We start from the raw sequence: 72,089 nt of genomic DNA on the forward strand, positions 1-72,089 counted from the left end.
ATAGTAGGCCTTCTGGGCCTCCCTGCACAAAAATGGGGCGAGGATACCCGACCACTGGTCTTGGGGCCAGGCCTCCCTCAGGGCTGTCCCCTCGAAGGCCAGGAGGTACGCCTCCACATCATCCTCCCAAGTCATTTTCTGAAGACAGTAGCTGGTCCGTATAGTCCGTGTCCCATCATACGCGTGGCTCAGCTCCGTAAGGGCCTTCACTTGGTTCACTAGTTCCTGCAGCATGGCCCGATCTTGGGTGGCCTGGGTTATCAGCAGGTGATTGGGCTCTTGTTGCAGCCACATGGCCTTCTGTTGGGCAGCTGCCTGGACCCCGGGTAGCCTCCTGCTGGGCGGCAGTGGCTTGCATCAGTGCTTTGACTATGTCCTCCATCTTGAGGTTGTGACCCAACCTGGATTATGTTCTCAGCACAGAGAATCCCACCTCTACACCACGTATGACAAGATGGCTGATATAGTATGGTTGGTCCTGCACTTTTCTTGGCGGGGGGCTAAGATACCATCCCTTGCCCCTGCTCTTGGGGCCCTGAGGGCCCCGCTAGTGGCCCGAGAAGGTGGTAAAGGAGGGAAGTGGGGGAGGGGCCTGGGTTTGCTCCTTACTCTGAGCCTGAGCCCCTCTCAAACCCTGCGGGTTCTTATCCTCTTCCCCCTGGGGTGGGGTACCTTTGGTCCTTAAACGCTGGGGGAGGAAGTCTCCCTCCCCTGCTGGGGCAGGGTCTCCCTTACTCCGGTTTTCTGATCTTTCAAGTCTCACAGCACACCTCCAAGCTCCAGTCCTCTCTCCTTCCTCCTCCCTTGACTGCCTGAAGCAGGGGTTTTTATTAGGTTGCTAACAGGGCCTTAATTGACTACAGGTGCTCCAAGTAACCTGTAGCAACCCTCTCTAGTCTACAGGGAACCACGCCTTAATTAGCCTAGGGCTTATATACTTTTCCCCCTACCACTCTCCCTCTGCTCCCTGGCCCTCCTGTATCACAGATGAGGGGTGTATGGGGTTGTCAGGGAGGGGTAGTACCTCTGATGGGGGAGCAGTCATACTCCTAGGTGTAGCTCATCCACTTTGGTCCCCACTTGACACCCAGCTCTCACCTGTGGCTCCAAGTAGCTGTCAGCATGCGACAGCGGCCACACCCCGGAGACCGTCTCAACTGGCGGGCTAAACCAGGTGAGGGTAGCCGATGAGTATGAGACTCTCGGTGAGTTAGGGCCTGTCTACCCATTGCATGCGAAGGCTGGATCCGGCTGACTGAGGCAACCTGGTTCAACCTGGTTCAATGGTCAGGAAGGCAGTGACAGCAAGCGTTGTGGAACGCTTAAGAGCACGACAAGACACGTAGGCGTCCTGGTCATCCACTGCACCCCGTCCTATCTCCAGCCGTCTCGACTTCTGTCGTGCCACTGGATACAGATAGGAACTGGGAAGAGAGAGTGAGGCTGACGTTGCACAACTCTCCCTCACTTTAATCCAATTCACGCGCAAGTCTCGGCATCATATCATATCATATTACATCATATCAAGTCCTGTGGCGATGGGCGAGCGACGAAGCAGCAGGTGTGGATACACTGGGAGCTGTAGCCGCGGACCTGCACGTAGGCGTCTCAGGCATAATGGTCGTTCCTCAGTGACCGAAGCAGCAATGGAGCTCAGCATCTTCTTGAGCGACTGAGCAGCCCTATTCAGGATTGCACTGCTCACCTCCGTAGAACGAGGAGGGGCTAGAAAAGGTGCCCTAAACATTGCCTGCTTCACCTTACCCTGGCCAGCATACCGCGGCTGGCGGGGATCCCACAAAAGCGGCCGAACAAAAACAAAAACAAAACTTAGAGTGACACCGATCACTATTGGCACATGGAATGTGCGCACGTTACTGGACAACATCACGGCAGACAGACCGGAGAGAAGAACAGCACTTGTCGCTAGAGAGCTCGCATGCTACAACATTGACATTGCAGCCCTTAGCGAAACTCGCCTTGCTAATGAAGGACAGCTGTCCGAGTCAGGCGGTGGCTATACATTCTTCTGGAGTGGCCGCAGCAGTGATGAGCGTTGCGAATCTGGAGTTGGTTTCGCCATCAAGAATCATCTTGTTCGGAAACTTGCCAGTTCCCCCAAGGGTATGAATGACCGGCTCATGACAATGCAGCTTCCGCTTCAAAAAGGAAAACAAGCTACTTTGATCATCGCATATGCTCCTACAATGACCAACCCAGAGGATGTGAAGGATAAATTCTACGAAGAACTAGATACTCTGCTATCGTCAGTGCACCACACAGACAAGCTGATTCTGCTTGGCGATTTTAACGCAAGAGTCGGATGCGATGCCGCAGCCTGGGAAGGAGTCATCAGGAAAAATGGAGTGGGAAAGTGTAACAGCAATGGCCTGTTACTGCTGAAAACTTGTGCAGCACATGACCTTCTGATCAGCAATACGGTCTTCCGCCTTCCTACCCGTAACAGGACTTCATGGATGCATCCCCGTTCCAAGCACTGGCATTTGATCGATTATGTCATCATCAGGAGAAGGGACAGACAAGATGTCAAGGTTACAAAAGCTATGTGTGGCGCTGACTGTTGGACGGATCATAGGCTCATAGTATCCAAAATGAAGCTCCGTATCATGCCGAAGAGACGACCAAAAGGCTGTAAGGCTCTCAAAAGGATCAAGGTGTCGAAGCTGAAGAACAGCCGCATCACTGAAAATCTAGTGGAAGACCTAGAGAATGAGTTTGCTGATCTTCGTATTGAGGATGACGCTGAGAAAGACTGGAGCGATTTCGCAACACTGTCCATACAGCTGCATCGAAGGTATTGGGGCCCTCCACATGCAGGCGGCAAGACTGGTTTGACGAAAATGATGCAGAAATCCTGGCCTTACTTGCCGAGACGTACCGCCTGCATCGTGCATATCAAAATGATCCATCCTCAGTGGCAAAGAAGACCGCCTTTATCAATGCTCGCAGAACAGTACAGAACCGACTGCGCAAAATGCGGGACTTGTGGCTGAGCGCCAAAGCAGATGAAATACAGGCATATGCGGACAGGAATGACTACAAGCAGTTTTATGAAGCCCTCAACACACTCTATGGTCCACAGTCTTCTGGGAGCTTTCCCCTCCTGAACTCTGATGGTACTGTGCTCCTTACAGAGAAGACACAGATTCTCCAGAGATGGGCTGAACACTTTGAAGCAATTCTCAATCGCCCCCTCAGTCATCAATGATGAGGCCATTGACAAGATGCCCCAGGTTGCAGTAAATGACTCCATGGATGCTTCACCAGAAGAGGACGAAGTGAAGAAAGCTATCAATCAGCTGTCAAGTGGCAAAGCCCCAGGGTCAGATGCCATACTAGCAGAGGTGTACAAAGTCGGTGGACCCGTGCTGCTACGGAAACTCACTGAACTGTTTCAGTCCTTCTGGAAGCAGGGAACCATTCCACAAGAATTTAGAGACGCGTCCATCTTGCACCTCTATAAGAGGAAGGGCAATCGCCAGGTATGCGACAATCACCATGGAATCTCGCTGCTTTCTACAGCGGGGAAAGTTCTTGCACGGGTTCTGTTGAACCGATTGATCACTCACCTGGAGAAGGGCTTACTGCCAGAATCACAGTGTGGCTTCCGCAAGGGACGTGGGACTATTGACATGATCTTCGCTGTGCGTCAGCTACAGGAGAAATGTCAAGAGCAGAATCGTGAGCTCTACACAACTTTTGTGGACCTCACGAAAGCATTTGACTCTGTCAGTCGCCAGGGCCTGTGGAGGATCATGTCGAAATTTGGCTGTCCAGACAGATTTATACGAATGGTACGTCAATTTCATCACGGTATGATGGCTAGTGTCCTGGATGACGGTGAAACATCTGAGGCCTTCCCAGTCACCAACGGCGTCAAGCAAGGGTGTGTTTTAGCACCCACTTTGTTCAGCATGATATTCTCTGCCACTCTGACTGATGCCTTTCAACACTGCACTGAAGGAGTAGGCCTGAAGTATAGAACTGACGGGAAACTATTCAATCTGAGGTGACTGCGTGCCATCACCAAGGTGAAGGAAACTGTACTTCGAGACTTTCTCTTTGCTGATGATTGTGCTCTGAATGCTAGTACAGAGCCAGAAATGCAAGCCAGTATGGACAAGTTTTCAACTGCAACAACTTCGGTCTCACCATTAACATCAAGAAGACTGAGGTCATGCACCAGCAAGCTCCCTACGCTCCGTACTCAGAACCGTCCATCACTGTAAATGGACAGAAACTTCAGACAGTGGACCACTTCACGTACCTGGGCAGTATCCTTTCCCGAGCAGTGTCAATCAATGATGAAGTAAACTGCAGAATTGCTAAAGCCAGCTCTGCATTTGGCCGATTGCGCTCCAACGTTTGGGAACGTCGAGGGATCAGCCTACCAATGAAGCTGAAGGTCTACCGAGCAGTGGTGCTTCCAACTCTGCTGTACGCCTGAGAGACGTGGACTGTCTATCGGAGTCATGCACGAAGGCTCAATCACTTCCACATTTCCTGTCTGCGAAAGCTTCTAAAAATCAGATGGCAGTACAAAGTGCCTGATACTGATGTCCTTACTAGAGCCAGTCTGCCGTCAGTTCACACATTGCTGATGAGTGCCCAGACCAGGTGGGCCGGACATTTCGTGAGAATGTCAGACGAGCGCATTCCAAAACAGCTCTTCTACGGAGAACTCACTCAGGGAAAGCGCTCCCATGGAGGACAAAAGAAGCGGTTCAAGAACACGCTGAAGACCTCTTTGAAGTCCTTTGAGATCAACACCGCCACATGGGAAACCTTCGCACTGAACCGTCCAGCATGGCGCAGCCTCATTCACACAGGCAGTAATACCTCTGAGGCGAGGCGTATTGCTGAGGCTGAAAAAAAGCGTGAGCTGCGCAAGTCCAGAGCTGCTCGTACATCGACAGTGCCATTACATGTCTGCCCGACGTGTGACAGGACATTCCACGCCCGAATCGGACTGATCAGTCATCTTCGGACGCAAGAGCCCGGTCATCGAAAGAATGAGCTGTTGAGGTCTTCATCGATAACGATGGACGAACATCATCATCATCACAGATGAAAAAACATTTCACTGAAAAATTCCCAACCAGCTCTAGAAATTAATTATTAAGGGATCTAGCCAATTCCAACAACTATATAAAGTATAATTTATCCAACTTCTTCAACCATCCAAAAACACTTTGATATTAAGATTTAGAGGGAGGCACATGTTGGCTTTATTAATTATTATTATTATTTATTTGAAGCTGTCTGGGTAGCTTTTACTTTTAGAATTCTGACCATCCTATTCTTTCTTTATAGCATTGTTGCCAAGGCTGATTCCCCATACTGGCCACTCCAGGCTTGTATTAAACTCCCAAGGTTACAGCGTCTCTCTGACCTTAGATTGGTAGATGCTGCCACCACTCAAGTGCTGAACCCCTTTGAGATACCAGGAAGGCCCACTTGGGAATCCCTTCCTGTGGGGTACCCTCAAGCCCTTTCACCCACCCTCTGGAGAAGATCTGAGAAAGGGGTGGGAGGGAAGAAATCAGCTGTTGCCACCAGCTAATTAAACAACATGTGCACAAACCTCTTAGGACACAAAATCCAATTCTGTTCTTTAAAAAGGTACATTTTACTTTAAAAAAAGAAGAAAAGAAAATACAGCTGGGAACTTAGGCATTTGCTAGATTTAAAAAAAATCCCTACGAGGATTAAGCATCAAGAATAACTTTCTTGAGGTCCAGCTTAAAGGTTACAAGCAAAACAAAAGCATCTGGGGTTAGCACAGAGTAGTCCACAAGCCATAAAGAAATAAAAAGAGATAAACCTAATCACGTCTTTCTAGACATTTCCTGATCTACTTACATATAAATTAAAATTAAATAAATATCCTATCTTCTAGAACTGGAAGGGACCTTGAAAAGTCATTGAGTCCAGTCCCCTGCCTTCACTAGCAGGGCCAAGTACTGTTTTTGCCTCAGATCTCTAAGTGGCCCCCTCAAGGATTGAACTCACAACTCTGGGTTTAGCAGGTCAATGCTCAAACCCCTGAGCTATCCATCCCCGCTGATGGGGTGGGGTTTCAAATGAGTAATTTCTAGGTATGATACCGATGATTTTTTCATACCTGGCTCCAAGCTTCTTACAGCATAGTTGAAGCCCTATCTGCCTCTCCCCGGAGAATTCACAGACAGACAAAAGAAGAGTCTTGTTTCAATTTTAAAAAGTTCTAGCCTTCCCATTGGCTCTTTTGGCCAGGTGCCCACTTACTTCCTTTTATCTATCCATAGCAGTGAGGCTTTTTAACCCTTTACAGGTAGAGCAATTAGAGAACAGTTACTAAGAGGGATTTTATAGCTACTTGCTGGTTGGCTGTCCATAAAAGGGAGCTACCCCCAACCCCGCCCCTTCATTTATCATAGGTGTCATCAGGGGCGGCTCCAGGCACCAGTGCACCAAGCGTGTGCCTGGGGCGGCAAGCCACAGGGGGCGGCATGCCAGTCGCTGTGAGGGCGGCAGTCCCGCGGCAGGTACGCCAAAGGCGTGGGACTGGCGGACCTCCCACAGGCATGCTGCCGAATCTGCGTGACCAGCGGACCTCCCGCAGGCGCACCGCCAAAAGCCGCCTGACTGCCATGCTTGGGGCAACAAAAACTATAGAGCCGCCCCTGGGTATCATGCACATATATCTTGGAATCCCAAAATTTGTAGACTCCCTTCTTCTCCAAAAAAGTTCCAATACAGTACTGAATATTTCAAATTAAAGAGTTTAAATGTGTATGCAAAGATGGTTCTTACATTTATAAGTTGTATTAGACCACGCTTTAAACATTAAGAGCCAAATTCTGATATCAGTGGGGCTACTTGTGAAATGATGTGCTATCCAATGTAAGGGTATCCAAATTTGTCCTTAAATATAATGTTAACTTTTAATTAATGATTAGGGCTGTACATGGGCCCTTGGTACTGGGCTGAATTTTGCCTTGAATAGGTAAGCAAATCCTGAGGATATCAAGTATAGAGTCTAATAACAAGAAAAAGTTTTCCCAAATCATATTTTACCTTAGCCCTATTACTTGTGCCACAAAGCCCCTGTCACAGGCTGGCTGGCCTTTTAAGGAATTTTGGGAAAAGCCTTGCCTGTGATGTAGCAGTTGCCCCCCAGTTGATCCTCATCTGATAGCTTAATTATCATTAATGACCCCAGCTGTGAGAGACTCAGGGAGGACTACACAGAGAAAGGAAAATTCAGAAGGAGAAGACCCAGGAGAGAGAAGGAAGGGCAGTTCCCACTCTCTCTAGGAAGGGCGTGGTGCAGTTAAGCTGGAGAGAACCACAGGGAGCAGGTTGTTCCTGTGGGAAGCATTGAGATAAGATTTGTAAGAAGCAGGGAGGGCCTTTGTAGAAGCTGCCTGAGTCCCCATGGAGGGGAGGCAGTGGGGAGCCTGCTAAGAAAAAGGGAAAAAATCCTAGGAGACAGTGCTCAGCCAAACAAGCAAAGAAGGAACTGTGGCATACCCACAACAAGGGATGGAGAAGGGAACTCCAAAGAGGAGTAGAAAATTATTGTTTGGCTGTTTATTTGGATTATTTAGTTAAGGGCCAATGCTGGCACCAGAACAAATGGAATCATTTTACCTGAACGCCATCTTTTCCGTTCGCCTTGTCTGCCGGTGACTCCCCCGAGCAGCAATCGCCTTCCACCTCTGAGAGGGTGGACAAAGAGAGACCGCCATGCTCATCGGGGTGTCTCACGAGGGTTTTGGGGTCAGGTTCCGGTGTATCCAGCAATGGCTGGGCCAAAGAGCTCCCCTCAGTCGCTCCCTCCTCCTCCTTGGAACTGTCGCTGATGTAGCGTTTTCACCCCGCCCCGAAAGTCACCCTGATTGGTCAAAATCTCCTCTCGGGGAGGTTCTGTCAGGACGAAACCCCTCCTGATTGGTAGAGGGTGGTGGGGGGAGTTCTTAGAGGGGTCACATGACCCACTTCTGGACTGGTCACCCCCGCCCCAGAAGTCACCCTGATTGGTCAAAATCTCCTCTCGGGGCGGGCCTATCGGGACGAAACCCCTCCTGATTGGTAGAGGGTGGTGGGAGGAGTTCTTAGAGGGGTCACATGACACACCTTGGCACCTTAACCCCAGAAGTAATACCCCCATGGTAACAGTTGGGAGGGACCAAGGGGTCAAGAGGCGGGGCTTAAGGGGTCAAGGGGCGGGTTATGGTTTGATTGATGGTAGGGCCCTTATACTACTACTAGAATAATCTGAAGAACAGAAAATCTGCCTTATGAGAGGAGACTCAAAGAGCTTGGCTTGTTTAGCCTAACCAAAAGCAGGCTTTGGGGAGATATGATTGTATAAATACATCAGAGGGATAAATATGAGGGAGGGAGAAGAGTTATTTAAATTAAGCGCCAATGTGGACACAAGGAGAAATGGATATAAACTGTCCATCAACAATTTTAGGCTTGAAATTAGACGAGGGTTTCTAACCATCCAAGGAATCATAGAATTGTGTCCTATTTATGATAGACCAGTCTTCCCCTTTCCCCACCCTAAATGCACAAGGAATTCTGCATATTGCAGGAGGATGTGTGTGTGTGTGTGTGTGTGTGTGTGTGTGTGTGTGTGTGTAGAAGGGAGATGGAAAGGCGAGCTCAGCAACCACAGAAGGTACCACAGCTCTGACTGACACAGAAAAACAAAGAAGGAAAAGTAGAACAGTATTCACAAAGGTTTAAGTAGATTGGAATTGGGAAAGACTTGATGTTGTGAGGGAGGAGACACCATCGAGTGCTGTAATATTCTAATTTCCCTGAGGAGAGGCTGCATAAACCTGCAGATAAAGAAGCAGATTGGAAGTTAGAAGACCTGCCTCTATCCTGATTCTGCCATTAACAACTGTGTAACTGGATGAGTCCGATGCACCTCTGTCCATCTATGATAACAGATGGGGATGATGATAATAGATTCTAATTGTTAACTATGATAGCAATGTCCTGGCACAGGGTAGAACTCAGCTCCACTGCAGAATGTGAGTATGTCTTTTCCAAGACTAGTGGTAGATTTTAATTTTTGTTAGCTGTAATTTGTGCATACTGTATGATCAGCAAAAGAAGTCTATATGAGGCCATAGTCTTCCTACTCCTTCCTGAATATATTAACTGAATACCCTCACTTTATCCATTCAAGTCATCATGCTGCACTTAAATATGAAAGACAAATTTAGAAGTGAAAGTAGGCTGTTACACAGTGCAATTTTTCTTTTCGCTGGGCATGATTCATCAGAGGTAGAGTAAATATTTAGTCAAATTTCTAATTTTGTGAGGCACAGGCTGTCTTTTTGTGACATTTAAAGAATAGTTCTAATGCAAAAATTCTCTATTTATGAGAAACTGGCATTTCATAAATATCAAGATCATAGTTGTCCTGTTATATAGTATATAATATACTTTTATAAGATTTCTGCCTTATATGCAAGGCAGAAATCTTATAAAAGTATATCATTTTCCTCCAGGAATCTATTCTTTTGCTCATTTATTTTCTTCTATCAAATTTGCTTTCTGTGAGGCTTTGCAATAGCTCATACTAGGATCAGAAGAAAGTTGTGGGGTGCAAAGAGAGAGAGCGCCAAGTAAAGGAGATGAGAGGTCAGAGGGGCAGAATAAGAGAAAGGCAGATTGAGGGATATAATTTCCAACCATAGGCACCGACTCTGTGGTTGCTCCAGGGCTCAAGCACCCAGGGGAAAAAAATAGTGGGAGCTCAGCACCCATGAGTCAGAGCTTGAGTGTGGAATGTGATGAGTTCTGTGCTGCTAACAGCTTCTGCCCTTGGGGCAGGGAGTTTGATTATAAACAGAGGCAGGGTGATTAAGATAACAAAAGGCTTGTCATTAAATTAAGGATCATTAGATGATCCTGAAGGCATTTCCAGGCACTCCAGTTAAAAGGTAGGAAAGGAAGGATAAGAATAAATGGTCCATTTACAGAATGGAGAGAAGTAAATAGAGGTGTCCCCCAAAAGGCTTGTACTGGTCTGGGACCAGTACTGTTCAACATATTGGTAAATGATCTGCAAAAAGGGGTAAATAGTGAGGTGGAGAAGTTTACAGATAATAGAAAATTACTCAAGATAGTTAAATCCAAAGCAGACTGCAAAGAGTTACAAAGGGATCTAACAAAACTGGGTGACTGGGCAACAAAAATGGCAGATGAAATTCAGTGTTAAATGCAAAGTAAAGCACATGGCAAAATATTATCCCAACTATACATACAAAATGATGATGTCTAAATTAGCAGTTACCCATCAAGAAAGAGATCTTGGAGTCATGTTTCCAGAGTACTGCAAATTCATAAGAATCCTTCTTGCTGTGCCTGTATCATCCTGAACTGAGGAATGCTCATTCTCCTGCTTCAGAAGACTTAAAAATTATCTCCAATCATCAATGGGACAAACACAACTGAATAATGTAGCTGTCCTTAATGTGCATCAAAATAATACCAGGGAACCTAAATGTAAATAAGATTGCTGACAATTTCATCCAGAAAGCTACAATGAGACATAATGCCTTTAAACAGGGAAGTTAGTGAAGACAGTTTGTAGCTGATTGCAATGATTTTAATATACTGTAATTCATGATAATGTAATTATGTAGTTCATAACAATCAAATCATTATTAAAATAGTAAAGATACCATGATAAACACATTCAATAACTGGAATATGAAAGAAATGTATAAATATGCTGAAAATAGGCTCCCCCCAAAACTGGCAGAGTGCCTCCCCCAAACACACACACACACCCCTTCAAAAGCACCCATCGGCAAAAACAAAAGTCAGCACCTATGTTTCCAAGCGTCTCACAACTAAATAAGTTATTCACTAGTTGGCAGTATCATGAATAAGAGTTGTTAAACACACACATACTCAAGGGTTGGGAGAAAGAAAGAACAAACCCAGAGTGGTTTATTCCAGGAAGACCCAGAAGGAATGTAGCAGAAGGTTGGCTAGATACAGGTGTTAGGTTAAAAAAATTATATATTAAGTGCATTAGGTACAATATCATTAACACTTCTCTGCTGCAGCTTTTGTTCTCTCCATCACTTTGATGCACTCTGCCAATCAGTACTAGACACTGGCTATGTGCATTTGTATTTATAAGACAGTGTATTGGGGCAAGTGAAGAGTGATGGGAATAGTCAGGTAGCAGATAATCAGATTTTCTGGCTCCGTCCTCAGCACTTTACTGGCCAGTTCCCCCACACCACTCCCTCATAACCTGTGTGTGCTGGTGGAAAAAAATTCCACACCACCTTCATGGCCCCCTAGAATGCTGCTGCCGTCTCACTACTCTCTTAACCTGGTTATGTGTGTTAAATGCTGGAGGTTGAACTGTAGTTTGATGGATGGATTAATTTAATAGACAGACACTGGAACGACACTGATTCCACTCTCAAGAGAGCCTCCATAGCCACAGAGGCAAGGATTTGTTCCCAAGAGACCAGGTATAGACCTATTTAAGGTAATAAGTACATTAAAGAATTGTTGACAGTTAATAGTTTTAGTTTCATATAATTCCAGGAATAGATTCCAAGTTAAATCAAATGGTTATGCTTTTGACCAATGTCTGTACTGAAAGCTTTGGTGGATGGATTAATGTGATGAATGACGAGAAAAACTTTACTATGTTGTATTATTCGCTCATCAATTCTGCATGTGGGAGCAGACATTTGCCACTCATTAGGTGCATGCCCCAAAATCTTTGTGACTTTAGGCATGCGCTCTAGGAATAAGTTTGAACTCAAATGAAAGTTGAAAATTGAGAAATTATTATAAATTAGAAAGTAGATTCTAGAAAACTGGGCTCCTCTTGTTAGATCAGAAGTGATTATATTATCACTTAGAGTCCCTATTATGGAAACTGATAACTTTCAAGAAAGTTTCTCCTCTGTTTCGTACAGACCTCTCACCTGGAATGCAATTCAGTAAACAGTTCTTCTTTAGAGCAAAACAAAAAACTATTCAAAGGTTTTTCTGCTTAGCAATAAAAGGGAAACCTATTGAAAGCACATACTAGCTGCGGTATTCAAGTAAGCAAAATATAAAACGTAAAAAAGGAAAATCTTCCACATAACTAGTGTATGAAAATGTTTCAAAATGAAGTATAAACTCCAACTTAGTGGAGAAACTTTTGCAGCCAGCTAGAAAGATCTGCTTCTTTCTACCAACTAACCAACTGAGCACAAAAGGAGGAATTTTAATAAATCAATTTTAATGTTATATTCCTTTTAAAAACTGGTTGTAAAGGCACTGACTTTAAAAAAACAAAAACAAAACAAAAAACAAAAAAACTTCTGGGTAAAGGAAACATACTCGTGGTCATTGCTTTATTACTAGCATATGGTCCTCCTGTTTTCCCTGGATGGCTATTTTTACTTTTTACCCCTGTGTGCACTAATCCATGAATTATTGCAACAAATTCTGTTGTGCTATGGTACTACTTTCAAAGGTAATTCCTTGGGATAGATAAAAAGACAGAAAATATCATAATGCCACTCTATAAATCCATGGTACGCACAGACCTTGAATACTGTGTGCAGTTCTGGTCGCCCGATCTCAAAAAGATATATTAGAATTAGAAAAAGTACAGAGAAGGACAACAAAAATGATTAGGTGTATGGAACAACTTCCACACATGGAGAGATTTAAAAAGATTGGGACTGTTCATCTTAGAAAAGAGACAACTAAGGGGGATATGAGAGAGATCTATAAAATCATGAATGGTGTGGAGAAAGTGAATAGGGAAATGTTGTTATTTACCCCTTCATACAACACAAGAACCAGGGGTCACCCAATGAAATTAATAGTCAACAAGTTTAAAATGAACACAAGAGAGTACTTCTTCACATACTTCAGAGACAACCTCTGGAACTCATTGCTATGGGATGTTGTGAAAGCCAAAAGAATAACTGGGTTCAAAAAAGAATTAGATAAGTTTATGAAGGATAGGTCCATCAGTGGCTATTAGTCAAGATGGTCAGGGATGCAACTCCGTGCTCTGGATGTCCCTAAACCTCTAACTGCCAGAACCTGGAACTGGATGACAGAATGGTCACTAGATAATTACCCTGTTATAGTCATTCCCTCTGAAACATCTGCAACTGTTCTCTATTGAAAGACAGGATACTGATCTGAATCGACCGTGGTCTGATTCAGTATGGCCATTCTTATTATGTTCTTCCATAGGCACGAGAGCCTGCAAGTATGTGGGATCATGGGTTCTTGAATCTATAGGGATTCCATATAATGCCATAAAGTAGCATTAATGGAAGACATCATTGTTTGATCCTCCATGCATCAATCAGTATTCGAAAAGGGATGGGAGAATTGTAGTTACAGATGCCCCCTGGGTTACGCAAACCTGACTTACGCAAATCCGCACTTACAGAAAAAGTTCCGTAAGCTAGAAATAGGGTTTTTTTTTTGTTTTCTCTTTTTTTTTTTTGCATAATGGTTGGGTATACATTTCCGAATTCGAGTTACCCAAGTTGGGGAGCACCTGTATAAAGGACAGTTTGTTTGTTTTTTATGGGGAGCATGGAGGGTTTGCAGAGGATTATTTTTAATTGCTTTAATGTATTTCTAATGATGTAGAATATGGATGGGCACCTTTTAGCAATTTTATAAATCTAAATAAATATTTATATTGCAGTAACACCTTAGAAACTCAGTCACGGACTAGGACTTTATTGCATACAAACACACAAAAAATCAGACTTCCATGCATCAATAGGATAAATAGATCCTTTCCCTTGACATTTTTCCTTTTGTTGAAGTATGCAATACTTATTTAAATTGTTTGTTTATGACCCTTTATTTTTACATATTAAATTTACACTTTTACTCTTTCCGACTCATAGTCAATATCTCCACCGAGTTCCTGGAGGTGCAAAAGACAGCATGCGACAAATCCATTCCTGGTGTGACTCCTCTGAAGTTGGATTAGTTTGATGCATTACATGTAGATGTTTGCTTTTTTTATCAACTTAAATTCTTTAGCTTAGCTAGATAACTGGTGTTTTGATGGATGTAGCTACCATCAGTATCAGAAGTACTTAATTTAAGGAGTGTATACCATAGCCTTTGACACTGCACATACTGTATGGCAGCAATAACTGCAGAATGTCTCAGTGGAGCAATATTGGCCAATCTACAAACCTTATGACTAATTTTTGTTTTAGATTTTAGCTTTTCACTCATAAGTTTACAGCTAAGAAGCATGGTCATGACTCTATGTAATATGTGAAAAGAACACTACTCCTAATACATAAACAGTACCAAACTTATTGAGAAATCTAATGTAATGTCACCTACCCACTTTTAGGGGAGTCAGGGACCAGCCTACCGGTGAAAGGCTCTGATAAGGAGAATGAGCCAATCCAGATTCAGTTTTAAGTAGTTAATTACCTGGGTGGCTGGGCAGTTAATTAGTTAAGGAACTCCTGAGCCTAATAAGGCATATGAGGGTTTGGTCAGGAGGCCCTAGGACACTGAAAGGAAATTCTTGAGGAAAGGGATTTCTCAATGGAGCTGGTTAAAAGGTTCTGGTGATCCTGGGGGGAGGTATGTGAAAAGCCTTCTGATAGGGTTATTGAAAAGTTATGCAATTTGCAGGTCTAGATGTAGGCTTTCTTACCTTATGTAGTGACTATAGGACAAGCAGAAGGAGTTAGTCACAGAGCAGTAGAGAAGCCACCTGGTTGCGGTTTGCTCAAAAAGGAACATGGTGTTCTTTAGAAGAAATTCTGCACTAGCGTCCAAGAAGCCCAGCAGTTGAAGATACAGCTCCAGTACTTGTGTGAGCACACAGCTGCTGAAATGGTTCAAATTCAGGAGAAACTCGCAGGTGATAAATATGCCACGCAGCAGGCACCACATGACTGGGATTGCCAATACCCATCACCAAGAAGCCCTGACCCTAGTAGGGAGCAATGTCTGGAGATCCAAATAGTTCAGCCAGAGGAGGAGAAAAGCAACTGGAAGAAGGTGAACAACAGTCTCAAGGGAGCTGAGATGTGGGCAGCCAAATTAAAAAGTTTAGTATTCAAGGGAAAAACTACCTAGGAGCAGAAACTGAGAGGGCTTGAACAAGCACTGTGCCTCATGAAAGGGTGACAAGATGTAAGTAGTGGGGCAGGAAAACTAAAACAATGTTTTCTGGTATTTTTAAGTCTGCAACTCTGATTAGAAGAAAGTAACGAGGAGAACCTGAAACTAAAACAAGAGAATGAATAGCTTCCAGAACAAGGTTATGGACTAAAAAGACTAAAGATGGTGGCTCAGGAGAGGGCAGAGGGGCATGATTAAAGCATTTATATGTTGAATAGCACTGACAGCTCCACCATAACATACCAGGAGGCTGGCTTTTATATGAATGACATCTCAACTGTCCTGGAAGGCGTTTTAAGAGAATTAGTGGATGTTGATGGACACAAATGCAGAGGTGGTGTCTTCAACAGAAGCTGTAGTAATGACGCTGGCCTCTACAGCTACTTTGGAAACCTATCCGCTAATGAACTGGCAGCCGGTGGGAAGGAAGGTTGCTGCAGCTGTGGCCTTGCATGTTAACTTGATTTTTCCAAAGTTTGAAACTATAGAATCAGTATTAATGGCACGGTGATCTGATGCACCTTCATTTTGGCCAGATCAAGCTCAATCTTGAAATTGATTAGGTCCAACATGGAGGTTTTGTCCATGCTGCCTATATCCTGCTTTAGAATATCAAAGCAGAAATTACACTTCCACATTACAGTAGAGCAAGTCAACTCATCTGTTGCTGCTCTCATATCCCTCCTAAAAGTCTAATGGGAGAAATCAACTTCTAGAGAATAAATCTTTGCTTTATGTTTAAAAGGTTATAAGCTTAGATCCTGCTGGATTTATTGTTATTAAAATATCTTTTTGTCTCAGTGTGACATGGATGGCTAAATTCCTAACAGTTATGTTTATCATCCAACAATACGGTGTATTCAGTATGACTAAAAGAGTTCAATCTCAGAGTAAAAAATCCTAATAAATGTACTAGAATTGAATGACATTTGGGACCTGCCATACTGAGATTAGAACAGTGGTAACTACAGCTTTGTTTAAATATAATTTTTGCTAGCATATTTCTATCATGTGTTCCCTAACCATGCACACATTCCCCTGCCTCCACCCATGTGAACTACGTCAGCCAATTCATACTATAGATCAGGGGTCGGCAACCATTCAGAGGTGGTGTGCCAAGTCTTCATTTATTCACTATCATTTAAGGTTTCGCGTGCCAGTAATACATTTTAACATTTTTAGACGGTCTCTTTCTATAAGTCTATAATATATAACTAAACTATTGTTGTATGTAAAGTAAATAAGGTTTTTAAAATGTTTAAGAAGCTTCATTTAAAATTAAATTAAAATGCAGAGCCCCCCGGACCAGTGGCCAGGACCCGGGCAGTGTGAGTGCCACTGAAAATCAGCTCGCGTGCTGCCTTCGGTATGCGTGCCATAGGTTGCCTACCTCTGCTATAGATTATGGGTAACATTTTCAAAAGTGACTTTGGGCCATATTTTAAAGGTATTTAAGGGTCTAAAATGTAGGTAGGAGACCATGGGTTTTTCAAAAGTGCTTAAGTGCCTAACTCCCATTGAATTTAAGGAAGATAGGCACTTAAGGGCTTTTAAAAATCCTCCTAGGTACCTATCTGCACCTTTAGATGCCTAAAATATGGCCCTAAGCCACTCTTGAAAATGGTTCCTAAGTCACTTAGGTGTTTTTGAAAATGCTTCCCTATTTCACCATAGCATATTTTAACTTGATTATAAGATAAATACAAATCTCCACACTGAGAAGGGAAACTGTGTTAGAGACCTGCTAGTAACAACAGTGTTGAAAATACTTCTGTCTGATACTAGCTAGCATGGATTTGGAAATGCCTTTGAATACATGAAGGCTTGTTATGAACCAGAAAGACATTTTGTTTGAACTCTCTACAACACTGCTGCTGCCATCTTGTGTACATCTCTGATGCTATTTCAAATGGACACATTCCATTACAGCTCTGGGTAATATCAAGATATCCTTAGTATATTTAGCCATTAAGCCGGTACACATTTTCTAGGTATGCATAGTACATTTGGCAGCAGTGAAAAAGGTCTGCATTGTTTCAGCTGAACTTGTGACTTTTAATTTGCTATTTGTAATACTATTGTTGGTCTCTCGTGTTTAGAGATAATGACTAACATGTTCCCTTAAAACCTAATGTTGAGAAAATCCTCTCTCTCTCACACAGAAGCATAAGTGTCGTTTGGCTGTTAGAATGCCAGTTACTTTTAAGAGTCTTGTTTTCCCCAAAATTACCATAAACAAAGGTGTGAAAGAAGATGGGGGTTACATTAAAATCCTTTTTGGGGGAGGGATGAGGGAGGACAGATGGGACTATGGAAGTGAATATACCTGGTGAATTAATGTATATATAATTAATGTATATATATTAATGTATATATAAGTAATTTGTTAATGGTTTCTCCTATACATATGCAGAGTTTGGGAAGGTGGAAATACTTAGATATCAGTGGTGAGAAATGACATTATCAAAAGAAAATAGATTTAAATGGAGAATCAGTGTGTATTTTGGAACTAGCAATTCCCACTCACTCCTTTCTTCCAGGAAGACAACATGGCATTTTCCCTGTATCAGATGAAATATAACTACATGGCATTGCTGCTTCTCTGGGGATAGATCCAAAGCCTATTTAAGTCAATACACTTCTACAGAGCTCAATGGGTTTTGAATAAGTCCTCTGAAGGGTTCCTAAGGTTATGGCTACACTTGCCCGGTAGTTCGGGAGTGAGCGATCGAACTTCTGGGTTCGACTTATTGCGTCTTGTCTGGACACGATAAGTCGAACCAGGAAGTGCTCGCCGTCGACTGCGGTACTCCAGCTAGACGAGAGGAGTACCGCGCAGTCGACGGGGGAGCCTGCCTGCCGCGTGTGGATCGAGGTAAGATCGAACTAAGGTACTTCGAACTTCAGCTACGTTATTCACGTAGCTGAAGTTGCGTACCTTAGTTCGATTTGGGGGGTTAGTGTAGACCAAGCCTAAGAAACTATTACTTCTGGATTATAGGGTGTGGAGTTCTTAACAAAAGAATGTGAGAAGGAAAGAAGAGCAGGGATATTTGCTTATCAGTACAAAGATAAGGGTAGCAGGAAATTAAATGACTCATTTGTTACCAGTACCAAGAAAAAAGGCCCTGATCCAACCTAGAACCCCGTAAAGAAAAAAATACATCTCTGAGATAATTTTTCCTCTAACTCTTTCTTTTCTTCTTCTTCCCAATCTCTTTTTGAGTGGTGATGGCGGTGGTATAAGCAATCCTACTTATGGCCTATTTAAATTTGTACTGTATTTGAATAATTTCATAGATGTCATACTCCTGCAACTGAACTTTCCTCTTCATATAGAAGCTTTTGTATCTGTTAAAGGTATTTACTTACTTTATTTACTTAAGGCACTTATCTAGTGGGAGAAGACATTCACAAAACAGAGAACAGACAATAGAGACTTGTGACAATGCTTGTATAGGTAAGTAGCTAGTCTGCTTCAGGAAAGCTGAATAACCACAATATAGTGTACAGAACCTCCAGTGCCATTATGAAGAATTCATTAGAAACACGAGTCAAGGGCAGTTCAACTAAGTATCCAGTTACCACAAACATTTCCATTTTTTACCAAGTTGAGTTCAGCCACCAAAAAGTTTTATTCTCTCCTCATACATATCTGAGAGAGCCTGCTGTAGACTAGTGTCATTATAGGGAACAATAGCCTACAGCAATGCACTAAAGAAATGAGAATGTCAGTAGGAAACCACACATGCAGAGAGAGAGAGAGCAGTAGAAACAATAATACTGTGTGTGTTCCGGAGGTCAATTGTTGATGGGTAGCTTGCATTTTTCCTTGATTTTTTTTCTAATTCCTGCATAGTTCATCCACTAATACATATACCACAAACACGTTGATGAGTCTAGAAAAAGCCATTCTGAGCCCCTTGACTTGTTTTAATTGGTAAAAGGCATTTTTACTAATTCAAGTTAAACACATAGCAACATATAACCTAGTGACATGAAGCTGTACAGAGAAATTCAGGGACTGAATTAAACCTACTCTATCAGGTTTGCCCTTTGAGTGGAGAAAATGGCAGAAAGAAACATTAAAAATTCTGTGCATCATTAGCACTGATTGTTTTCTGTAGTTATGCAGTTAGGAATAATAATGAGCTTGGTTTGGCTGTTGGATAAGAAAGTCTGATAGTTAAAGTAAATAAAGTTGAGGCGGGGGCTTAGCTTCTATTCCTGATTGTGACACATAGTTCTCTGCATTGGGAAAGTAATTTAAACATATGCAAATTTTCTTCATCTGTAAAATGTGAATAGTATCTATCTCATGAATGCAGTTAGGCTACAGTTATTAATGTTAAAGCACTTTGAGCTACTCAGAAGGAACTTCAGTATATATTGGAAAGGCAAAAAGTATCACAAGTTTACCTTTTGAGTTACACTTGACTGGAATGTTGAATACTTCCTTTCAGTACAGTTGACCTGAAACCTTTTCTCTTCCCTACTGAAACTCCAAATGCTCTTGCTTCCTCCTATATTCCAGAACTGTATAGAAGCATATTGTCAGTGATAAGCTTAAATACCATCTCAAAATGCCATGGCCATAGTTTTCAATTCCTTTGCCACTGCATTGTTTCCTTAAAAAATCTGAACTGATTTAGGAATTCTTCTTTTAACCTAGAATGTCCTTTTCAGCCTGGGACTTATCTCACTGATAGCTTGTCCCCCTCTGTGCATCACTTCTTGGTATTACCAATTAGCTCCAAATATAGAAAGGAGATGGCAGACGCCTGAGCCATTGTTAATTGTACTCTAAGGTTTTAGAGATCCTGGTCTTTTGACGTTAAATGTAGATCAGCTTGCTCTGTCCCAGTGTTCAAAAATGGGCTGAAGTAATTTTATCTCAAGACTTTTAATTAGCGTAACGGAGCTCTTCAGTATGTATATATTATATATATATAAAATAGTTGTGAAAGACAATAAATGAGCATTGTGTACACCTTATTGGGTGGAGATTCTTGAAGTTACTTTATATTAGAATAAGACAGAATACAGACACTAAAACAAAAATAGCTATGTTTGGTCTGGTTTGGTTTTAAACTGATGTGATTACAGTTAAAAGCTGACAGTTACATACCAATAAGGAGGATTGAACTGTGTATATTGGGCCTGGTTTACAATTGCCCTCACCCTGTACAATCATTATACCAGTGAAAAGTGAGTGCAAAACCATTACCGTGCTGATTTTAGTAGTATTTTATATTGGCTGTGTCTTCACTGAAAAAAATGGGTGTGTTTTTACATTGAGATAGCTATCTTGTTGTAAAATCCTAATTGAGAGAAGGCACGGGCAATTTTTACATCTGTGTGGATAATCAAGATCAATCCCATATCACTCGCCTGGTATTTACCTCATCTAGCTATAATAGCATTTGACCTCGAGATAATGATCTGGATATAAAAACACACTTTTCCTTCAGTGAAGATATAATCTCACACGGCAGTCACCTTGCACTGGTTTAAATAACTGCTGGGTGTATGGGGGATACTCAGGAGGCATAGTACCTCTGCTGGAGGGACATGTCATGCTCCTTTGGGAATAGTTCATCTGCTTTGGTCCCCACCTACACCCAGCTCTCACCTGTGGCTTCAAATTGCTGTTTGCATGTGACTGCGGCCACACCCCGGGAAACTACTTTGAGAAGCAGGCTAAACCAGGTGAGGGTAGCCAATGGGTCTTTTGTCCTCGGCAAGATAGGGAAACTGCCTTTCTCTAGCATGTGAAGACTGTTCCAGTGGACTGGGCAGAGGAAATCAATTTGTGATTCAATGGCCTTAAAGGCAGTTTCTCTCCATGCACCACAGCACGTTGCTGATTACGAGGCACAGAAGATGTCCTGGTCATCCACTGCAGCTAAGGAAGTCCCCAGTTGTAACTATTCTTCGTGCTACTGGAATCTGACCTCCACAGCCAAGAGAATGGGACTGCCCCTGTGCAACGGCTTTCTCACTTAAAAATTCCTGCACAGGTTTTCTCGTAACTTTCATCCCATTAACATCTTATCAAATCTCATCATCATTATCATCATATAATTAATTCAAGTCTTGCGGTGACGGGGGCATGGCAAAGCGGCAGGTGGAGATGACCACTGGCAGTCATAGCCACAATCCTGCACATAGGCGGCCTTGGGATTAGTGGCCATTCAGCTACATCCTTGGGGCAGTGGAGAAGTTTGGCAGCATAAGGTAACTGAGAAGCCCTTTTTAGGATAGCACTGCTCACCCTTTTTAAGGGAAGAGTCTAGAAAAGGTGCCCTAAACATTGCCTGCCCCATAACATCTGGACAGATTACAGCGGCAGGCAGCTCATCCTACAGCGATTGAAAAACAATAAAGAAGAAAAGACTCACCCTAGAAGCCTGGAATATCTGCACCTTTATGGATGGAGGTGATGCATGAAGGCCTGAGAGAAGAATATCTCTTGTCTTCAGAGAACTTGCCCGCTATAACATTGATATTGCAGGACTGAGTGAGACTAGATTGTCCAGAGACGGTTCCCTCAGTGAGCTAGGAGGCAATTACATTTTCTTTTGGAAAGGAAAAGCAGAGGATGAAGACAGGATCCATGGACTTGGATTTGCCATAAGAACGTCACTCCTGAAACAACTTCCTGACCTCCCTGTTGGCCTGAATGGATGGCTCATGAAACTTTGATTTCCCATGAATCCTCTATGTCTGTCACTATCATCAGTGCCTATGCACCCACACTGACCAGAACAGAGGAAAGCAAGGAGAAGTTCTACTCTGACTTGGACTCCATCATCAGATCAACCCATGCCTATTACAAAGTCATCCTGCTGGGAGACTTTAACACCAGGGTTGGTAGAGATAGCAGTGACTGGAGAGGTGTGATGGGATGACATGGAGTGGGAAAGATGAACAGCAATGAACTCCTCCCCTTGGGTAAATGTTCAGAACACAGTCTGCTCATTACTAACACCATCTTTAGGCAAAATGATAAATATAAAAGGACATGGATGCACCCATGGTTAAAACAATGGCACCTGATTGACTATGTTATCACCTGCCAATGAGACATCCGCAATGTCAGAATTACCAGCGCTATGCATGGTGCAGAATGCTGGACAGACCACAGATTGGTAAGAGCAGTGCTGACCCTGCATATAGTTCCTTCACAGTGCAAGTGTCCCAAACTTAATAGAAAAGCCTTCAACATAGCAAAGCTCAAGCACGCCAACTATCAGGTGCAGTTTCAGCAGTCACTTGATGACAAGATTTTTTCATGCCTATCAATCAGTGGCAACCCATCAGAAAAATGGAACCAGTTTAAACATGGGATTATTGACACAGCTAAATCAGTGCTGGGGCTAAAGAAAAAGGGTACACCAGGATTAGTTTGATGAGAACAATGAGGACATCTCCAAACTCCTAAGTGACGAGCAGAAAGCATTTGTTGAATGGCAGAATGAACTCACTTCCATCTCAAAGAAAGATAGGTTTAAGTACCTACAGAGCAAGGCCCAGTCTGAACTAAGGAGAATGCAGGATGGGTGGTGGGAGAGGAAATCTGCAGAAGTCCAGCATTACACAGATACAAACAAAGCAAAGATGTTCTTTGACTCTCTCAAAGTAGTCTACGGACCATCTAAATCTGGCACAGCCCCCTTGAAGTCAGCAGATGGCACAACCCTCATCAAAGACAAGGAGGGAATCATACAGAGATTGGCTGAACACTTCAGTAGTCTACTAAATAGACCATCCACAGTTGATTGACGTGTCCTTGGCCATTTACCTGAGAAACTGATCAAAGAGGATCTCTATCTCCCTCCATCAGTTGAGGAAGTTATAAAAGCCATCAAACAACTTAACTCTGGAAAAGCACCTGGAGAGGATGGTATCCCAGCAGAATTGTATAAAGGAGCAGGCTCAAAGGCTCGAGGTGCTTCATGACATCCTGAGTAGCATTTTGGAGGAAGAAGAAATGCCACAACACTTCAAAGATGCTAGCTCACATTTTACTGAATAGACTCATGGCAAACTTGTCTGAGGACAATCTGACAGAAGAGCAGTGTGGTTTCAGACCAGGTTGTAGCACTATCAACATGATCTTTGTCGTAGGGTAGGTCCAAGAAAAATGTTTAGAGCAGAACATGGACCTGTATGCAGTTTTCATCGATTTGACCAAAGCTTTTGATATGGTCAACAGAAAGGGTCTATGGGACATTCTACATAAACTGGGCTGCCCAAGAAGGTTCATACAAATCATCCATATCTTCCATGACCACATGACAGTGAAATGTGAGTGGTGATTTTTCTGATGCATTTGAAATCTTGAATGGAGTGAAGCAAGGCTGCATATTTGCTCCAGTGCTGTTCAACTTGTTTTTTGCCTATGTTCTCAGCCATGCAACAAGGGACTTGGATCAGGGGATATACATCTGCTACCAATTCGATGGCTCCCTCTTCGACCTTCAAAGTCTCAGTGCTAAGACAAAGACATTGGAGAGGCTTCTCATCGAGGCACTTTTTGCAGATGACTGCGCCTTGATGGCTCATAGACAAGATGACCTTCAGGTCATCTTGATAGATTTTCTGAAGCACCCCAGCTCTTTGGCCTCACCATCAGTCTCGGAAAGACGAGGTTTTGTTCCAACCAGCACCTCATTTCAGTGCCCCAGTGCCAGCCCTCTTCATCCAAGGCACACAGCTGAAAAATGTGGATCAGTTCAAGTATTTGAACAGTACCATCTCGAGTGATGGTTCCCTTGATAAGGAAATTTCCTCCAGAATTAGTAAAGGCAGACAGGCTCTTTGCCAACTTCACACAAAAGTACTTAACCAACACAACATCCGTCTCTCCATCTAATTGAAGATCTACAGTGCAGTGGTTCTAACATCTCTCCTGTATGGATCTGAGATGTGGACTCTTTATTAAACAGATTGAACAATTTCACATGCACTCCCTCTGCTCAATAATGAGCATTCGCTGGCAGGACAGAGTGACCAGTATTAAGGTCCTTGAGAGAGCAAACATAACCACTATTGAGGAAATGGTACTGAGAGCACAACTTAGGTGAACCAGACATGTCATCAGAATGGAAGACCACCGTCTCCCAAAACAGATCTTGTATCAGGAGCTGAGTCAGGGCAAAAGGAAGAAGGGTCGGCCGTATAAGAACTTCAAAGATAATCTGAAGAGCAGTCTCCAGTGGGCTGGCATCAATCCCAAAGAACTTGAGCAAATGGCTCAGAACAGGACTCACTGGTGGTCTCTGACAAGATCAGCATGTGACAGATTTGAGCGGGATCAACAAAATTATCTCTAGGCTGCATGTGAAAGGCACCACAGAATCGTATCATCAAACATTGTAGATACAGACTTCCCATGCCCTCAGTGTGGCTGACTCTGTGTATCAGGATTCGAACTGCAGAGTCATATATGTAGCCATATATGAGAACTGCAATAATGTCGTCATCATCAGCGATGGACTACCAGGAAATAATTGTACAAAGTGTAGGACAATGTTGAATATTGCATGTGGGGGATTAATTAAAAACATGTTAAGGGGGCTTGGGGAGTTTTGAGAAGTGAATGATCAAGTTAGCAATCTCAGAAGTGCATCTCTGTAAGACCACTGTTTCTTTGTTTTCAATGTATTATTGTGAATATAGACTTTGACTGGGCTTATACAAAAATGGCTTGTCTTTTTGTACAGCATTATGAGGAAAAATATATTTGGCACCATGGTAGAAATAGCACTGAGAAAACTCATGAGAAACACATAGAAAAGCTTTGGTGGGGAAGGGAGAAGGAGGAGGAGAGAGAAGAGAAGATGGTGAAGAGCTCTGGGAGCCTGTCTAAGTTGTGGCAGCCTCCTCAGACTGCCTTATGGGTCACAGTGCTGCTCAGAATCTTCATAGTGCTGTGTGATGCAGCCCCTCTCCTTCCCACAGCATGTCCCCTACCCCATGCTTACATGGGAATCCTAGGACAATAGCCTTTCAGCTGTTATCTTCAGTATTTGTGCTTGGGGAATTCTCCCTCAGCTGGAAGCAGAGCTTTTAGGGCCTGTTTATGCCACTCCAGCCCTTTTGTCTAGTTCAAAGGAGCCAAATGAGAGTGAGGATCTCATCCAACATATCTCAGAACATATATTTTGAGAACCTCAGGTAGAGGTGCTATAGAAAATACTTATTTTACAAAAATCTAAAATATAACTATAAAGTAAGTACTAAACTGTAAATGTAAAATAACTGACCTATTTTATAGTGACGTGCAAGAGCTATAAAAATGACTCCTACCTGCCCTAGTAGTCTGTCTGCTCCAAATGGCTGAAAGAAACCAGTGGTGAAATATGTTAACTGCATTGTAGTGTCACCCAATGTCAGCACAATTTATGTTTTGTCGTTACTGTAAATGCTGCAGTTCTGTTATGATAAAGAGAAGTACAGAGAGAGACAGAAGTATTTTTAACAATGATTTAAGAAGAAAAAAAAAGGCAAAGTAAACAAGATGAAGAAAAAGGTTATAGAAGCTTGTTTAGAAATCATTGTATTAGAAGAGAATGGTTTCTTTAGAGGACATATGACCAAAACAATGGATTAATGTATTCTCTGATTCTGGGTTGTTTGGAATATGGAATATACTGGTATATAAGGCTCTTTACATCCTGGAAGGATCATTGCTGTATTTTGGGGAGTATCTCTTTTAAAGAGGTGAAACATAAAGTTAGTGAAACTTGTTTAACTCTGGAAAGTGAAGTGTTATTTATATGACATTGGCCTTCTGCTTGAGTAGGCTTGAAGTCTAGCCTTGAAAGCTCTGCTTGAAGTTGACAAGTCTTGTGAATGTAAAGCAGAGACTTACCTGCCACAATGCAACAATTAATACTGTTCCACATTTTGAATTAGGATATTTCTCATAAGTTAAAACCAAACATAATCATGTGGACCTTGATTTATTCAGAGATGGTACAAATTAACTTAGCACTGTGACTTGTTTAGAGAGTGGAATACCCAAGAAACCCAATGTCTACATATACAGAAAGAAGGGGAAATTTTGTTCAAGGTAATTATCTTATAGTATGTACCCTGGGATGCTTAATGTCCACACAAAATGAACAGAATGTTTGTTTTAAATTGTGTGGGCTTTAATTTATCATTGTATTAAAATCAGAAGGTGTGATAAATTTCATCTTAGGGTGCTTACGGAACAAATTGAAGCAATGTCACAACCATTAGCAATTATCCTCAAGAACTCATAGAGGATGGGTGAGGTTCCAGATGACTGAAGAAAGGCAAACATACTACCTATATTTTAAAAAGATGAAGAAAGAGGACCCAGGGAATTATAGAGCAGACAGCCTAACTTTGATATCTGGAAATATATTGAAACCAGTTGTTAAACAATCAGTTTGTAAGCACCTAGAGGATAATAGGATTATAAGGAATCCAGCATTGATTTGTCAAGAAAAATATCATGCCAAACCAAACTAATTTCCTTCTTTGACAGGGTTACCAACCTAGTGGATAGGTGGGAAGCAGTAGATGTCATATATCTTGATTTTTAGTAAAACTTTTGACATAGTCCCACATGCCCTTCTCATAAGGTGCCCTACATGAAGTTGTTATAAGATGGCTATGCAAGTGGTTGAAAGATTACATTCAAAGTGTAGTGATCCATGGTTCTCTGTCATACGGAAGAGTGTCATACTGGAAGAGTGTATCTAGTAGAGTCCTGCAGGGATGACTCCTGGATCTGGTATTGTTCAATGTTTTCATTATTGACTTGAGTAATGAAGTGGAGAGTGGGCTTACTAAATTTGTGGATAACACCAAGCTGAGAATTGGTTTTGGTCTTGTTGATTTTATTCAATAAAGACAAATGCAAAGTACTTCACTTAGGAAAGAAAAATGAAGTGTGCAACTAAAAAATGGGGAATAACTAGCCAGGTGGTAGTACTGATTAAAATAATCTGGGGGATATAGTATATCACAAATTGAATCTGAGTCAACAATATGATGCAGTTGCAAAAACAGCTAATGCAATTCTGGGGTGTATTAAGAGGAGTTTTGTATGTAAAACACAGGAGATAATTGTCCCACTTTACTCGGCACTGTTGAGGCCTGAGGTGGAGTACTGTGTCCAGTTCTGAACTCCACACTTCAGGAAAGGTGTGGTCAAATTGGAGAGTCCAAAGGAGAGTAACAAAAATGATAAAAGGTTTAGAAAACCTGATCTGTGAAGAAAGATTTTAAAAAACTGGGTATGTTTAATCTTGAGGGGGGAAAAAAGACTGGGGGGGGACTTGATAAATTTCCATATATGTTAAGGACTGTTATAAAGAGGATGGTGATAAATTGTACTGCATGTCCATTGAAGGTAGGACAAAAAGGAATGGGCCTAATCTGCAGCAAGGGAGATATAGCTAGAAAGGTTTTCCTAATATCTAAGCTAAAAGAGTAGTTAAGCTCTGCAATAGGCTCCCAAGGGAGGTTGTGGAATCCACATCATTGGAGGTTTTTAAGAATAAACTGGACAAACACCTATCAGGAGTAGTTTATGTTTACTTGGTCTTGCCTTAGCACAGGGGGATAGATCTGATGACCTCTCAAGATCCCTTTCAGTCCTACATTTCTATGATTTTATGATATTGTGACAGGCTGAAAGGCTGGACTGAGCTGATCTTCCTGGGGTTGTATCCTGTGATTCCAAGAGTGTGTTTCATTTTCTTTAGATGTTTTTTTTTTTAATAAATAAAAAGGCCACAAATCACAAACACAAAACCCAAGATATATTGGTGTGGATGCTTAGATCAGTAATTTATCCCATCTGGCTCTGGTGTTTCTGGCTATCATAGTTAGTCAAAACTTTTCAAAGTAAGGGTAAAACAGTTTGATTGTGATTTACACTCACGCCCATTTAACCCATTATGGCAACGTAAAGGGGCTTTAAAGTGACTGTAAACATAATTGAAACCCTTTTTCACTTCCAGAGCAGTATAAAGAGACCTTAATGTAAAAGAAAATATGCCCCTAGCATTCTGATTTAGTAGTGGTTTTTAAACTTACTTTGCCCTCCTTGTACTCCTATCTACCTATCTGTGTCTTTTATTTAGCTGCTTAGCTGTTTGGGGTAGGGACTGTCTTTTTGATCTTTGTACAGCATGTAGCACAATGGGGTCCTGTGGTCCTTGAGTAGGATCCTAGGTGTTACAATAATACAATCGTTAAATTGTATAATCATAAATAAATTACAATAGAATGTGAATGGCAACAGAGAATCTGGCCCTACAATAACAACTTGGTAGCATTTCACATTTACTTTGCAGAGGTGTGGTGACTGCACAAGGTACAAGGCACTGGAGAATCAGGCCCTTAGCATCTCCAGCATTATCATTTGTGTTAGTTTTTGCAAACCAGAGATATGAAGGATATTTCTTACCTTGTGAAAGAACTGATTAAGTGGCTTAATGTGACTGAGGTCATCTAGAAAATAGATTGCTGAGAACAATAAGGGTGACAGGCACATATCAGAGGAAGAAATCTAAGAAAAAACTTGGCCAACCTGTCGTCCTTGAAGCTATCACAGCAGGAGTCTGAGCAGGTTGGTTTATTTTATCACAATCAGATAAACCAAGTGGACTGCATGTAAAAAATCAAAATGAATTCTATGCAGTCTGATTTAATTGCTTGCTTAATTCTCAGAAATGTCGTGGAGCTTGAAAACAAATTGACATTGTATTGTTTATTTAACAAAGCTGCTGTTGAGGACAACTTGCCCTCCAGATGCATTCTCATTGGCACGTTGGTTCATCTGGTTCCAAAAAGAAATTAATGATCTAAATTTATTTGTAGAGTTTATTACTGAGAACACAAATGTTTTATTATCAGGCTGCTGTTCAACCGAACACCAAAATGGGCATTCTTCCTCCTAGAGTGCTGGTTGAAAGCACTGAAGGATAGATTGGTATATCAGTCACACCCTAATTTAATCACACTTGTAAATGGCATTTTGATTATATATAGATACAGATAAAATATATAAAATCACTGATGTCCTGCCAGATTCATAAATATAAATAAAATTAGAACTTCATTATGAGTGTTGAAAATATACAGTTATAGGAAATGTTACTAAGTACACACAGAACCAGCTTTCACTCTCTGATCATATCCTAATACAGCCTTGCAAACCATTACATTTGCTTACAGGCCTTAACCTTCATTACCTCTGAACTGAATTACTTCAGTGCAGTATCCCTTGAATTAGAAATGTCAGCCTTGGGGGGAAAAAAGCTATAATTGGTGCCGAATATAGTGACATGCCTTCTCAGGAATATGCATTACTAAGAGCACAATACCTTTATACTCTGCTCTCTCCATTGGCTTCCTCTTGAGCAATTAATCTGTTTTAGTTGGGACCAAGGATACTTGAGAGAATGTCTTTCTCTGTGTCTGTGAACTAATTTGATCTTTCCATTTTTTTGTCATAATGGACCTGCCTATCACTAAGGTGAAATTCATCTGCGCAGGAAACAATTTCTTCTCAGTAGTAAGCCTGAGACTTGGAATTTTCTCCCTCAAGATCTACGAATGCCACTAGTTCTAGGTCCAAAGGTGATTTTGATTTCTTTGATTTTGCTTTCTTACACGACAACTTGCAACTTGTTATCTCTGGAAAAACCCACACATAGCCATCACATCCTTTCGGTGATGGAACAGAGTGAGATTTATGATGTAAGTGACTTAATGTTTTTACTCTAACCCTAGAAAACATTCAAACACCATGGTGATGGATATGGAGTTAAGTAAGAAACTAGAACAGACTGGGACTACTTGCATGAACAAGCATGAAGAAAGGTTGCCAGGATTGGTCCCTGAGAAAATGTGTCTCTGTGTGAAAGAGAAGAGTCATCTAACAATGATGCAGGCTGAAAAGAAAGCAGATATTTTATGGGGTTTTTTTTTAAAGTTTCTGTCTGCTTGATAGAGATCACAACTAGTGCTTTTCTTAAATTCATTTTTAGCCATCTTACATTTTAAAATGCTGTAATATCCTAGTCTTTCTGGAGTATCTTTGATGTTCCTTCTTTTGATGTCTTCACAAGATGAGTGTTCACTACCTGGTAACTGGAATGGGGAGATCTCATGAACAAAGCTTTAATGACTTCTGTGAGCACGTGAAAATACAATGAAAATGGGGAAGGGAACAGGGGAAAATCAGCTAGTAACAAAGTTACCAAAATACCATTGAAGAGATTTACTATGCCAATAAGTTTACAACCTGGTTTGTAGGATAATGGGCCCCGCCCAAACCTTTTCATGAAATTCTATCAGCCTGCAAGGTTAAGATTCGCTTGTGTTAGCCATTCATCTGAAAGCATTCCAACCTCTAAAGGAACTTGAACTGTTACTATGTCCATTTTTGCAATCTGCCTAAGCTCGATTGAAAGTTAACGGGAGGCCAGAGAGTTGCCACAACAGGGCTCCTCATGATTTGGAGGCACAGCCTATAATACCACTGATGTGAAACAATATTATAGATTATTTTATTACAACTATGGAACATCTAGAAAAGTGAGGTGCCTCTGCCACAATGGCTCTTAAACTTATGGAAGGAAAAAAAGGCATTTAAAAGGATGATTTGCCAGTTATAAAATGTTTTACTGGTTTCTATTTATCTACTTTTACTCACCAGAATTCTAGTGGGGAAACTCATTTGTTAGGATGAAATACTGCTGCCTAACTTTACCACTTCTAAATACCTAAAGTCAAATCCCGGAGCGAAATGGAATACAGAAGATTAGAGAGGTAGTTTTTAAGTAGAGTTAGGTCTACTCTTTCTGGGATCATATTCTTTGTTGTTCACAAATATTCAGACAACCGTCAGGTATTTATGAAAATGTTTGTGAATCCCCAAAGATGTATATTTACATAAACATTCAATATTCATCCGAATGTTTGTACTGCGACTCTGTTGTTTATTTGGTGTTTGTCTTAAAAATATTAATCTATTCAGGGATCACAAATAATATTGTATAACTTAAGTGATGGATTGGATAATGTAAGAGTCAAAGTCTACAGTTCACAAAAAATCCATGGACTCAACTTTTGTTGTCATTGTTGTTGTTGCTTTTGCAGAGTATTTGGCAAAATCTTCCAGATGACAAATACGCTTGAAATTGTGACTTCCTTTTTTTAAATGATGTCTGAACTGGAAAAAAGCAGAATTCCTCATGAATATCATCTTCAATGACTATTTAATTGAGCTCTACATTGAAGGTCCTATTGATTTTTAACTATGCAAAATTGTTAGTAGTTAATAGCTTCGAATCTTGGGTTAATTCATTTACTTGTGTTTTTTGGAAGTGTTAAAATTCACATTTGGTGAAAAGCATACTAACTCTGCAGTTTATACATATAAAAGGAAGTATATCCATCACATTAAATACATCTGACTCTCTAAAATTATTTTGCTTGGTATTAACTATTAATATTGATCAATTACAAGAATATTGCAAGAACTTATTTATTAAAAATCTTAAACATCACAACTAAATTCAGGCCATGGTTTGCAGTTATGCAAACATACATACCTGCTGTAAAAGTGTGGCAGAAATCTTTGATGCTGTATGTGTAAATTAGAGATGGGCTCAAGTTGCACACCTAGGTAAGGATTTCAAACAAGCGTGATCAAATCTGAGCTTTTGGTTTGGTCCATCATGAGATAGAAATCAAAACCTATAGCTGAATTTTGCAAACAACTCCTAGCACTTCCAAAGTTTGGGTGATCAAATCCAGAGGCAGGAACAGAGGCTTGTGAGGTCAGTTGACAGGGCACTAGACTGGGACTCAAAAGTTCTGGGTTCTATTCTTGGTTCTATTACTGACCAGTTATGTGACCCTGGATAAGTCACCTCATCTTTCTGTGTCTGTTTTCCTTCCCACACATTCTCAAATCTGTTTAGATTGTGAGCTCTTCAAGGTAAGGACTGTCCCGTATTGTGTGTTTGTGTACAGTGCCTAGCTCTGTGAGGCCCTGATCTCAAAAAATGGCTTCCTAATGAAATCTCTGTAGTTTGGTAACAGACAAAATAGGTCTTGTTGGGCAGGTTATGTGAATTTCCAGGTGTTTCAGTTTTTTCAGGTAGTCAGTTTTTTCACTTTGTACACAGTCCTAGGTTGGCTCACCTTTGTGTTTTGGATGCAATTCCAGTTAAATTGGGTGGTTTTATTATTAAAAAGCTTCATAGATACATAGATATGTCCTTTTTGCCATGCTTTCATTCCCTGTAGAGCCCCCTAATAGATAGCCTTCTGTTACTGCTATTGAAATAAGGTAGCCCAAATAGTAGAGCTGTGTGTTTTTCTGCTAAAAGTTGCAGGGTTAAGCCACAGCATGGGTCTTGTTGCATTTGGATGGACCTGTGCCTGTTGGCCAAGGAAGGCAGAAGCCTCACTGAGTGTTCCAAACTCAGGGCTGCTTTCACCCATTATATGTTTTTTATACTTTACCAAATTGCCTAAAAATGATTAAGTAAATTTAATTCGGTAGCAGAGACATTCTTAGAATTAACTCAGAAGGATAAAGGAAATCTTGGCCGAGCACCATATACAGATGTAAGTTTTTTTCTCTAGACACTTATAATAATAGACTTCTGTTCCTCAGCCTCATTGAACAGCAGGCTGCCTCGGTGTTTCTGAGAAATCTCACTAACAATTTTAAAGATTTGAAGCCACATGTTTGAGCTTGATGATTCTTGATTTTACAGAAAGTCCCAGGTGCTGTACATGCTGCATGCAACATAAAACAAAAAATGTCTGAGGGTACATATCAATTCTTTTAAAAAAAATTACACCCACACACTTCATATCAGTTCTGTCAGGTTCTCTAGACACCAACCCATATTTTGTGTTCTGATGCCCTTTACAATAATCCAGTGGCATAAAGGAGCCAGAACTCAAGTAGATTGCCCCATGTGGAACAGTCTTGGGGCAATTTATGTGGCCTTATGCTCTTACATACACAGAGCACCAGCATAGAGGTATAGCCAGGACAGAAGGGAGAGTGGCCAGAATTCTCTGTCTTACAAGTATTTTAGCATGCCACATGGCTCCATATGTTGTAATTTAGAATAAGCCCTGCTGCTATTTTAGCTTGTGCCAAAGATTCCTGGCCACTTCCAGATTCCCAGAGGCACAAAGGGGGAACTCAGCCCACTTTAGTTCCATCCCTCCTGAGAAGTCAGAGTTCAAATTAGGGACTTCTGTATTTAGTAATAATCCTGGGTTATTCTGAGTCAATCAATGTGAAATGTTATGAATGGAAAGTAAAACTAGTGAGTTCTGTTTTTTCACCAGCTTCACTTAAAAATGAATAAATGAACTCCTAGAATAGAGTTATTTATGTATCACTGGAGATATTTATTTATTTATCATGCAGTATACACAGAAGCATTGGATCAAATTTTAGCCTCTTTACACCCTGCACAACCCCATTGACAGAGTGTACCTTGCGTACACACAGACAATAAGTATGCATGACATATACATCAGGGCAGAATTTGGCTTCTCATGACCAGGAGAAATTGAGACAGAAATATGTGATTCTGAGAGCCCAAAAAATGTGACCAGCAGAAAGAACCTGATCCAAAACCCAGAGAAATCAGTGGAAAACTCCCATTTACTTGAGTAAGGTTTGAATCAGGCCCAAAGTAAATTAACTGGGCATCCCTTTAATTGCAATTTGAGAAGACCTGTCAGAGGCAGAGATTGATAATGGTTGCAGATGACAATTATCTTCTGCAAGATCCCGTGAAACTGCCACAAAGAACAAGGGACAGGTTCTGTTCTCAGTTAGACCAGGGTAAATCCAGAATAAATGGGAGCAGAATATGGGCTAATAAAGTGTAATTATTAACTAATTAATCCTTACCAACATCACAATTTTGTCTTACAAAGGTTTAGATGCATCATAGCTAACTTTATCAGTTCCAGAAACTGATAATGCTGAATCGTCCTTCATTAGCTAAGAAGAAATAATACCAAACCAAACCAACATTACCCTCTCCAGTTATATAAATAGGGTTTTGTTCTGGATTTGAAGCTCATTCTGCCTTGTCAGAGAAAATGAAGTTCATATCTTTGGGTTAGTAAACACTATTTTGTAACTGCAAAATGTGAGTCCTTCCCATGAAGTATCCCATAGATTCAGATCACCCTCATTAATAGTCTGTTAAATAGCTTGCACTTCATTAACAACATAACAACCTGCCAACCTAACAAGAAATGTGCTAACAGGAATTTGTGAAATAAACTCATACCTAATCCATTGGAAGTAACAGTAGCCTGAAGAAACCTCACTCAGATTTTCAATAATGAATTAAAGTAATTTCAAGCCTCCTCCACATTCAAAATTTAAGGATCCAAATGTGGAATAGGTTTGGAATTAGTTTCTGTATCTGAAGCCTGTATCCCAAGCCGGGGGGAGGGAGGTGGTAAAAATCAAAGGGTAGGGTTGTAGACCAAACTGGATTAACAAGCATCTCAAACAGGTGATTAAGAGAAATCAGAAAGCGTACAAGGAATAGAAGGGATGGATCAGCAAGGAAAGCTACCTCTTGGACATCAGAAAGTATAGCGAAAAAGTGAGAACTGCCAAAAGCAAAGCAGAGTTGGACCTTGCAAAGGAAATTAAAAATAATAGTAAAAGGTTCTCTTGGCCATATAAATAATAAGAAAACAAGGGAAGAAGTGACAAAGAGTCCTGTGGCACCTTATAGACTAACAGACGTACTGGAGCATAAGCTTTCGTGGGTGAATACTCACTTTGTCAGATGCATGTCTGGGAAGAAGTGGAACTGCTAGGCACTGAGGATGGGGTGGAGATTAAAGATAATCTAGGCATGGCCCAACATATTAACAAATACTTTCTCAGTGGCAGAGTAGCTAATGGGAACAAAGATATAGAAAAAGAAATTACCATATCCAAGGTGGAAGTCAAACACAAACAGTTTAATAGGACCAAATGGGGGGACTGAATAATCTCCATCCGAGAATATTTAAGCAACTGGCACTTGAAATTGCAAGCCCAATTGAAGAGATTTTTAATGAATCTGTAAACTCAGGGGTTGTACTCTATGTTGAGAATTGCAAACATAGTACCTACAGTTAAGAAAGAGAACAAAAAAAGTGATCCAGGAAACTACAGGCCTGTTTGTTTGACCTCAGTTGTATTCAAGGTCTTAGAACAAATTTTGAAAGAGAGAGTAGTTAAGGATGTAGAGGTAAACAGTAAGTGGGATAAAATACAACATAGTTTTATGAAAGGAAGATTGTGCCAGACAAACCTGATCTCTTTCTTTGAGAAGGTAACTGAATTTCTAGACAAAGGAAATGCAATAGATCTAATCTGCCTGGATTTCAGTAAAGCATTTACTGAATAAAAATAAATTTGTTAGTCTCTAAGGTGCCACAAGTACTCCTGTTCTTTTTTAGTAAAGCATTTGCTACAGTTCCACATGCGAAAATTATTAGTTAAATTAGAGAGGATGGAGATTAATATGAGAATCAAAAGGTGTGTGAGGAACTGGTTAAAGGGTAGATTACAACTGGTCATGTTAAAAGGTGAACTGTCAAGCTGGAGGGAAGTTACTAGTGAAGTTCCTCAAGGATTGGTTTTAAAACCAATTTTATTTAACATTTTCACTAATGACCTTGGCACAAAAAAATAGAAGTGTGCTAATAAAATTTGTGGATGACAGAAAATTAGGAGATATTGCCTACCTTTCAAGAGGTAAGAGCTTGGCTTGTTTTGTCTAACAAAATGAAGGATATAGGGAGATATCACTGCTCTCTATAAATACATCAGAGGGATAAACACCAGGGAGGGAGAGGAGTTATTTAAGCTAAGGGTCAATGCTGGCACAAGAACAAATTGATATCAACTGCCTATCAATAAGTTTAGGCTTGAAATTAGACAAAGGTTTCTAACCATCAAAAGAGTAAAGTTCTGGTACAGCCTTCCAAGGGAAGTAATGTGGCAAAAAACCTAACTTGTTTCAAGACTGAGCTTGATATATTTATGGAAGGGATAGTGTGATGAAATAGCCTACAATAGCATATGGTCTGTCCGTAACTGCTTTTAGCAAATATCTCCACCAGCCAGAGAAGGGACACTAGATGAGGAGGACTCTGAGTTACTACAGAGAATTCTTTCCCCAGAAGTCTGGCTGGTGGGTCTCACCCACATACTCAGGGTTTAACTGATCACCATATTTGTGGTAGGGAAGACATTTAGCCCCCGGTCAGATTGGTGGAGACCCTGGGGTTGTTTCGTCTTCCTTTGCAGTATGGGTCACTTGCTGGTTTGAACTAGAGTAAATGGTCAAATCTCTAATTTGAAGTCTTTTATTCAGTATTTGAGGACTTCAGTAACTCAGCCAGAGTTTATGGGCTTATTATTGGAGTGAGTGGTTGTGGCCCGCAATGTGTAGAGGGTCAGACTAGATAATCATGATGGTCCCTTCTGGCATTAGGGTCTATGAGTCCAGCTGTTTGTAATGAAAGCTGCTTCCTAATCACAGAAAAAAAAAACAAAAAACAAAAACACCTTGAAACACCAGAATCCCTTAAATGGGTAGTAGTCTCTCAAATCTCAGTTGTTGTGACTAGTAGATACACATATTGAAAATAATATAAAACGTTTCTATAAGTGGTAACTCCTCCCCCCCCCCCCCCCGCAAGTCATTTTGCCAGGCAGTTAATCTTTCTGTGATTAGGTATTCCATTGGTAGAGCATGGTTTAATATAACTGGACTAGAAATTGATGTAGCAAATAGTTTGTATCAAATTATAGCTTCAGTACAGCAATCACACCTTAAAAAGACAGCTTCATTTTTCCAGTGATAAACTACAAGATGGTATTATCAAATGCTTCTTTGGAGAAAATGCCTCAGTGCCGTAACTTCATTACCTCCAACAGATAATGTATTAGTAGCAGATTTCTACTGGCTTTAGGGAGAAATAAATTGGTCAACAATGTCTTGTCTCTACACTATTAAAGCCTGAACCTAAGAGGTGCTGAGTGCCCTCAACTTCCTTTTACTTCAGACTTAAATAACACTTCTTTCAAATGCACAGCACCTCCCAGGAAATGGCTGTTATTTCTTTTGTTTTTTCCTTGAGAAAACATGGTAGTGTCAGATTTAATTTGATTATTAAATGCAATCACATGTAATAATTAAAAAGCCCTGATATATACATTCTCTAATGAATTAACATTTAATTTTCTAATTGGCTAAAAATACTAACATTTTAAGTGTGTGTGTATATGTGTTTAATATAGTTTATCATTATAGTAACAGACCAAAACAAGTTATATATGTTAGATCTCTCCCCCCCCCCCCCCTCCAGTTATTACAATTCATTTGACTTTCTTTTCCTACTTTAATTCTTCTATTTTGGGGGATTTTTTTCCCAACCAAAGCAGTGTTTCAAAAGAAATTCAAAGGCAATGTTGTTTGTGAACACGACTGAAAGAACATTTACATAATAAACCACTTGCTGGGAGTTAATATCCTTCTTGTCTCCCAAATCCCCTTTAACTAGGTCATAATATCTTTTTTTTCTGCTTGCTCCTATCAGTGGAAGAGTCATCTAGTATTGTCTCTTATTTATGTCAGTTGTGGATCCCGCCCCCCTCCTTCTCTTGTCCTGTCTTTAATTATTTCCCTCAGTCGGCTATGGTTTTCACTGGAAGCGCTGTATGGTCTTTTGTCCCCTCATGGTAGCCATGAACCAGAGCCTCTTGAAAAGCAGGGGCGGCTCCAGGCACCAGCGCAGCAAGCGCATGCCTGGGGTGGCAAGCCGCAGGGGGCGGCCTGCCGGTCGCTGTGAGGGTGGCAGGCAGGCAGCTTTCGATGGCGTTCCTGCGGGAGGACGCCGATGGCGCGACACTGGCGGACCTCCCGAAGGCATGCTGCCGAATCCTCATGACCTGCGGACCGCCCACAGACGCGCCACCGAAAGTCGCCTTCCTGCCGTTCTTGAGGCGGCAAAAAACATAGAGCCGTCCCTGTTGAAAAGACTCATGTTAACTTCAATGTGCCTTGGATCAGGCACCTATAGACACTCATGAGAGATGTGTGTCCATTGTGGTTAGGATATATTCCTGTATGGGCAGCTCACTCTAGTTTACTGTGCATTTCATGCACTTATGATTTTGAAATAATCATATTTATTACCTCTACTATTTTCACAGCTACGTTTGCCATTATATAGGGCCTGATTTTGAGCACCTGCAGAAAAATGCTAACCTCCCCCCCACACCTCATTAAATTTCCAATAATTTCAGTGACTTACCACCTTGCAATATTGGGCCCGTAAATGACTGCCTGTTTTGGTATTGTAGTTGTAGTTAATCAACTATACATAGATAGGAAATAAAGTGATTCTAAAAGTACATGACAGAATATGGTTAAATTAAACTCTAAATTGCAAGTTACATAGATGTTTTTACCAATAAGCTACCTGCATCCTTCTTCCCCCCAAAAGGGGAAAAAAAAAAAAAAAAGCTTAAGGGCTGTATGAGTTACTTGTGCCATAAAATACAATGGAAGAAACAGATACAGAAGTGTTTCAGTACTGCAACAATTTGTTCTTTGGGAAGATAAAACTGTAATTTTTGACCTGAACTGTTTTCTCTTCTCTTACTCATAGACTCATAGACTTTAAGGTCAGAAGGAACCAATATGATCATCTAGTCTGATCTCCCGCATGATGCAGGCCACAAAAGCTGACCCACCCACTCCTGAAATAATTCTCTCCCTTGACTCAGCTGTTGAAGTCCCCAAATCATGATTTGAAGACTTCAAGTCACAGAGAATCCTCCAGCCAGCGACCCCTGCCCCATGCTGCGGAGGAAGGCGAAAAACCTCCAGGGCCTTTGCCAGTCTAACCTGGAGGAAAATTCCTTCCCGACCCCAAATATGGCGATCAGCAGAACCCCGAGCATGCGGGCAAGATTCTCCAGCCAGACCCGCATTGACCATTGATACTAATTTCCTGCGATGGCACGTTATTGACCTATTGACTAGAATCAAGTTATCCCATCAAACCATCCCCTCCATAAACTTATCGAGCTTAATCTTAAAGCCAGAGAGATCTTTCGCCCCCACCGTTTCCCTCGGAAGGCTGTTCCAGAACTTCACCCCTCTGACGGTTAGAAACCGTCGTCTAATTTCAAGCCTAAACTTCCCGACGGCCAGTTTATATCCATTCGTTCTCGTGTCCACATTAGTACTGAGCTGAAATAATTCCTCTCCCTCCCTGGTATTTATCCCTCTGATATATTTAAAGAGAGCAATCATATCCCCTCTCAGCCTTCTTTTGGTTAGGGTAAACAAACCAAGCTCCTCGAGTCTCCTTTCATACAACAGGTTTTCCATTCCTCGGATCATCCTAGTGGCCCTTCTCTGCACCCGTTCCAGTTTGAGTTCATCCTTTTTAAACATGGGAGACCAGAACTGCACACAGTACTCCAAATGAGGTCTCACCAGTGCCTTGTATAACGGAAGCAGCACCTCCTTATCCCTACTAGAAATACCTCGCCTAATGCATCCCAAGACCGCATTAGCTTTTTTCACGGCCACGTCACATTGCCGACTCATAGTCATCCTGCGATCAACCAGGACTCCGAGGTCCTTCTCCTCCTCCGTTATTTCTAACCGATGCGTCCCCAGCTTATAACTAAAATTCTTGTTAGTCATCCCTAAATGCATCACCTTACACTTTTCACTATTAAATTTCATCCTATTACTATTACTCCAGTTTACAAGGTCATCCAAGTCTCCCTGCAGGATATCCCGATCTTTCTCCGAATTGGCAATACCTCCCAACTTTGTGTCATCCGCAAACTTTATCAGCCCACTTCTACATTCGGTTCCGAGGTCAGTAATAAATAGATTAAATAAAATTGGACCCAAAACCGAACCTTGAGGAACTCCACTGGTCACCTCCCTCCAACCTGACAGTTCACCTTTCAGTACGACCCGCTGCAGTCTCCCCTTTAACCAGTTCTTTATCCACCTCTGGATTTTCATATCGATCCCCATCTTTTCCAATTTAACCAATAATTCCTCATGAGGTACCGTATCAAACACTTTACTGAAATCGAGGTATATTAGATCCACCGCATTTCCTTTATCTAAAAAATCTGTTACTTTCTCAAAGAAGGAGATCAGGTTGGTTTGGCACGATCTGCCTTTCGTAAAGCCATGTTGTAATTTGTCCCAATTGCCATTGACCTCAAGGTCCTTAACTACTTTCTCCTTCAAAATTTTTTCCAAGACCTTGCATATTACAGATGTTAAACTAACAGGCCTGTAGTTACCCGGGTCACTTTTTCTCCCCTTCTTGAAAATAGGAACCACATTAGCTATTCTCCAGTCCAACAGTACCACCCCCGAGTTTACAGATTCATTAAAAATTATCGCTAATGGGCTTGCAATTTCTCGCGCCAGTTCCTTTAATATTCTCGGATGAAGATCATCCGGTCCGCCCGATTTAGTCCCGTTAAGCTGTTCGAGTTTGGCTTCTACCTCGGATACGGTAATGTCAACCCCCCCTCCTTTATTCCCCTCTGTCACGCTGCCTCTATTCCTAAGCCCTTCATTAGCCTCATTAAAGACCGATGCAAAATATTCGTTTAGATATTGTGCCATGCCTAGATTATCCTTAATCTCCACTCCATCTACAGTCTTCAGCGGTCCCACTTCTTCTTTCTTTGTTTTCTTCCTATTTATATGGCTATAAAACCTCTTGCTATTGGTTTTAATTCCCCTCGCAAGGTCCAACTGTACACAGCTTTTGGCCTTTCTCACTCCATCTCTACATGCTCTGACCTCAATAAGGTAGGTTTCTTTGTCGATCCCTCCCCTCTTCCACTCTTTGTACACTTTCTGTTTTTTCTTAATCACCCCTCTGAGACGCTCGCTCATCCAGCTTGGTCTAAATCTCGTGCCTACGAACCGTTTTCCCTTTCTCGGGATACAGGCCTCTGACAGCTCCTGTAACTTTAACTTGAAATAATTCCAGGCGCCTTCTGCCTTTAGATCCATAAATATGTTAGTCCAGTCCACTTCCCTAACTAGTCGCCTTAATTTATTAAAGTTAGCCCTTTTGAAATCGTAAACCCTAGTCTCAGATTTAATTCTGTTAATCCTTCCATTTAGTTTAAACCGAATTAGCTCATGATCACTCGAGCCAAGGTTGTCCCCTACAACCATTTCCTCAACGAGGTCTTCACTACTCACCAAAACCAAATCTAAAATGGCATCCCCCCTCGTCGGTTCAGCAACTACTTGATGAAGGAATTCATCAGCTAGCACGTCTAGGAAAATCTGAGCCCTATTATTGTTACTAGCATTTGTTCCCCAATCTATATCCGGGAAGTTAAAGTCTCCCATGATTACACAGTTCCTATTAGTATTTACTTCCCTAAAAACATTAAATAGTTCTCTGCCAATATCCAGGGTAGATCCCGGCGGTCTATAGCACACCCCAAGCACTATCCCAGGGGAGGCTCTAGTAGTTTTTTTACCCAATGTGAGTATTGCCCAGACAGACTCTGTCTTATCCATTCCATCACTTATTATTTCTTTACAGTTTACCTCATTATTGACATACAGTGCTACTCCCCCACCTTTACCTTTGTTCCGGTCGTTCCTAAACAGCACATACCCTTCCATACCTGTACTCCAGTCATGACTACCGTTCCACCACGTTTCGGTTATTCCTACAATATCTGGTTTCATTTCTCAGACCAGGAGCTCCAATTCCTCCATTTTGTTACCTAGGCTTCTTGCATTGGTGTATAAACATCTTAATTTATGCCGTTTAGCCTCTCTCACACTCGTTGTCCAATTTGGTACGGACACCGTATTGCCAGTATGACCTATTAGTCTAGTATCCATCCCCCCCTCCTCCTTATGTCCAATCTCTTCCCCCCGGCTATATCCGTTCTTATCTTGTCACCCTCCTTCTCAATATTGTAATCTGGCGTGGAGATTAACTGGACATCTCCCAACCGTCTTCCCCAAATTCCTAGTTTAAAGCTCTTTTGATGAGATGAGCCAGCCTCCCTCCCAGAAGTCTATTTCCTTCCCTACTTAGGTGAAGTCCATCCCATGAGAACAGTTGTCTGTCCCCGAAAGCCTCCCAGTGGCCATACATCCCAAAGCCCTCCTTATAGCACCACTCCCTTAGCCAACTATTTATCCTCACAATCCTGTCAGCCCTTTGCTGCCCTTCTCTAGGAAAAGGCAGAATCCCACTGAAGATGATCTGAGCCTCGATTTCCTTAAGTGTCCTCCCCAGCCTAGCATAATCTCCCTTGAGTCTCTCTAGCGAGAACCTAGCCGTGTCATTCGTTCCTACATGAAGGATGATCAAGGGGTTCTTACCTGCTCCTTTTAGGATCCTTTTCAACCGCAGGTCCACATCCCGTATCTTAGCACCCGGTAGACAGCACACCCTTCTGTTCTCTGGGTCCGCCCTGGTCACAGGCCTGTCTAACCTCCTCAATAAGGAGTCCCCAATCACATAAACCTGCCTTTACCTGGTGACAGTGCGATCTACTAATCTATCCCCTGTTCCCTGTAGTTGCAACCCCTGTCTGTTCCTATTTTCCCTCATAATACCCCTTATGCCATCCTGTGTCCTCCCGGGGCTCAGATTTGGGGCTGTCTCCATCAACTCCTCCTCTCCTTCTATGGGACTAGCCACTCTTCTCTTCTTCCTCACCCTCCCACCATCAATTACCACCTGCTGCACCCCTTCCTCATTTTCTAGACACCCAAACCTGTTCCTGAGCTCTATTTCCCCTTCACTGGCCCTCCTTTTCCTTGGCCTGCTTCTCACGGTCACATGCTTCCACTGCCCTTGTTCTCCCCCTGGAATTCCCCCCTCACAGGCCTCAGCCCCCGCTTCCACCTGTACCCCTGAGCATTCCCCTTCAGCCACTCCTTGCCTTTGCTCCATTAGCTGCTCGAACCCCCTTCTAAACTCTATCAGGGTATCTACCTGCATCTCCAAACCTCGAATCTTTTCTTCCAGCAGCTCTATTAGGAGACACTTCATGCAGACATACCTCTGGTCAGGCACCCCTGCTAGGACCATGTACATACCTCAGCTGCCACATGCAATCATCTGCATTGTGTCCCCCGCTGCTTGGCTCATGGCTGCTGTGGTCTCTGCCCACTGCACCTGGGGACACACAGCACACGGGACGCCGCGCCCTCCTGCCTCCCCTTCCACCTCCCCCTGTAAACTCCCACTCAAACTCCCCTGTTAGCAGCCCTGTTCGCCGGCTCCTGGGTGCCGCTGCTCGCAGCTCTTCCCCCCCCCTTTTTTTTTTTGATTGGATAATTATTTAGGCCATCTCATTCCCTGTGTGGGTTAATTCCACACCGGGGACTGGAAACTCAGGGTTAGTAAGATACTTTAGCAGCTGAATCATTTCTACCCTTGAGTAAGATCTCAGATCAGGGTTTTTTTGCACCAAGTTGCATTGAATGAGATTTTGAGTGCATGTACCCTATCTTATAAACACTTCAACAGCTGGGTATGTGTACTATGGAAAGCCTCTTGCTCCTAACCTGACTTGTGCATTTCTATTTAATATTATAATGTTTAATCCTCATTTAAATCATACACTCACAAAAACATAGCAGTGTGGGGACATATTGTTCTGCTGTGTAACTTCAGCAGTTTCTATATATATTTTTATGAGTGCCCATCACTATGGTATCTGAGTGCCTTTCTTTTATGGAAGTGTAAAGTATGTTTGGAGTCAGGTGCCTTGGTGGCAAAAGTGTTTGTGCCAAGTCTACTTAGACCATTGGTAACCATATTACTGGTGCTAAGAAATGGTTTAAGAATGGTTTAGGAACAACCAGAAGGTGGGGAAGCATGTACCGGCAGTGACTTGTTTGTGAAATTTTCAGGGGCAGGATGCCGTGGTTAGGAAGGCCACGCAAGGGTTTTGAAGCTGTGGTCAGTAAAGTGTTAAATTTAACATATAATAATTCAAAACACAGAAAACTGTACAGAGAAGGGGATGAATTAATTTGCTGCTGTTGAACATCTAGATCTGGGAAGAGAGGATAAAGAGATTTCCTTTATTCTCCCCTGCCAATATATCAACATGTTATAGGGAGAGGCAATGAACTTTATGGATGCTTAGATGCCTGAGCTAAAACTGATGGGCTGAGGGAATATGTGAAGGGGATTTGGGGGGAGAAAGGCGGATGAAAGAATAATTGTTTTTTGCTAGCTTAATAATCAGGCCAATGTTGTATAGTGGAAGATGTCTAACCTTGGGAGCTCTGTCCTCAAGGGAACTGCTGAAAGCATTGTGATGGTGGCATCCTCAGTCTGTTTCCAGGATGGAACAAAATATAGAACTGTGTCATAGCGTTAAAGAAGGGAGCAGGTTTACTGGCTGCAGGCTTACTGTTCTACAGCAGCTATTAGTGATGCTGGAGAAATGTAGCAGAGCAAGGGAAGGAGGAAAGCTAGCAGAGGGATAAGAAAAGGTAAAAATGTAAAATACCCAGCATCCCATAGGATAGCAGTGACTACAGCTCAAGCAGAATGACTTGCTGCTTTGGAAAAATGAGCCCTCTGATTCTTATTTGGGTTACTGGTAGAGGGAGGACATACATTTAGATATCGGGGGTTTCAAATTGAAAAAAAATCAAAAAAACTTGCTGTTACATAGTTACATAGTTGTGATTCATCCCACTCGTACACAGAGAATCCATTTAAGCAGTGACCTGATGATGCTTGCTTCTCCACATGGTGGAAATGCAGCATGTTGAAGTGGTGAGGTAGCAGGGGACGCTCCGCTCTTACTTTCTAGCACCACAGAGACTCCACTGGTCAGATAGCCACACAGTGTAGTTTATTTCCAATCCCTCCACCAGCACCTTTACAGTTCTGTGTGGCAATAGTATTTATAGTGTCTGTTGGACCATCAGTCCTTTCCCCAGGGTCCAGGAGGAAAAGAGTCATCCTTCCTTGAGATCATTCTAAGTCAATCAGCTTTGCTCCTCTCTCCCCAGCACATTCTTCCTGTATTTTATTAGTTTCCCATTGGTAGGCTAAATAATTCTTTAGCCTCCCAACCTGGTTAGATAATTGCATTACATTCCTTATATTGTCCATATGTTCCAAAAACCAAGTTTGGTTTTTGTCTTGATGTTGAGCACTTCAGTCTTCATGCCAGTGGCTTCCTTTCGGCTTTCACCCCCACTGGCAGTCATACGGGTCATTGACTCCTGAAGGCCATCACACACACAGTAATGGTTGATTTTTCTGTCGCTGTTTCCGTAACATATTTTGGTTTTTATGGGACAGGGTTGTTAGCCTTGTGCCTAACCCCTAACCTGGAGGACCAGGGTGTCTGTTTTGTCTGACCCCTCCCACACAGGCCAATCCAGCATGGTTGAACCTACCAGGAGCAAAACGCCCCTCCCTCCTTTCTCCCCACCCCCCCAGACTCTGGGGATCGTTAGAGCATGCAAGCTGTCCTGCCACGACAAGGCACGGACGCCAGAGGACAGAAACCATTAGATGGTCTGGAATTAATTTGCATTTTTTCTTAAAATATGAAAATGTATTCATTATTTAATATACCACTAAAAATTATAGTCCAGATTGTGGAGCCCTCACTCAAACTGGTGAACACTTACTCAAGTGAGTAGGCTCATTAAAAAGAACAGGAGCATTTGAGTGAATAATTGTTCCCTATTCACAGAGTCATATATTCATGGAGTTTAAGGCCAGAAGGTACTATTATTTCATCTAGCCTGACCTGCTGTATACCATAGGCCATTAAATTTCATCCAGTTAGAAGTTACTGAGCTCCACACAAGGGTATCTGGCTGAAGCTTATCTTCCAGAAGGCCTCTGGTATTGATTTGAAGATACCAAGAGATGGAAAATCCATCACTTCCCTTGGTAATTTGTTCTAGTGCAGAAGTTCTCAAACTGGGGAGGGGTCATAAGAAGTTTTAGGGGAACAAATAACCCTTATTGTGCACATTTTACCCATATCAGTGAATAACTAGCAAAGCTGATTCCTCTAGACATATCAAGTTCTCAGATGGCGCTGTGTATTTTGATGGATTTCTATTAATCTTGCAAAGCATTATTCAAAGTCATTGCCATGTGTACATTAATCCATTTGCTATGATGGGGTGTGCACATTTAATTGTAAAAATGGACCACAATCTCAGTTTTGCTTTTGCTCTTATTACAATGGATCATTGGCTCATTCCTACAACAGAAAAAAACAACAACCCTCGCGTGAAAAAACAAAGAAGCTGAAACTGATTCAAGTGCATATATCAGTTTATGTATTTGTGTGGCCGGGGCGGGGTCGTAAACTACTACAGACACACAGAAGGGGGGCACAATCAAATAAGTTTGAGAACTACTGTAGTGGTTAATCACCCTGACTGTTTTAAACAACAACAAAAAATGTACCTGATTTCTAATTTGAATTTGTCTGTCTTCAGCCTCCAGGCATTCATTCTTGTTATGCCTTTCTCTGCTAAATTAAAAAGTCCTTTAATACCCAGTATTTTTGCTCTCTGAAGGTATTTATGCACTGTAATTAAGTCAACTCAGTCTTCTTTTGCATAAACTAAACAGATTGAGCTCTTTAACTTACTCACTGTAAGGCATTTTCTCCAGCCATCAAATTATTTTTGTGGCTCTTTTCTGTACCCTTTACAATTTTTCCATCATCCCTTTAAAAAGTGTGGCCAACCAGAACTGTATGCAACATTCCAATGCTGGTCTCATCAATGCCCTATATACAGGTAAAAGCACCTCCCTACTCTTCTGTTTATATATCCAAGTATCATATCAACCTTTTTTGCCACAGCAGTGCACTGGGAGCTCATGTTCAGTTGCTTGTTCACTGACACATACATTCTTTTCTGATAGGTTTCAGAGTAGCAGCCTGTTTTCAGGACACTGTTCTGAAGTTTTGACCTGCATTCCATGTTCTAGGGGCTATAATTTTGCATTGCTATATTAAATGGAATTTTGTTTGAATGGGCCTAGCTTACTAAGTGATCCAGATCACACTGTTTGACTGCCCTGTCCTCATCATTAGTTACCATTCTGCCAATCTTTGTACCATTACCAATTTTATCAGCCGTGATTTTACAGTTACTTCCAGATCATTGATGAAAATGTTGACTAGCATCAGGCCAAGTACCAATCCCTGCAGAATCCCACTAGAAACATTTCGGTTCAATGAAGATTCCCCAATGACAACTACTTTTTGAGATCTGTCAGTTAGCCAGTTGTTATTCTGTTTAACATGTACTTTCTTGATATTGTATAGTACCGTTTTTTAAAATTAGAGTATCATGCAGTACTAAGTCTGTTACATGTATACAGTTACCTTTATCAGCCAAACTTAGAGTCATAGACTTTAAGATCAGAAGGGACCATTATGATCATCTAGTCTGAACTCCTGCACAATGCAGGCCACAGAATCTCACCCACCCACTCCCGCAACAAACCCCTAACCTATGTCTGAGCCATTGAAGTCCTCAAATCATGGTTTAAAGACTTTGAGGTGCAGAGAATCCTCCAGCAGGTGACCCGTGCCCCACGCTGCAGAGGAAGGTGAAAAACACCCAGGGCCTCTTCCAATCTGCCCTGGAGAAAAATTCCTTCCCAACCCCAAATATGGTGATCAGCTAAACCCTGAGCATGTGGGCAAGACTCACCAGCCAGACACCCAGGAAAGAATTTTCTGTTGTAACTCAGATGCCACCCCATCTAACATCCCATCACAGGCCATTGGTCATATTTACTGCTAATAGTCAAAGATCAATTAATTGCCAGAATTAGGCTATCCCATCATACCATCCCCTCCATAAACTTATCAAGCTTAGTCTTGAAGCCAGATATGTCTTTTACCCCCACTACTCCCCTTGGAAGGCTGTTCCACAAGTTCACTCCTCTGATTGGTAGAAACCTTCGTCTAATTTCAAGTCTAAACTTCCTGATGGCCAGTTTATATCCATTTGTTCTTGTGTCCACACTGGTACTAGGTTAAATAATTCCTCTCACTCCCTGGTATTTATTCCTCTGATATATTTATAGAACGCAATCATATCTCCCCTCAGCCTTCTTTTGGTTAGGCTAAACAAGCCAAACTCTTTCAGTCTCCTTTCATAAGACAGGTTTTCCATTCCTCGGGTCATGCTAGTAGGCCTTCTCTGTACCTGTTCCAGTTTGAATTTATTCTTCTTAAACATGGGAGACCAGAACTGCACACAGTATTCTAGATGAGGTCTCATCAGTGCCTTTTATAACGGTACTAACACCTCCTTACCTCTACTGGAAATACCTCACCTAATGCATCCCAAGACTGCATTAGCTTTTTTCGGGCCATCTCACATTAGCAGCTCATAGTCATCCCGTGATCAACCAATACTCCAAGGTCCTTCTCCTCCTCTGTTACTTCCAACTGAGTCCCCAGCTTATAACAAAAATTCTTATTATTAATCCCTAAATGTATGACCTTTCACTTTTCACTATTAAATTTCATCCTATTACTATTACTCCAGTTTACAAGGTCATCCAGATCTTCCTGTCTGGTATCCCGGTCCTTCTCTGTATTGGCAATACCTCCCAGCTTTGTGTCATCCGCAAACTTTATTAGCATACGCCCACTTTTTGTGCCAAGGTTAGTAATAAAAAGATTAAATAAGATTGGTCCCAAAACCGATCCCTGAGGAACTAGTAACGTCCCTCCAGCCTGACAGTTCACCTTTCAGTATGACCTGTTGTAGTCTCCCCTTTAACCAGTTCCTTATGCACCTTTCAATTTTCATATTGATCCCCATCTTTTCCAATTTAACTAATAATTCCCCACATGGAACTGTATCAAATGCCTTACTGAAATTGAGGTAAATTAGATCCACTGTGTTTCCTTTATCTAAAAAATCTGTTACCTTCTCAAAGAAGGAGATCAGGTTGGTTTGGCACGCTCTACCTTTTGTAAAACCATGTATTTTGTCCCAATTGCCATTGACCTCAATGTCCTTAACTACTTTTTCCTTCAAAATTTTATCCAAGACCTTACATACTACAGATGTCAATCTGACAGGCCTGTAGTTACCCGGATCCCTTTTTTTTCTTTCTTAAAAATAGGAACTATCTTAGCAATTCTCCAGTCATACGGTACAACCCCTGAGTTTACAGATTCATTATAAATTCTTGCTAATAGGCTTGCAATTTCATGTGCCAGTTCCTTTAGTGTTCTTGGATGAAGATTATCTGAGCCCCCGATTTAGTCCCATTAAGCTGTTTGAGTTTGGCTTCTACTTCGGATGTGGTAATATCTACCTCCATATCCTCATTCCCATTTGTCATCCTGTCATTATCCCTAAGCTCCTCATTAGCCTCATTAAAGACTGAGGCAAAGTATTTGTTTAGATATTGGGCTAGATTATCCTTAACCTCCACTCCATCCTCAGTGTTTAGCGGTCCCGCTTCTTCTTTCATTGTTTTCTTCTTATTTATATGGCTATCTAACCTTTTACTATTGGTTTTAATTCCCTTTGCAAGGTCCAACTCTACATGGCTTTTGACATTTCTCACTTTTTCCCTACATGTTCTGACCTCAATAAGGTAGCTTTCCTTGCTGATCCCTCCCATCTTCCACTCCTTGTAGGCTTTCTGCTTTTTCTTAATCATCTTTCTGAGATGCTTGCTCATCCCGCTTAGTCTACAACTCCTTCCTATGAATCTTTTCAAAAAATGAACTCAGATGTAAGGCCCAGCAGATCTTGAACCTAGGCCTGCAGAGCAGCAAGGTAACAGACACCATCGCACTGCTACCCTGTGATAGCTAAAATCAACATGTGCTCCACTACCCATGACCTGCTATGGACACAGACCATGGGACATTCCACCTCAAGGGGTCCGACAGGCAGCAGCCTCATGGCTCCTGATTAGCTCCCCAAGGGGCATTCCACAAAGTGTCCATGCCAGAGTGTGGATCTCCTGTAGCTGTCATGACCATTGATGGCTCTGACCTTGGCTTAATTTGGACCTTGCCTGCTGACCTGGACCCAGAAACCCGACTTGGACTCTGATCCTTGATATCAACCTCTGCCTGGAACTTGACTACAAACTCTTCTGCTACCTAGGTTTGACCCTGCTCTGTCCCTTTGTCCCAACTGCCTCTATCAGCATCCTGACATCAGGTTTGTTTGACATGATCTGTTTTCCATAAAACTGTGTTGTTTGACATTAATTATATTTCGAGTTTTAATTCTTTATCAACTGAAGCCTGTAATAGCTTTTCCATTATTTTGCCTGAGATTGATATCAGGCTAACTGGCTTATAGTTACCTGGATTATCCACTTGTCTTTTTTAATACTGTCACATTAGCACTCTTCCAATGTTGGGGAATGTCCTTGGTATTCTAAGACTTATTAAAAATTGACATCAGAAGGCCAGAGATTTTCTCAGCCAACTCGTTTAGTACTCTTGGGGGCAAATTAGCTGGACTTTATTAGTGTGAGTAGAGACTCCATATTCTTGCCCTATGTTAGTAATTAGTGTTGGTCATTTATATATTCCAAATTTTGACATACATTTTTGGGGGAAAAAATCAACATTTTTCATGGAAAATTTTAGTTTTCTAGCCAGCTTATATAGAATTGTCGATTTTTCTTTTTTGTTTGATTTTTTTTTTTTGAAAATGCACATTTTTGATGAAAAAAGATTAATGAAAAATTTCGATTTGTTTCCCTCCACAAAATAGTTTCTGCAACTTTGGACCAACTCTAATAATAGCTTTAGGAGAACTTGTATCCTATCTTCACAAACCAAGCAAAAATTACCATTGATTGTGGTCATTTTCAAGAAAGATTCCAAGAATAGCATCATATGGAATGAAGTAAGCAGTAGTTCATATACTAGTTACTGACAAGGTAAAGAAGTGAATGGTTCCATAAAAATCCAAACAAAAAACATGGTGGTCCAAACTTTAGGCTAACAGAGACTAAATATACACCTGGGTTAAAAATACTCTCCTTTGTTTTGACAAAATATAGTGATTACTTAGGCACTCATTAAACCTGTACGTGTAATATAACATCTGCACGTTGATTCACTGGACCTGATTAATAGTATACGTTTTTTGTGGATGGGTTGTCAAGGGTAATATTCTGTGCATTGAATTCACAGTTTGATTTTTTAAAACAAAACATTTTGATTTGACCCAAAGTGACTTTCATTTGTCCTAAAAACTATTCCTCATCCCCCCCACCCCCCAAATTGACAGCAAACTGAAAAATCTGTGACTTGTATTTAAGGCACTAAATCTATTTAGATTATCAAGTGGGTAAGGTTAAAAGATGACTTGATCACAATCTACACAGGGAGAAGTTATCTGACAACAAGGGGCTCTTTAATCTAGTAGACAAAAGGTATAACAAAATCCAATTCCTGGAAGTTGTAGGTAGATGAACTCGCATGGAAAAAGGATGCACATTTTTAACCGTGAGGATAAATTAACCTTTGGAAAAATTTACCAAGAGATTTCAAGTGATGGAGAATCCAGGATGTCTTTAAAACAAGACTGAATGTCTTTCTCAAACTGATGCTCAACTACATCTCTATAACTACAAGTTGTTGAGCTTGATGCCAAAATAGATGAGTGAAATTCTGTGTCTTATATTATGCAAGAGCTCGGACTAGTTAGTCATAATGGTCCCTTCTGGCTTAAAACCTGTCAAGTTAGCACTCTCTATTTAAAGGCAACACAAAATAATTGGTGGTGAGGAAAGAAGCGTTAAGACAAAATAATATGAAATGGTTTGTTGCATTCTTTTTTAAATTAGCTGGTAATAGTATTTTGTACAAATATACTATAGCCTTTTGTGCAATGATCTCAGTGTCTTACACATCAATGTAATGGAACAGGTGAAGGAATTATATAAAAAGAAGTCCACAGACAAAAATAACAATGTATAAATAAATGCATACCAATATGAGAAGTTCAAAAGCAAAAACAGGTGAAATGGAATGCCAGGCAATGGTAGAGGACATTGACATAATATGCATTTTTGAAATATAATGACAAAACACAATGGGATATTCTGTTACCCGGATATAAACTATACAGATAGGAGAGACAAACCTGCAGAGGTAGGGTAGTAGCACTATTCTTAAAAGATGCCATACAATCTAATGAGATGAAAATTTTGGCTGGGGAGTCTAGAATAGAATGGTCAACCAGGTGGAAATGCGTTGGGCCATCAAGGGAGGAGGAGCAGATGATAGTTTTGTGGTTAAGGCAGTGGAAATAAGAAGATATAAGTTCTGTTCCCCAGTCTGTTATCCTGGGTAAGTAATTTGCGCTTTGCTTCAGTTCCTAATCTTCAAATAAAGATAACAATCCTTCCCAATCTCTCAGGGGTGTTCGGAAGATAAACTCATTAATGTATATAAGTTATTCAGATATTGTAGTGGTGAGCATCATAGGGGGAAAAGAAACAAAATAAGCCCACATTGTACTCTTTAAAATTCTCTCACAGCTCACAATATGTCAGTCAGTCCAAAAGGAGTCTTTTCTCAACATACTGATTTGTGAAAAGTACTGAATATGCTTTGTGTGGGCTTCCTACTGTGATCCAGGAAGGAGAAAGCTTGGAACCTTTGTAATGCTGAATTGCACTGTTTGGCTATTACTAAGGTAAAATATACAAGTATGATCATGGAATAGGCGGCTTGTACAGCAGTTAGTGGACTAGAGAGTGCCTAGGTATATATTGGAATGGTCACCTTCTCCAAAAACACTGAGAATTAACACTGAAACTCTTCTGTATTAATACTGGAAGTTAAAATCAAGACTTTCCAGAGCAGTCCAGCAAGCTAATTTAAAACACCGTATTCAAAATGGATTTAGTAGCATTGGCACAGAAAGCTGCTGCTTGCAGTGTACTATTGTTTACAGGTATAACTGTTCATTAGTGATAAATTTGGTATAAAAATAGAATTAATTATTATTGTGATTAAAATATAAGAACAAAAATAACAAAGACTTCAGATCAAATCATTGCTTGTGCTTATCATTGCAGATTTTGAGAAATCATTACTACTGTTGCTTTTTACCTCCAAAAAAAGAAAGTGCCTCCTGCAGTTAATCTAATTTGTTTGCCCTTGTGAATCATAAATTACAAGTAAACTCAAAACATGTGTCTCATCGCTATCCCCAGTACTGGATCACACAGTGAAGGAGCCTGACATCATGATCCTGTGTTCTCATAGACCTGGAACAAAAACCCAGCTGCCAACTCTTCTCCCTTAACCTTAGTGTTGAGGGGAGCAGAGCAGAGCAGGGCAGAAGATAATGATATTGCAACATTTTAATTTTCAAAATCATTGAGGGTTTTTTGCTTTAAAATGGACCCATTCTTCATTATGAAAATCTCGGAATCCTTTCATGAGTTGGCAGCATGTATGGTAGATCTAAACCCCATCCTAAACAGTCTCCAATCTGGCTTCTGCCCCTTTCACTCCATTGAAACAACTCTTGCCAGAGTCTCTTCAAATGACCTCTTCCTACCCAAAGCTCAAATCAGTACTCAATACTCATCCTATTTGATCTGTTAATCATCTTTGACACAGTTGAACATGCTCTTCTTGAAACCTTGCTCTTCCCTTTGCTTCTGAGACTGTCCTCTCCTGGTTCTCATCCTACTTTTCTAATCACTCCTTCAACATGTCCTTCGGAGAATCCTCCAGCTTTCTGTGGTGATTCCACATGGCTCTGCCCTAGATCCCCTTCTCTTCTCCCTGTACACCACAAATGCAAGTTCAACCACCATCTCTATGCTGATGTCTCACAGAACTACCTCTCTACTCTAGACCCGTCTCCTCTGTCCAAACTAATATCTTGCCCTGTCTCTCTGACATCACCTCATGGATGTCTAGCTCTCAGGTCAAGCTTAGCATGAATAAAACAGAGCTCCTAATCTCCACACATACCCAATTCCTTCTCTTCTCCTTTGTCAATCACTGTGGACAATACCACCATCTTGCCTGTCACTGAATTTTCTAGGTTTTCTAGGTCCTCACATATAGGCTATGTCTAAATCTTGGAGATTCTTTCTCCATATCATTTCCAAGGTACATACTTTCCTATCTGATCTCTCATTCAGGTTCTCATCGTGTCTCAATTACTGCAACATCCTTCTGCTCCACTCACAATGCTGCTACAATGATCCCTTTTCTAGCCTGTCACATTAATCATGTCAACCCTCTCTTGACATCACTCCACTATCACCCTCTTCTCTGGTGCCTCAAACTTCTTATCTTCACTTTCAAGGCCCTTCATGCTCTAACCCCACCCTATCTTTCATCTCTCACTCATTATCGAGATATCAACTTCTGCCTCCAATTGACCATGATGCGGGTTTCTGTCTCTCACATGTTTACATATGCCAACAAACACTTTTGTGCTTTTTCCCATGGTGTCCCTCATACTTGGGAGAAGCTCTCCATCAACATCCGCAAAACTACCTTGTTGATCCTCCTTCAACCCCTTCCTTAAAACTCTCATTTGCTGTGATACCTACAAAAAACCCATCCTGATTAGGACACCGTGGTGTTGAGACCACTGCTTATCATGTTGACTCATTGTTTCTTTGTACTCCTCAGTCTACCTTTTTTATTTATCTTTCTCTTGTTTTATATTTAAATTTTAAACTATGTGGACCAGAGACTGTCTTTTTGTTCTGTCTTTGTACAGCACCTACTACAGCAGGGTACTGGTACATGACTAGGCTTCCTAGGGTCTCTAATAATATATCTTGATTTGTTTGAGAAGGCCGGCTGAAAGTTATATCGGGGCTACTAATGCATGACAATTAGGAAAACAACTTTCATTAAATTTTGCCAAACTTTTCCCCAGTTTTGATCAAATCTACTTTGTCTCAGATCCTCAAAGGTATTTAGGCACCTAAATACTTTGGGAATCTGGGCCTTCATGCTTTGGAATCATCACATTTCAAAAAAATAACTGCATTCACATGGACTGTGAACGCATTCAGATGTATTTGGTTGACACACAAATTCAATGACGGAAGTAATATGGGAATCCAAATTATATACCAACCATCCTTCTGCTAATTTTTCCCTTTAACTAAAGGCATATTCCTGCCATTTGTCACTTATAATCCTAGTCTAGGGGTAGTGTTGGATCCCCAGCTGCTATTATGTGATCACATAGCAGTAGTCTCCAGGAAATAAATAGCTATTTATGCCTGGCCAGGAGATTGTAAGCATTGTTTCTTTCCGATGCTGAATTTGCTGCTATGATCCATGCCTTTGTTGGGACTTGATTACTGCATTAGACTTCACGTGTAGGTATATGGTCACTTTAGAGCAGGAGATTCTTCACCTGTTTTATTTTTGTAGAAAACTAAATAGATAAATATGTTTAATGTTATCATATTTGTTGGTTTTCGTTATATTAGTCTTTAGTATCATATGTTCTATCCCTCATTCAGTTCTAGGAAAAAGAAAATTATTTTTCTTTTAAAAAGGACTTGTGACTATGATACTTCTGCTCCATTTCTATAAAAATACAACTTCCCAATTAGATAGCTTATTGTCATTGTCCGGTCTTTAGTATCCTTACTAATTACTCAGCTATAATTAGCTATTGTATAGAGCTGTATGAATAACTGATTTTGTGATTTGCTGAAAATTTTTAGGGAAAAAAATTTGACCTTAAAATGTGTTGATGTTTTTTTCTTTTCTTTTTTTTAATGTTCAATGACTTAAAGTTGAAAGAAATCTTTTGGGGAGTTAAATTAAACATTTTGTTTTGATTTAGAGCATTTTTAAGGATTTGTTTTAAATAAAAAAAATGAAAATGAAGGAAATTTCAAAACAAAGTCACTTCACATTTTCTTTACAGCCTGAACAATTTGGCAAAACAGACATAAATATGTGAAACATTTTTGGAGTCACCAAATCTGCATTTTTGTACTTATTAGAAAACTGGATCTATAGAAAACTTGAATAAAATCAAATCATATATCTTTATGTATTGCTACATCAATTATCTACCCTAACATGCTACCTCTTTTTTTGTAAAATAAAATATATGAGACTGTGATGTAGCCAGCTTTAGGTAACAAAAGACCATGTAATTGGTAATACTTAAAATATAACATGGGCAAAGGACATGGACCTTGGAAGAGATGTTTAATTTCCACAGTTAATGGCTATAAATCACTTATTCTGTCAATATGATATAGATTAGATGGTTTTAATTGCAAATAAATTAAGATACATTAAGCATTTTGAAATTAGTTTTAATTAGTTGTAATGCAAAACCATGGAGACTGTCCAGACTTAATTCTTAGGTCTTTCCTTTGTCATTCTTTCAAATAAATGTTGTAAATCTTTTAGAGTTTAGAAGGGAGAAATCAAGACTGATATCTACTTTTGGTGTGTAATTGCTGTACCATTTCCATACAAGATAACATGGTAGTGCTACAATAGCTGTGTACATGGCAACACTAATAATTATGTACTCCTTTTGAGATCAATTTGGCAGTCTGTTCCCTGCTTTCCTACAAAGTACAGTTGAATTATAATAATTACAAAACTCAACGTGTGTCTGGAGTTGGTTGAGCATTTAGTTTCAGGTTAAATAGATCTGGAGAGCTAGATAGGGATGTTTGTTGTCAATGGTTAGAGTTCATACAAGTGGTAACCATAGAAATGTAATTAAAAAAAAACACTTTAAAATATAATTGTGTCCCATTACAGCCATTTGATCTGCATTTGCTAATGTTTCCTGATGAGCAGTGATTGAAATTTGTCAGATCTCAAAAGCTTTGCTATAACAAAATTAGGAGACTACTGCAGCAAGTGTTTGAGGGCCCTTTCACCCCTCCTTGAGTGCACTCTGAGCAATTTGCAGTCTTCATGTTTCTTCCTTTGCAAAGGACCTAAGTATCATGGTAACACTCCATTAGCAGAAGGGCTACATACTGCTTCTTCCAGACCATGGCATATTAATTATTCTTTGGAGGTAATTTGAGAGCAATATGAGGTAATTCTTTGTCCTTCCTAATCCCATGGTTTCCCAGGCCTGAGTGTGCTGCCTCCCTATTGCCTTTCTGCATGTTTGGGCCAGCAATTCGGGAAACTGTCAGAGAACAGAACTTGAAGCAAACAAGTCCCAGATCTTCAATATCAGTGTTCTTCTTTAGCTTCCTGATGAACATCAAGCCTAAACAAATGAGTTTGGCCTATTAGGTTGCTCTGAGTCAACAGCTAAAGAGTGCATTACAAGACTTGTAGGCAATTCAAATGGTCATAAACAAACTCCACACACAGAGCTACACAGCTGTTTAAAAAAATCACAAAAACCAAAACCATAAAGATATCATTGGAGTAACCGTGCAGTAACATCTCTTTCTGGGTATTAAATTGCATATAATCTAAAGCCGGAAGAAATGTATTGTCTAGTTGAGATGAACAGTACTAATGTTCATTGTAATTTCCTTTTTGGTTTTCTTTCCTTGTATCCTAATCTAGAAAACTGCACCCACCCATTCTTCATTGTTGAATAGTAGTGTGCTGGCATTGTAAATACTTTTGATATGTAATAATTTCCATTAAAAGGTCAATACATAATTATCAAAGCCTTTGTCAACACCAGTTTAGATTATAGTAATAATCTCTGTTTAGGGCCATACCTGAAGACCATTTTGAAGCCTTGAATGTGACTACCCTCTTACATACCACTGTTTTTTAGGAATATTACACTTAGGATCAAGAGAATTAAATGGCTTCTCAGTTGTTTCTAGGGGTAATTCAAGGCACTGGCTGTGATTTACTGAAGTTCTTTATGATTTGGCTCCTGCAAATCTTAGAGACCACTCTCTCCACTGGTATTTGAAACTAATTGTATCCCTAGCACTGACAGCTCCTAAATATATTTTTGTAGGCAGGGCTTTCTCAGTGGAGCTTACTTGCCTAGATTTGTTGCCTGAAGAATATATTGCCTAATTCTCTGTTCCTCTGTTTACTTAGGCTTTTTCTGAGGGGCTGACTTGTGTCAGGAGGGGATGAGTTTCTGTGTCAATGAACTGTTCCTGTATTAATACTTTATATGCATTATAGTGTCTGACTTTATATGCAACTAGAGCTTTTACATAGGTGCATTTATTTTTTCTATAAAACCAGATGATTAAGTATCTGGAATACTAGATGTCTTCTATTCTAAGAAAATATTGTGGCATTGAAACTACTGCAGCTGGGTACCTTCCTTCCTCCTTCAAATGCTGACTTCCTAATGGCGTGACCACTATATAATGCCACTTTTCACCTGTTCTTCTTTTTCTCTATATTGACATTCCATTTATGAGCATTATCTCACCAGGTATAACTAATGCCTGCTTGATCTTCATCTTCATCTCAGAGTAACTTAATCTTCTGTTTCACATTTTGTTCCCGAATTCCCTTTTGGGTTGTATGAGTTGTGCAAAAGTTCCTCTTTTACCTGCTGCTAAGGCCATTTGATGACAAACCCTGCTTGAATTCAGGAGGCTGGTTCCCCTTCTGTTTAAGTGTACTAAACATCACACTAAAATAGATCTACTACAGAAGCTAATCTGATGTTTCATGAATCCAAATTTTTCCTCTCCACATTGTTGATGCATCTTCAGTATCAGTCTTAGTAAGTGGATTTTATTGGTTATCATAGCATGCTAGAAATGTAGGATTAAAAGGGCCCTGGTGGCCATCAAGTCTAGCCACTTGTGGTGAGGCAGGATCAAGTAAACCTAGAACATCCCTGATGGATGTTTGTCCAACCTATTCTTAAAAATCTCCAGTGACAGGAATTCTACCATGTTCCTTGAAAGCCCATTTGAGAATTTAACTACCCTGGTAGCTTGTCCTGATTTCCAATCTAAATCTCCCTTGCTGCAGATTAAACCCTACCTTCAGCTGACATGGAGAACAATTGATAATCATCCTTTTTATAATATCCCTTAATGTATCTGAAGACAGTTGTCATAGAATCATAGAATATCAGGGTTGGAAGGGAGTTTAGGAAGTCATTTAGTCCAACCCCCTGCTCAAAGCAGGACCAATCCCCAATTTTTGCCCTGATCCCTAAATGGCCCCCTCAAGGATTGAACTCACAACCCTGGGTTTAGCAGGCCACTGCTTAAACCACTGAGCTATCCCTCCCCCCTTCCCTAATCTTCTTTTCTCAAGACTAAAGTTTCACAGTTTTTGTAACCTTTCCTCATAGGTCAGGTTTTCTAAACCTTTTCTCACTTTTCTTACTTTCTTGGGGACTCTCTCTCTCCAATTGTCCACATCTTTCCTAAAGTGTCGCATCAAGAATTGGACACAGTACTTTCCAGTGTCAAATATGCTCGTGATTCTTTTTTGGTACTACTACCTATCCCGTTATTCCCCATGTTCTAGTTGTGCATTTGATTTTTCTTTCCTAAGTGAAGTACTTTGCACTTATCTTTATTGAATACCATCATGTTGATTTCAAACCAATTCTCTAATTTGTTAAGGTTGTTTTGAATTCTAATCCTGTCCTCCAAAGTGCTTGCAACCCCTCCCAGTTTGTTGTCATCCGCAAATTTTATAAGCAGACTCTCCAGGCCATTATTCAAATCATTAATGAAAACCTTTGAATATAGTGGATCCAGGACTGACCCCTCTGAGACCTCACTGGATACACCCTCCCAGTGTGACAGCAAATCATTAAATAACTACTATAACATCTGTATTTTGTAAGGGTTCCCAGATCTTGGGTAGGTTACTATTATTCTCATAACTGATCACCTTATATAAATGAAATAGAATACCAAAGGAAGGAAGATTTTTATTTGTGTTGCTGTGTGAACTGACATTTTGAACACTGGGAACAGAGCAAGAACTAAGTAAAATGAGCATGTTGCTTTTCCTCTTCCTAACTTGAAATAATTAGACAAACATTGCCACCCTTAGAATTTCCAGTGTAATCCTGATTTCCCTGAGTCAGACTAGATTGTTATTCTTCACAGGGGGACAGAGATTACACTTCTGAGGAGTTCCTCTTCCACCTTGGTGCTGCTTATAGTTGCTTGCTCTGTATTTCCCCCAAGGCTGATTATAACACAATAGAGGAGTGTAGATTGAGTGAGCATACCTTAATGACCTTTCTGAATGCAATGAATGAAAACAAGAGGAGAGGTATTAAACCATAAAAGATTTGCTTTACTGAAAATCTGCAGAGGAGTTACTCTGCTTGTTCTTTACAGAGGACACTTTGCCCTCTTGCAGTTCATCTGAGATGCTAGTCAAATTCTGGAGTGGATTCTCTGTTCACAAAGGTGGATTCACGGCATTACCTTTCCTTATTTTCCCTAATATTTATTCTAAAGTGTTGGGAGATTTACATTTAAACTATAAATGATTAGTCCTATTTCAAACTTTTAACCTGAAACTCTTACACTTGCAGCATAATCCTCTTTATCCTCAGAGAATTCCAGGGCAATAATGATGTCCCTTACATGGCTGATTAAGAAATACAGGAGTGGGTCTTTCATCTGACATGGTCCATGTTATTGGAAGTTTTGAAGAAAGTTTCACGCAGTGGTCATCCTAAAAAAAAAAATTACTAATTGACTAAAATAATCCTGTTTTAAAACCAGATTCTGACACCCTTATTCATACCAAGGTAGCTCTTTCTTCTTGAGTGGTCCCATTGACTACCATGTAACATTTTGTGGAGTAAGATACTATTCAACATGGGTAAGGTAACCAGGAGTTCTCCCTTAGATGACTCATAACTTTGGGTTAGTTTGTGATACCTGTACTCACACTGAGTAATGCCTTATGCTCCAAGTAGTCACATTGATTTCCAGGGATTACTTGTGATGGAAGATACTACTCAATGAAGATGGATATCACAGTCTGCTCCTTCATCTCAATATTTTCAGTATTCAATGTATTTCCTATAACACAGGGAAGCACAAAGGAATTTTTCAGACACTAAGATAGCATCAAAGATGCAATTGAAAAGTTTAAGAGTGACTACTGCATCTATGAACTTAAATAATGATATACTTTAAGGAATCTAGAGAATATGTTGTTTCTAGACAGATTAAGATAAGGGATTCAGGCATCATAATCTTCAGAAAAAAAGGTAGGCAAGAAATCTTTCAGAGTTATTAGCTCCTACCTCCTAATGTTAGTGCTCAGTGTTAGAATTCTCTTTGCATAATCTTCTAATTGAAAGAACGTGTTTTAGTTTGTTTGTTTGTTTTTTCTGATTACCTTAAATGCTACATCTGAGTAACTTTATTTTGGATGCCCTCCGGTTCTCACAGAACCCACTTCAGCCAGTTTGCGGCAATGGCAATCAGTATCCCATAGTTTCAAATAGACAGCTTCCTCAGTCAAGGGAATCCTGTGTTAATGGTATAGTAGTAAGGGGCCTTAGCTGCCCATTTATATGGTTTTACACAATGAATTTATACCTAATTCCACCCAGATGGATATGGATAGAATTTGTTCCCCTTTCCACCCTGTTATAAAGTAATTTTGATTATACTTTTTTCCCCAAAGTTTGTAGCTGACAGTACCTTTAAAGCTTTTCACTGTTGAAATATCCAGGGAATATAATGGATTAACATAGATTTAATCTCTTTATGAAGAAAGAAGTGGACTTTTACATTAGGCCTGTCTACAAATTCAGGCTCTTGCTGATGACATTGAGACAACTGTGAGCTTTTTTGGAGATATCTGCCATTATGACTGGTTGCTAGTCAGTTCAGAGCACTGAAGTAATTATCAAAAATTGTCATTTGGTTGGAACACATCTTAATATATTACAAATACTGATTCAGGGATAGATGCAGCCCATCTTAGGGGCATTCTTAAGAAGATCAAGATAGGGAAATTTGTGGGCACATTTCATAATGAATCTTATCACTATCATATCTCAACCTTTCACAGAAGATTTTTTGGTTGGTTGACATTTTTCAAAAACTGAAACGTGAACAAAAGACTGCAGGATTCTATGCAAAATCCATAGAGATGGCAAATATGAAGAAGGTTAACATTTCTGAGTCTGTAGCAGCAAAACTGCAGAAAGAAAGTAAATCTGTATGCTTGAGGCTGTCACTAAACATATGAATGCTAGTTTCACCCAGCTACAGTGACTGCCATTCATGTTTGTTGACTGCTTACAGTTGCCCAATGATACAAACAAACATTGACAATCTGCTGGATCACTTTATAGAGGTACTGAGTGAGGAGGAAAATGAATGCCCTACACATTATATTTAAATCTCATCAGATCCAAAACAAATAACAGTGCACATCCACGTGTAACACTTTAAACTATCAGGCCACGTGACTTTCAGTATATGTTGCTCCTGGTGGAAATTGTATTGTTCTCATTATCCCGTAGCACTGCAGTTATAGAAGGTGAATTATCAATAAACTCAAGTAAAAGGATGGCACGCTGCTTTGGGAACTAGCCTGGGACTCAGGAGGCATGGGTTACATTCCCTACATTGCCACACACTTCCTTTGTGACTTTGGGTAAGTCACTTAGTCGTTCTGTGCTTCAGTTTCCCATCTGTAAAATGGGTATCACGGTATTTTCCTAACTCAAAGGGGTGTTGTGAGAATAAAAGACTGTGATGTGCTCAGATACTATGGTAATGGGGGCCAAACAACTGCATCTATCTATTTAAGGTATGTACATAGGCGTTGACTCCGTGGGTGCTCTGGGGCTCGAACACCCACGGGAAAAAAAAGGTGGGTACTCAGCACCCACCAGCAGCCCCCTATTAGCTCTGCCCCCTCCCCACCAGCACCTCCCACCCGCCGGCGGTCCCGCTAATCAGCGCCTCCCTCCCAGCACCTCCCACCCACTGCAGATCAGCTGTTTGGTGGCATGCATGGGGAGGGGGTGCAGCGAAGGTGGGGCATGCTCAGTGGAGGGGGTGGAATGGGAAGGGAAGAGGTGGGGCAGGGTGGAGTTGGGGGCTAGGGGAAAGGGGTGGAGTGGAGGCGGGGCCTGGGGCGGAGCAGGGGTTGAGCACCCCCCTGGGAATGGACAAAGTTGGCACCTGTGGGCATGTATATGCATCAAAACACATTCCAGGGCTTGATGATGATAAAAGGGGTAACCCAAGTGCAGAGGTCTTCCATCCCCTAGCAAGCTTTTAGCTACTGGTTAAAAGGTAGACCAGGAACAAAATATATTAATGAACATAGTCACAGTGAGCACTCAGCAGCAACAGCAGGCAGCACTAGTGGGAGATTAGCATAGCGCTGTTCTCCATAATCAGATCTAGCTTTCAAACCAGATGGACGTTATTCCTCATACTGCTTAGCTATTCAAATTATTACTTGAATTTGAAATAAATTATCACAGTCTCACTCCTTACTCTCAGTCTCAGAATAATGAAATAGCATTTTAATTTATATTAAAGAGAACAAATTAAACAGATAAGACCAATTGAGAGTCAGCTGCACTAAACAAGAGAATAAAACTTGAAAACTAAGGTGCAACAATTAAAAAAAAAAAGCAAAATGCAAAGGAAATGCTCTTAAACAATCACAGCTGCAACAAATATTTTAGCTTTGTTGACCTATGACCTGTCCTTAATGTAGAACAGGGATTTAATTTGTTTGCTATGGAGTGTATTGCTGAAAATTTATAGTATAATGACACTAAGGGGCATAATGCTGACAGATTTTATAGGGCTTATTAGAGTGAAATATGCTGGAAAGCAGGTAGGGGAATTTTAAAAACAGGAGTGTTAGGCTTTGCTCTAGTATAAAGGTAACACTTACTTACTGTGGGCCTACTATAATTAGTCAAGGTAGGCCTGAGGGTTTGACCTGAGGTCATATAATTGCCTTCTCATGTTGTGTGATAAACCAGTTAACCTCAGAAAGACAAGTACAGCACATTGTTGCATAAGTTTAAAATAGGGGATTTTTTTCGGTTTCACAATTAAGTAACTGTGGAGATAACCGCATTAATGCACATGATGTTTTGGGAAATTAATTGATGCAAATGGCTTGGTCAGGAGCCTACTTATGGTCACCCAGAACCCCACTCATGGACCAACTTCTCTTGGTGGAAGGCACAAGCTTTCGAGCTCCGCAGATGACCCGAAGAAAGCTCAGCGGAGCTCGAAAACTTGTGCCATCCACCAACAGAAGTTGATCCAATAAAAGATATTATCTCACCTACCTTGTCTCTCTCATATCCTGGGACTAACACGGATACAAGAACACTTCAAACAACTCATGGACAAAAAGCTGGTCTACGTTGTTGTGACCAGGGAAATAATCAAATGTGGCCATAGATCCATGTACATTATATAACCAAAGAGTATATAAGATCTGGATATTTGCCCAAACCCTTGGGTACATCAGGTCACAGAAACGTGTCAATAGGATCAGGGTCTGTACTCTGATGTGCTCCACTGATTGATTCCTTCTATCTTTGTTTTCTTTAATCTTAGGAGTATGTGAGTATGTTCATAAGCCTGAGAGCTATCTCTTTGTTTTAGCTTTATGCTGCTATATTAATGAGTGGACTTATTTGGATGTTAGATATAGATAAATGCTTTACTTGTTTTGTGTGTCCCTCTCAATAATAGTTTGGGTAGCTGCCCAAAGGGGAAGAACCTGTGAGAATAAATAAATATTACCAGTGCAAAGCTGACCAGACAATAGTTTCATGTATTTGAGACTGCAGACCAAAAATTGGGACAACCACATTCTCTTGTCAGGGAACCAAATGTATTGTCTTGCCTAACCGTGGAACCTCTCACTATATCCCAGTCTGACGAGAAAGATGCTGTTGTGTGGACATGCTGCAACCTCTTGTTTTAGCATTAATTGGTGCAAGAATAATGCTCTGTGTGTGCAGCACGTGCTTCTTTCAATACTTGTACTCAGTTGGGATTTTCTGTCCCCACTTGTAATACTTTGTGAAGGTAGCAACCCTATAGCTCCTCACTGTGCCAAGTGAACTGATCCTAGTGACAGGTGGATTGTTCAGCTCTCAGCCCACCACAGGTAGGTCTTCATGCCAGACTCTTTACAGTGAAAGATAATAAAAGTATCTTGTTTGTTTTTTGTCTTGAATTCTAAAGGAGACATGTTTTTGTGAGCTTGCTTTGTATGGTTGCTTTGTGTGTTCCTCTCAGCCTCAATCCAAAACTTCTTCAGACAGAGGAATGCAGTGAAAATTGATGACAGATTTAGTCAGTTTAACTTCTGCATTGTTAAATGTATTTTATTTGTTAGAATGAATCAGTTGTGTTTTAAGGAAATTGATGAATCTTTCTATTGCATTAGTAACATGACTGTTGAAAGAGGTGTTTTATGTATGTTGCAGTCCATTATATGGATTAATTTGACCACCAACCAGATGAGAAACTATGGGTACTAGGTGCTTTAGTTTACTTCTGTCATAATTAGAGCTGAGCAAAAGAATAAAACATATTTTATAGATATTTGATTAGCACTCTTTGGCCTTGTTAGCATCCCTTTTGTGTTTGTTTCTTTAAAGAGCAATTAAATGCAATTTTCATTGGTAAAAATGTTAGTGGTAACCAGATTGTAGATTCACTTGAACAGGTATCCATTGTATCTTTGAACTTGTCCACTCTGGGAACAAAATTAATATTCTGTGACTAAGAATCTGAATTTCAAATATTCACAAATATCCACTGTCTAAAACATTCTAAAAGATGTTGGTTAAATAATTCAAACAACAAATTCAATCTGTTTGAACAGAAGTGGGAGCCAAATTTATACAATTATTTGTGAATTATTGTTCAGGTCTTGTCAAATTTAGCCACTAGGAGTGGGGTTCTTTTTCATGGAGAATAGAGGGGCCTGATTCAGTTGCAATTAATGTTGATGGAACATTATGGACTGGACTGATTATTTTAAAAACTGTATTTCTTATAATTGTGGTGCCATCAGTGACAGAAAATTGAACATGAGTACCTGCAAATGGATGTGGATAGTCCTCTTAATGAAGCCTGCATTCTTAGTTTCCTCTTCCTGGTCCTTTTTGGAGGGGAGCCAAGAGAGGGTCTTTTTGAGATACAAAATATGACCGCTGGTGAAATTTTACAAATAGATCAAAATAAATACTTTTTTCTTAAATCAGCTATCTTCATATTTATGACATGGGATGAGTATTCAGTTCCTTCTTAATGCATTGTCTGACCCTCAATTTTTTTTTCCTTTTGTGAAAGAGAGACAAAAGGATAAGTGAACCAAAACCCCGCAATGGGGCTCAAGAAAATTTTAGCAGTTTAGGGAGATGTGAGGCTTATCTTCTGAGAACATCTGCTATTGCTACTGCCTAATCATCCTACATCTATTTAAATAAAGTTGATAATGCTGTTTGTCTTTTCCTCCCTCTCTGTTGAGACATTTACTGTATTTTCTTATCTGATAGAAAAAGGAGACTGCACAGAGGGGTGCATAGTTGATTCCAACTATCCCTTTGTCCAGCCAGCTCACTTTGTGTTGTGAAAAATACTGTTTTATGAAAACATACTTCAGTCATTCTCAGGATATTGTGGTGAAAGTGGTCTGTTTGTCGATCAAAATGTCACCCATCTGCCTCAATGGGGGAACTTGATGGGGCTGATGGTGAAGAGGGCCAGTCCTCGCAGTGAGGTAGAGAGACACTCACTGACAGACACCAAGTCATTCCCTCTCCCAGGAGTCTCTGGCATCCATTGGCCAGCTGGAGAGGAAAGGTTCTGATTGGCCAGCATACCCCAGCTCCCAGGATTGAACATGGAGCAATGTCTGAGTGGAGCCTCTTCTGCCTCTGTTCCAGCATCCCAACCCTGGACTAGGAATGGCAGTCTGAACTGATAGGTGCTGCTGGCTTAGCCATCTCCTTTTTGGGACTCAGGAAAGAGTCAATTGGCAGAAGACCAGGGGGTTTGGGGTAGGTTTTTTTTTTTGCCTTCCTCCCAGCATCTCCATGCCACAGTTAAGCAGGAGTGTGCTTGGTACCTAACTGAGGTACTTGGTTTGATTTGTTAATTTGTTGCAGCTTGCGGACGGTTTCCAGTGCAGTTGAAAGGATAAAATGAACAGTTCCGTTCCCATAGATAAAAGACCTAGGATTTTGGTGATGGGCCTTGAGCTCATGGAGTGAGACCTTGTGGCCTTAGTGGGCCACGGTCAGACCTTGTAGATCTCGCAGGCTGAAGTCCCCACCCTTTTTGGGGAAGTGGTGCTAAGACTCAGAGAGATGAATCTTGAGGGGTAGGCTCAGGAGAACCTACTTCAAATTATGGGTTATATGGTAAGGAGCCCTATAACTCCCTCACTGGAACCAGTTAAATTCCTGGTACAGGAGAGGAGAGGTGATGGGTGGGTAGCATCCCTCCCCTGTGCTAAAATGTAACCAAAGTTGTGGCTTGCAGCTTAAGTTTATGGCATCTGTCTGTCTTAGTTTTGCTACCCTGTCTGCATCAAATAAGGGTCAGCCTAAAAGTACTTCTTACATCGATTACATGAGAGTCAGGGAAGGAGAATGCTAATCAAGGCATTGGCTCAGCAAGGTATGTAAGCACATACCTATTTTTTGGATGTGAGTAGTCCTATTAACTTCCCACATGCTTAAAGTTAGACATGTACTTAGACCCCAGCTCAGGAAGCAACATAAGAATTATAACTTCCAATGTGATGCAACCCAGACTTCTTTAGGAAAATAATAGCTATTCGGTGGGAATAAAACAATTTAAGATAAAAATGGCCCAAACCTTTGCCTTGAATTCAAATTAAAGCTGAATTGAATCTCTTTTTAAGCTCTGAATATTTTTGATCCAACATTTAAAACATTTATTTATTTTTTGTATGTGCCTGTGCTGCATCCTGGCTCTAGCTGAGTATGGAAAAAAAAGAGACAAAATCCTGTGAGACTTTTTATTTTTCCTGGTATCGTTAGCCTAGTCAGAGGAGAGGCACCAGAAGCTCTTGATAACTATTACTCCTGGTAAGGCGGTAGCAGAAAATATATCAATGGGGACATGGCTGTCTGACTGATTAGATGGTTGGCCCAAGCAGTATAATACAAGAATGCTTTTACTTAAAGCTTTACTTTATTTAGTTTCAAGCGCTTGCACACATCTGCAACAGGTTAGTAAAACACCCCCAAAAATCCCAGATTCATATTTACCCAAGGTCTTGAGGATGTCTCGAGTGGATAACTGCAGACATCCAGTGGCTGGCCTTCCGTCTGCAGGGGAACTTGAGAGGTATTCAAATGTCCACCGAGCTGAGATTTCTTCCTCTTTTTATACCCAATTTGTTAGCATCTCCTCAGCAGTTTTTTTCTTAAAAAAAGCGATGTAACACTAAGTGTGGAATTTTCCAACCTGTAGTATGTAGTTTTCCAGCCTGTCAGGTGGGGAGTTGTTTGTCAGTTTATCAGATGTATTTCACATAGCAATAGTTAACTACTGCCAGACTTTCCATCTTGCAGAACTACATCCTTCAGCAAAAAGCTCAAGTCAGGATGCCACAGGATCATGTTTATTCCTCATGGTCACTCACTTTCCCTCTTGTTCTGTGCGAAGGTTTCAGAAAGGCCTCCTTTCAACTGCTTTCAGCAATAAGCATAACAACTGGTATTCCAGCTGAGGGCAGTGGGGTTTGCATGATACTGGGCTCTGGGCTATCAAAAATGTCCCCCTCCTACAACCCTACGTGCACGCGCACACACACACACACACACACACACTCTGAACTCACAGCAATTACAGCCTGATTTTGCTGACTGAATGTCTGAGTTGCGACAAGGTTTGGGAAAGCATCTGATTTGTGAGATACCAGTTCAAACCCTTTGAGATTTTCCCAGTAATGATATCAAAATATTAATGAAATGGAGAGTTTGTTTCCCTAGTATGAACCCTTGGCATGTAGAGCCATGCTGTGGGTGAATATAGTGCTTCCAGTGGCCATCCTGATGGTGCACAGCAGGATAGCTCGCTGCAGGATGTAGAAAATGGTAGATGTATGACCTGAGTAAAGGTTGGGTGTTGAAAAGCCCTGTGCAGCATAGGAGAATAGGCAGTGGTTTACAACAAGTTAATTAGCTAATACATTGTTTAAATACATATTCTTCTAGTTGAGAGGAGAACTAAAACTGACAAGCTGGACATTTTACACTATCTAGGTTAGCTTTTTGTACAGTTTAAGACTCCAGGGGTGAAATCCTGGCTCCACTGAAGTCAATGGGAGTTTTGCTATTGACCTCAATGATGCCAGGAATTCACCATGTGTGTAAAAGTCATTATTTATGTAAATCTTCAAAATTAAACACTCTGGCAAATTAGCAATAACTATTTGCATGTCTTTAAGGTCACATTGTCTAAAATGAAAATGGGCAATATCAAGCTTTGTGCAATTTGCAAACAATTTCTATGCTCATTTAAAAGCTGCACAGAGCGGGGTTATACCTTTTCTCTAGCCAATGTTTACAAAGTTTGCAAACTTTGCTATTTTTGTCCAGTATTAAAATACACCTCAGTGTTACATAATAATCCATACAAATCAATAATTGATGTTTTCCATAGGTTTGAATGTATTCAATAATTAGAGAGACATCATAACAGAAAGGCATATATTACCATGATCTGTGAAACCACTCTGCAGTTGGTGACAGATTGATTTTAAGACTGACAGGCCTTCATAAAATGCTGACAGTTTAGTATGATTATACAGAGGTTGTTTCCAGTTTCATTTTCACTATTTCCTCTTTATCACAGACAGACGTATCTTATTTTTAACACATTTCCTAACTTTCCAATAAATTGCTAACTACATAATCAAGCAGCTGTTATTTATGTCATCTTTTCAGTAAAAAAAATCAAACCTTGCTAACCAAAGTGTCTGTGGCTAGTACAATAAAACGCTAAAAATATTTATCCTTATTTAATTATTCTTGAGCTAGTAATTTCTAGCAAGCTTAGCATTTTGCTCTTCTTAGCATGACTGAAGAGCAGCATTCTGGGAAGTCATCTGGCTCATAGGCAAGCTATAATACCTTATAAATATCTGGCTTATAGGTCAACAAGTGGGAGAGCAAATAATGTTTCTTTTTTCAGCAGAACAGCACAAGTCAGTATTTTCTTTGCACTCCTTGGCAATCTTCCCACAAGAGCTCATTCTTCATCCCTAACCTATAAAAATCAGCTCAGGAAACAAACAACACTTCTGGCAGCTGAGAGCTGCAATAACATTCTACTTCAAGCTGCTTATTTCACTCAAGGCACTAACTTTCCTAAAGTCAATCGAGTCTTCAATCATGTTTGGATGAAGCATGCTACAATTGTTCTAAATTGTCAGTGCTTTCCCATAAAATAATGAAAATGGTGATATTAGTTTTATGTATTTTCCTTGTCTATCCTTGTTTTTTTCCTCATCTATGAAAGGAACATGGATTTAATAATAATAAATACCTAACTGTTATGTAGCATTTTTCACTGGGAGATATCAAAGTGTTTTTTAAGAGGGATACAGTTCATTGTCTCCAATTTTTCAGGTGGGGAACGGAGGCACAGATATTTAGTGAATTTCCCAAGTGGCAAAGCCAGGAATAGAACTCAACTCTCCAGAGTCCCATTCAGTATGAAAATATAATTATTTCAAATGTCTTAGCTAGTTAAGAACCTGTATGTACACTTTTATTTATTTAAAAAAAAACTATCTAGTTTCACATAATAATCTGCTGACTAGATTGTTGTACCCAGACAATGAATTTATAAATAATTGAAGGACTAGTAATGGCACTGGGTGATGCTTAGCTGGGGACAATGCAAAGACAATTGGCTGACGTTTGTCCCTGATGCAGGATTGCAACTTCCATCGACTGTAATGGGTATTGTACCCACTAATGCGGAATTGAATTTGGTCCAAATTGTCATTCATTTATTTACTTGAGTTGAAAGATATCTATAAAGGGAGAAATCAAAGTTAAGCATGTTAAATTACGCATTGATAACTGCAAGTAGCTAAGCAACTGTTATGAATAATCAACACCCACCTGGCCAAAATATTTACATCCTTAAAAACAAAGGCTACAGATGGCCCAGCAGACATTTTTGATGTGTGAAATTTTGTTGCACAAAGAGCAAAATTACCAAAGCTTATAAAACTCAGAAACTGATGAAAGGTTTATGAAATTGGTTTAGCTGTTGAGTTACTGTAAACAGAGGTAGCTAAACAGCTATTAGTAGCTCCCTTGTCACTGAAGTTGCTTCAGCAATTGGAAGAATGCAGGCTTAAATGAAGCCAATTGATCAATCTGAGGATTACTGACAGGTGGCTGACAATGGCTGGGCTAATGATGCAACTGATTCAGGAACTGGGAGGATATAAGTGGGAGGAACGGGAAGCTCAAAGAATGAGTCTGGGCCTGGGCCGAGAAGGCTGCATAGAAGTCTCTTCCTGCTGGAAGCCTGCAATACCTTCTTTTATACTTTGTAAGTGAAGAATAAATTATGTGTGGTAAAAGCTCTTTCTACACAGAGAGCTGTCTTTGTCAGGCCTGCCTAGCTCTTTCTTCTTCTTTTCCTCTTGTCGTGCCTTCCTGTGCTCTTTTATCTTGTCTCCTAGTCCTACCTAGTTCTAATTTGATCTGGTAATTAGGGACTCCTCTTCTTATTCAGGCCTTCTGGGGGAGGGGTCTAACTGGTTAAACAGTGGCTAGAGTGCAAGATCAGTGGCT

Source organism: Terrapene carolina, unplaced genomic scaffold (assembly GCF_002925995.2).
Source record: "Terrapene carolina triunguis isolate 2854851 unplaced genomic scaffold, T_m_triunguis-2.0 Scaffold211, whole genome shotgun sequence".
NCBI classification, from domain to species: Eukaryota; Metazoa; Chordata; order Testudines; family Emydidae; genus Terrapene; species Terrapene triunguis.